Source organism: Gossypium hirsutum, chromosome D01 (assembly GCF_007990345.1).
Source record: "Gossypium hirsutum isolate 1008001.06 chromosome D01, Gossypium_hirsutum_v2.1, whole genome shotgun sequence".
In the NCBI taxonomy this organism is placed as follows: Eukaryota; Viridiplantae; Streptophyta; class Magnoliopsida; order Malvales; family Malvaceae; genus Gossypium; species Gossypium hirsutum.
The window spans coordinates 2,715,605-2,776,802 of record NC_053437.1 but is presented as its reverse complement, the minus strand read 5'-3'; the positions used below and the strand labels follow the sequence as shown (position 1 = coordinate 2,776,802).

At 32.8% G+C, this 61,198-nt stretch overlaps 6 protein-coding genes across 8 annotated transcripts in view; all 6 read right to left on the bottom strand.

Moving 5' to 3' along the window:
- The window catches only part of LOC121214084 (G-type lectin S-receptor-like serine/threonine-protein kinase At1g11330), a 10,032-nt gene extending 7,144 nt beyond the window's left edge, over positions 1–2,888 (bottom strand). The window contains exon 1 of the mRNA XM_041087828.1: positions 2,376–2,888. Within this exon, the coding sequence (XP_040943762.1) occupies positions 2,376–2,888 (513 nt within the window). The remainder of the gene's footprint in view (positions 1–2,375) is intronic.
- Positions 2,889–9,566: 6,678 nt separating this feature from the next.
- On the bottom strand, positions 9,567–14,455 carry LOC107945009 (G-type lectin S-receptor-like serine/threonine-protein kinase At1g11330). 2 transcript variants are annotated; one of them, XM_041086766.1, is made up of 7 exons: positions 13,089–14,452; positions 12,886–12,993; positions 12,491–12,666; positions 12,185–12,395; positions 10,883–11,120; positions 10,439–10,589; positions 9,567–9,956 (listed from the first exon to the last, which is right to left on the bottom strand). In XM_041086766.1, the coding sequence occupies exons 1-7, from the start codon at positions 14,371–14,373 to the stop codon at positions 9,645–9,647; spliced, it is 2,481 nt and encodes an 826-aa protein (XP_040942700.1). In that variant the 5' UTR covers positions 14,374–14,452; the 3' UTR covers positions 9,567–9,644. The 2 variants fall into 2 exon arrangements, with proteins under 2 accessions (XP_040942700.1, XP_040942701.1); XM_041086767.1 differs by lacking the exon at positions 10,439–10,589 and having other exon boundaries at positions 9,843–9,956; positions 13,089–14,455.
- Positions 14,456–28,979: 14,524 nt separating this feature from the next.
- On the bottom strand, positions 28,980–41,781 carry LOC107943336 (uncharacterized). The gene is made up of 14 exons (XM_041087827.1): positions 40,476–41,781; positions 40,270–40,380; positions 39,945–40,126; positions 39,642–39,852; positions 38,325–38,562; positions 37,873–38,023; positions 37,082–37,390; positions 32,529–33,888; positions 32,320–32,427; positions 31,280–31,461; positions 30,810–31,020; positions 30,259–30,496; positions 29,798–29,945; positions 28,980–29,346 (listed from the first exon to the last, which is right to left on the bottom strand). Exons 1-14 carry the CDS (start codon positions 41,764–41,766, stop codon positions 29,041–29,043), a joined length of 5,046 nt encoding a protein of 1,681 aa, XP_040943761.1. The 5' UTR covers positions 41,767–41,781; the 3' UTR covers positions 28,980–29,040.
- Positions 41,782–43,754: 1,973 nt separating this feature from the next.
- Positions 43,755–44,864, bottom strand: LOC121213748 (G-type lectin S-receptor-like serine/threonine-protein kinase At1g11303). Its single transcript, XM_041086762.1, has one exon. The coding sequence runs from the start codon at positions 44,759–44,761 to the stop codon at positions 44,288–44,290; it is 474 nt and encodes a 157-aa protein (XP_040942696.1). The 5' UTR covers positions 44,762–44,864; the 3' UTR covers positions 43,755–44,287.
- Positions 44,865–47,090: 2,226 nt separating this feature from the next.
- LOC121213747 (G-type lectin S-receptor-like serine/threonine-protein kinase SD1-13) lies at positions 47,091–48,374 on the bottom strand. The gene is made up of 2 exons (XM_041086761.1): positions 48,090–48,374; positions 47,091–47,533 (listed from the first exon to the last, which is right to left on the bottom strand). Exons 1-2 carry the CDS (start codon positions 48,264–48,266, stop codon positions 47,228–47,230), a joined length of 483 nt encoding a protein of 160 aa, XP_040942695.1. The 5' UTR covers positions 48,267–48,374; the 3' UTR covers positions 47,091–47,227.
- A 578-nt stretch (positions 48,375–48,952) lies between these two features.
- Positions 48,953–51,354, bottom strand: LOC121213746 (G-type lectin S-receptor-like serine/threonine-protein kinase At1g11330). 2 transcript variants are annotated; one of them, XR_005909163.1, is made up of 4 exons: positions 49,870–51,354; positions 49,673–49,780; positions 49,336–49,499; positions 48,953–49,243 (listed from the first exon to the last, which is right to left on the bottom strand). XR_005909163.1 is itself a non-coding variant. In XM_041086760.1 (4 exons), exons 1-4 carry the CDS (start codon positions 50,072–50,074, stop codon positions 49,028–49,030), a joined length of 693 nt encoding a protein of 230 aa, XP_040942694.1. In that variant the 5' UTR covers positions 50,075–50,176; the 3' UTR covers positions 48,957–49,027. The 2 variants fall into 2 exon arrangements, 1 of the variants encoding a protein (XP_040942694.1); XM_041086760.1 differs by having other exon boundaries at positions 48,957–49,243; positions 49,870–50,176.
- Positions 51,355–61,198: the final 9,844 nt, after the last annotated feature.

Here is a 61,198-nt window from a genome sequence, read left to right as displayed (position 1 = left end):
ACATCGAAGAACGGATCACTTTATATTCCCCTCCATTGTCTGTCCTAAGCCGCTTGATTTTCTTGCCAGTCTGGTTTTCGATCATAGTTTTCCATTTAAGAAAAACTCCAAGCACTTCATCTTTAGTTTTCATGGTATACACCCAAACTCTTCTGGAAAAGTCATCAACAAAAGTAACAAAGTAGTGTTTTCCTCCCAACGAAGGTGTTTTGGAAGGCCCCCACACATCTGAGTGAATATATTCCAAAATACCTTTTGTATTATGGATAGCAGTGCCGAATTTCACTCTCTTTTGCTTTCCCAGAACACAGTGCTCACAAAATTTTAATTTGCAAGCCTTTGCACCTTTCAACAATCCTTGCTTTGCCAGAATTTGCAAGGATTTTTCGCTGGCATGTCCCAACTTCATATGCCACAACTGCATTGAGTCCAAGTCTTTGTTACCGGAAGCTGCAGCGACTGCTCCAATAACTGTACTACCTTGGTAGTAATACAAGTTATTTTTCCTGATGCCCTTCAATATCACAAGTGCGCCAGATGTCACTTTCAAAATCCCATCTCTCATAGTAACAACTGAACCATTGGATTCCAAGGCTCCCAATGAGATGAGATTTTTCTTCAAACTGGGCACGTACCGAACATCAGTCAGAACTCTGGTTGATCCATCTTGATTCTTTAATTGGATTGAACCTATCCCAACAGTTTTACAGGCATTGTCATTGCCCATATAAACAACTCATCCATTTAGTTCTACTAAATCAGAGAACCACTCCCGGTTAGGGGACATATGATAGGTACAACCCGAATCCAATATCCACTCATCTGAATGGAACGACGATGATGATGCAACCAGTGATAGTTCAGAGTCACTAGTATCATGCTTAGCAACACAAGCATCTACAGCAGCTTTTCCCTTATTCTTCAGCTTTGGACAATTTTTCTTCCAGTGGCCTTTCTCATGACAAAAAGCACATTCATCTTTCCCGAGTCTGGACTTTGACTTTGATCTCCCCTTTTGAGTTTTCTTCCGAGTGTATGAACGACCTCGGACTACTAAAGCTTCTGTATCTCTGATTGAGTTTTTCTGTTTGTCCTTCTTTCTCTGTTCATAACTGTATAAGGCCGCACAGACTTCGCTCAGAGATATATCACTCCTGCCATGAAGTAGAGTAGTTTCTAGGAACTCAAACTCCTCAGGAAGTGACCCCAACAGCATCAAAGCCAAATCTTCATCTTTGAATGTCTCATCCATATTCAGCAAATCAGTGACTAACTGATTAAATTTGGTGATGTGATCATTCATTGTGGTACTTGGGACGTATGTGAAGCGAAACAGTCTTTTCTTCAAGTGGAGCTTATTTTGACTGTTTTTCTTCAAAAAATTTTCTTCAAGTGCCACCCACAACTTATTTGCAGAAGTCTCCTTTGAAAAAGCATACCTCTGCTCTCGAGAAAGGCATGATCGAATTGTGCCACATGCCAACCGATTGATCGCCTTCCAATCTTTCTCCTGTACATCATCTGGTTTCTCTTCATCAATGGCAATGTCTAGACCCTGCTAAAAAAGGGCATCTAGAACCTCACTTTGCCACATACCAAAATGGCCCGTGCCATCAAAGATCTCCACGGCCAATCTTGCATTTGCAATTGTCGGTCTTGTCCACATGGACGATGTTGAAGCTCCTACACCGACCGTTTTCTCCATAATCTTTCAATATACCTAAGGAAATCTTTTCTGATGTGGAAGATCAGTTTAAACTGCAACCACAGAGCATACTACGATTAACCTTCGGCTCTTGATACCACTTGTTGTTCCAATAGGGTCGGAAGCGTGTAAATTATTGTACTAAAAAATCACACAAAGTTTAATTCCCAGGGAAGAGAGGTGGATCACATGGATCTCTTAAATACCAAGTCTTTCCTTAGACAGAATATCCCTTCTATAGTAATTTAATAGCACAATTAAATACTACTATTATACCCTCAAATATTGAAAGAAAAATAGGACAAGAAAGAACACAAGAGATTTAACGAGGTTCGGTAAATTATACCTACGTCCTCGGGCACTAACACCAGATGATAACTTTACTATCTCCAAAATATTACAAACAAATAGAATTCCTTAAGAATTCTCAAATGGGAGAAGAGAGAAAACTAAGAGAGAAAGATTGGTTGGGATGGTTGAAATGAGAAATGGTTAGGCCTATTTATAGTTGAGGTTCAGGGACTAACTTGCAAATGGCCTAAAAAATTAGGGACCAAAATTGCAATTATACCATTCAACTTTAAACTCAACTTGCCAACCACTTTTTACTTTCTTCTTTCGGTGCCAATTGCACCTCCCACCATTTTTGACTTTTCAACATCGTCTGCACCTTACGACCCGTTTTTACATCAGTGCTGATCTTCATAGTTTGAAGGAATACATTAGAAGGGTGTTGAAAACTCTCCCATAAGATGCTGCTTCCTCCATTCTCGCCGTTATTGAGGACAAGGTTTCCGGAGTCTAAAAGCTGTGCAGTTGTTGCATTAGGAACCAAATTCGTTACATTTGTTGACCAAAGAATCTCAGCTTTTCCATTGGAAACAACAAGGTTGCCATCATCTGATATGGTGAGAATCCCAGAAAAGTCTTTGGGAGGCCTGTTTCTATTTGCCACCCATACAACAGTTTGTAGGGGGATTTGATGGTACAATATCCCTACATAACGATTGCTGGAGTTAGCCAAGCTGAAGAATCCCAATCGGAAAACACCATTCTGGGAGATTATAACATCAGGGTCTTTGATGGATTTTGATGCTGTTATAGTGTGTGAAGCAGTGGCAAATAGTAAGTAAAAGCAAGATATTAAAGCTAGTAAAACCGAGCAGCTAATAGTATTTCTCATAATCTCTTCCCAGAACTTGGAAGAGACGCTATGATTTATGAATGATATTTAACTTAACTCCATTTTTTTTTCAGTTAAAAAAACAGTCTGATTTTGATATGATGTAATGATATTTCAAGGCAGCTGCAAATGTTTACATCAAGATTTGAATTTTCTTCAAGCACTAATCACTACCTATTTTGTATTAGAATATTGTATTCAACTAGCATGCATGTCACCCTGTTCATGGAAATTAATACTTCTAGCATGTCTGATTTATGAATATTGTATTAGAATATTGTATTAGAATATTGAATTTTTTTCAGTTTGAAGCTAAGATTTCAAGGGAAAGTCTTAGTGAGGGAAAATGATCTTATATTGATACATAGGAGCGATATATTGTATTCAACTAGTATGTCACCCTGTTCGTGGAAATTAATACTTCTAGCATGTCTGATTTATGAATATTGTTTTAGAATATTGTATTAGAATATTAGATTTTTTTCAGTTTGAAGCTAAGATTTCAAGGGAAAGTCTTAGTGGGAGAAAATGATCTTATATTGATACATAGGAGCGAGATGTTACAATTTAGTGAGAAAGTTGAACTTAAATCATATCTTACAATGCATATTAATAATAAATTAAATTTTGGGTAAAGTCTCATAGACATAAAAAAAGTTTTTTGATTTGTATAACCAATTTTGGTGTCCTTTTCTATGAATTGAATTTGTAATTTCCAAAAAGGGGAGAGATTAAAAATACCGAATTATATGAAAGGACTAAATTCACAATATATATAGGGTAGGGACCTTCTAAAGAAATCAACTCTTTCTTAGGGTCTGATATTGATATGGTGTAATGATGTTTCATGGCAGCCTCAAATGTTTACATCTAGTGATCTACATCTCAATTTTCTTTGTATATACGTAATCTCATTTTGACATACGAAAATCTTCTGGAAGCGTCAATTATATTTTCTATATTTTTGTTGGCTCTTTCTTCCATTGGAGTACCAAAAAATCAACTCATGTGCCACCATGTTCACACAAATACAATCAGGGTATAGGATGTCCAACCTAAGACTTCTCCTTAATATAAAATTTTTTTTATCATAGGATTAGGGGCACCGATACTATTTTGATTTATAAAATAATTAAATTCTTTAAATTATGTGTAACTCAAATGATAGCTGTTGGCACCATTTTTTGATTGAAAACGGGGTCGACTTGGGTTTTGAAAAATGAAAACGAAAATGGGAGTCGCCACCAATCTTTTTTTGATGAGGTGTGATCGGATCACCTCGAAAAGTGTTTGTTTTTAATAAACGATTTGATTTTATTAAAACAACAAGTTTGGTCCACGAAATTCAGAAAAATGGGTTCGGGAGTCGGTTACGCACGAGGAAGGATTAGCACCCTCGATACGCCCAAAATTGGTATCTAGTTGATTACTTAATGTCTTAGTGTCGAAAAATTGAAGACTTTAAAGAAATTTAAAATACGATCCTTAAAAAAAACTCGGATGATATGGATTGAAAATTCAAGAGGATATTTGGCTATTCAGTCAATCGAGAAATCGAAACCCAGCACATTAGGGCATGTTCCTCGAATTTCCAAACGCAAAACATTGCCTTATTTTGAAATTTTTAAAAGGATATTTAGCCATTTGGTTGAATAAGAAAAATCAACACCCAGCACCTTAAGGCATGTTTTCTCGAATTTCCAAACGCAAAATATTGCCATATTTTGAAATTTTTTTAAAAGGATATTAAGCCATTTGGTTGAACGAGAAAAATCGGCACCCAGCACCTTAGGGCATGTTTTCTCGAATTTCCAAACTCAAAACATTGCCTTATTTTAAAAATTTTAAAAGGATATTAAGCCATTTGGTTGAACGAGAAAAATCGACACCCAGCACCTTAGGGCATGTTTTCTCGAATTTCCAAACGCAAAACATTGCCTTATTTGAAAAAAAATTCGTTTTTGATAAATCCGAGTAAAATGTAAAATAATGATGATAATGATAATATAAATAACACAAGCAAAATAAGAAAAGATAAATAAATAATATGGCAAATATATAATGAAAAGAAATCAACAAATAAAAGTAAATAAACAAATAAAAAATTAAAGCACTTAAATAAAATAATAATGATAATGAGCATGTAAATAAGTAAATAAATTAACACCAAATAAAACAATAGTAGTGAATAACATAATAATATATATATGTATGTATGTATGAATTTTAAAAAAGTATATAAAAAGGTATGTTTTAAATTATAAAGATTGTATATAAGTAGGTATATGTATTTATGAAAATAAAAATATAGATATATAGATATGTATATAAGTTGTAAAATATGTAAAAATATATAAGTATATATAAGTTATAAAAAAAATAATGTATGTATATCATAAAAATATATACATGTATATATATATCGAGATTTGAATAAAAAATATAAATAAGTAGGTAATAATAATAATAATAATAATAATAATAATAATAATACTAGAATATGGACTAAATTGAAATAAAAACGAATGTATTGGGCAAAATTGAAATAAAAAACAAAAAAAGGATTAAATTGTGACGCGCGCCAAAAAGGGGGGACCAACATAGTAAATAAACCAAAGTTCTAAAACGCAGCACTTCAGTGGACTAAAATGAAACAAAAGTAAAATTTTAGGGCTAGATCAGAATAAAAGAAAACAACGAAATAGGACCAAACTGTAATGCGCTGAAAAATAGAAGGGACTGCGCGCATAAATAACCCATTTGAAGAAAACACGCAGATCCTCCCCCAGGGTCGGGTCACCGCGCGGGTTAGAGACCAAAATGACGCCGTTTTTGGTCTCTGAACCTTAAGCCCAAACGACGCCGTTTTATAAGGTTATGTAAAACAAAAATTTCTGATAACCCTCATTTAGCCACCATCTTTTAAAAAAAAACTTCAAATACTTGACTTTTTCTCTCAACCCTTTGTCCACCATCGCTCCGTCACCGCGACCCAAGGCCGGTGTTGAGAACACAGGCTTTCTAGCCTTCGTTGTGAGGCATCCTTGAGAGCCGGTGCTCTCTCAACCCGCCAGACCGAAGAAAAGGGATTTCCAATCCTCCCTAAGCCCAAATCGGACAACGGAGAAGAAAACCCCTCCCGACGGCGAGGTCGCGGCCTTCCCCAGGTACACTCACTCTTTTTTTTGTTTTAAATGAGATAAAATATAAATGAATAATAAAAAAAACTTGCAAAAAAGAAAAAAAAAGAAATAGAAAAATAGAATGGCCAAAATCACCTTGAATCTATTTATTTTTGTTTTCTTTTTTTGCTGCTATCTGTTTTTTTGTGTTATATAGATCGCTAGCTAAAAAGAAAAAAGAAAAGAGTTACATATTCGGCTTTTATAACCGATTCTCTACTACTTGTGTTCTTTGCTCTCTTTTTCTTTGTTTTGTTTCTTCTTTGCAGGTGACGGTGCAAGTGGTGGTGGTGACGTGACCGTGGCGGTGGTGGCATGACGTTGGTGGCGGTGGCAGAGGCTAGGGGTAGGGGTAGGGTGCGGCGCCACTTGGTTAGGGGCTATGGTTTCAGTTTCTGAAACCCTAGGCTGATTTGTTTTTTCTGAAAATGAGCATTGGGCTTTTAGATTTTGGGCTTATTGGGTTGGTGGGTGTAATTGGGTAGTTGGGTCTGGTTCTGTTTGGGTTTTGGGTGTTGAAATTGGGCCATTCGGATTTGGGTTTAGTCTAAGTGGGTTAATTGGTTTTAGGTTCTTGAGCCCAGGTTCAAAATTGGGCTTGTACAATGGCAATTAGATTTATTGTTTTTAAAATATTATACAACAAATATATTATCATGTGTGATATTATATTAGCTTTTTATTTACAAATAATACTCACAAAAATGGTATTATATTACTTAATGAATTTAACTACTGTAGTTCCTTTTGAGTTAGGATTGAATTTTAAAATCCAAAAATTTTAAGGATTAAAAAAAATCAATCTAAAGAATAGAGTTGCAACTTACACATAAAATCAATCTAATAATAAAATTTAACTACTAAAATCAATTAAATGGATAACTTAAAGTATTAGAATACTATACAGAAGGACCCACTAGACTTGCTTGGAGCTTAAGTTGGTCTTTCTTAATTTGCCAAGCAAAGAAGGTGGAAGATAAAGTTCCTGTCAGCAAATCATAGAATATGACATGATAAAGTAATTTCATGTTCATTTATTTATATTATGGACTTACAAGTGCATAATTTGTAGAATTATAATTGAATACAACATTCTTTCAGCACAAAGACACATTGACTTAGTATTTCCCAATCTTTAGAAGTTTTTTGTACGTTTGATATGACGCATGCATGGCTTATATGTCCCACAACTTGGAGTTGTTTGCTATACGGATAAATCTAAAAATTTATGATTTTATATATGAAAACTTTTTTATTTAAATTTTATAAATTATTAATAGAATTATCGATATAACATAATTTTGTATTTTATATTACATACATAAATAATTTAATTTATCTAATACAAAAAATAAAGTAATGTATTTATTTCTTTAAATGTTTTATGTATACATTTGAATCATAATCAAAGTTTGATGTGTACAATTGCATCAAATCAAAGTTCATGTATCAAATTGCATATTAGATCAAATTTTATGTGTAATTTTGATATGTATCCCTTTGTTATACGAACCTTACAAATAAGAATATTATTTGTTTAGTTACAAATGTTGGACTGAGTGATAAGAAGTTTAATCAGGGGGAAGTCAGAAAATTTTTCTAGGTATTGGAATTAAGTTATATATTTTTGTGACAGATAAAATGCAATTTCACCATCTTAACAACTTATATCTTTATAATTTTAACTTATATTTTTTATATGATGTAATGATATTTCAAGGCAGCTGCAAATGTTTACACTACACCAAAACAGGTCTTTAGCGGCGTTTTTTTATGCCTTTAGCGGCGCTTTTTAACGCCGCTAAAAGTATTTGCAGCGTTTTTGAAAGCGCCGCAAAAAACACCGTTGTTGTCAACGCCGCGAACATTTGCGGCGTTTATAGAAATAAACGCCGCTATAGATCAAGACCTTTAGCGGTGCTTTTTCTAAAAACGCCGCTATAGATCAAGACCTTTTGCGGCGCTTTTTCCCAAACGCCGCTATAGACCAGGACCTTTAGCGGCGCTTTTCGCACAAACGCCGCTATAGATTAGGACCTTTAGTGGCGCTTTTCCCACTAACGCCGCTATAGATCAGGACCTTTAGTGGCGCTTTTCCCACAAACGCCGCTATAGATCAAGACCTTTAGCGGCGCTTTTCCCACAAACGCAGCTAAAAACATATCTTTTAAAAAAATAATTTTTTAAATAATATTTATTTCTATGATAAATTATATTTTAAGGATAAATAAAAAATATTATTTAAATTAAATTTTCTACAAAAATTTTAACTTTAAAACTAAATATAAAAATTAATGAATTTAAATTTAGAATTTAAAATAATACATTAATAACACAATTAAAATCCAAAAGTTAGAACTCTTAAGTAAAAAAAAAAATTTAGAATCAAAACTAAAATAAATAGTACATATGCAAGGTAATAAAACATACAATGCATTTTCTTACTCAAATAAACAATACATTTACTTAATCAAGGAAATCTTGTACATCATTGAAGTCACACCATCAAATCTGTACCCATCAAACTTATACTCCTCCAGCCACCATCTTGCATATGAAAGAAGATACCTCAGTACCTAAAGCAACAACTAAGAAATAATATTTACAACTGGAAGGGAGGAAGCCAAAATCTTTAAACAAGCTATTCATTAATAAATGTTTAGGTAGAAGTACATACTTCCCAGCTTCCATAATTAAAAAGGCGAGAATCCCACACCGAGTGGTGACCCCTTGACCCCATTATTTGTCCAAGCGCCACTAAAAACGCCGCTAAAAGCCTGTTTTGGTGTAGTGTTACATCAAGATTTGAATTTTCTTCAAGCACTAATCACTACCTATTTTGTATTAGAATATTGTATTCAACTAGCACGTCACCTTGTTCATGGAAATCAATACTTCTAGCTTGTCATGCAGGTTTAATTTGGTTGACTTGAAGACTCATTTATCTTCCACCCAAAATGCAAGTTTAATTTGCTTTCCACTGTTTTCTTCTTAAAAATTACATTGTTGATTTGAGACAACAAAAGCAGTCCTCTTAAAAATGGTTTCGACAACGAGGACATGCGGGGGAGTTGCCGGGAAAGATCTGTGAAAGATACATCCCCAACTTAAGAGGAACTGTACTTAGTTAGTGGAAGACTTATAACACTAACTATATCATGGAAGATTATGGCCGCAAGATTGGAACGATGCTTTGACCCAAAACAATGAATCCACCAAAAACAATGAAGATTTTTGGGTTAGGTAAATTTGGGTTTGAATTATTTTAATTTTAAATTATTTTTAGTTTTAAATTATTTTCAAGTTTGGATTTAACAAGTTTAAATTGTTGATTTTTTTATATTCAAATTAAATTGGATCGAGTTTGAATTTCATCAAATGAATTTTCAGTTTTGGCATTAAACCGCCATGTTCAAATATAATGGTAAATTCACTAGAATGGTACAAATAAAATTACAATTATCATAGAAATAAAATGATAAAAATAGGTTGAATATAAAGGATAAATTTCAATACTTGAAATACAAAATTTAAAATTGTATTTCTAAACACAACAAATAAATAATTTGTATTTCTATCGGCCATCAAGGTTTGTAAGAGTTACATCATTAAGTGAAACCCTATCTTCAACATCATGACTCATTAGTGGTGCTTCAATGAAAGCAGGTTGTTTTGGAGTGCTAAGATCTGAAATTTCACTATTAAGCATTGAAACAACTGTAGGCATAGTGGGCCTATCTTTAGCAAATTCTTGAACACATAGCAAACCAACATGTATGCATCTCCATATTTCTTTTTCATTTCCATTCTTTGAATATGTTTCTGACTCTAAAATCACTTTGTCTACAATGCCACAAATATCGCCTTCCCTCCACAATTTCCATGCCTGAGAATAGAAAAGAAAATTTGTCTAAATTAATACTTAAACTTTTCAGCCTAAATCAACTCAAAATTATCAACACAAAGTCTAAATAAATTTTGATTAGCTCAATTCAACATAAATAAAGATCCAACTGCTCAAAATTTATTGCTTAAGCTTGTTTACCTATGTCTAAATTGAGCTTCATTCTTAGGCTCAACTTAAACTCGATATTGTAGTCAAACTCGAATTTCAATTGAAAATGTTCAATATATATTTAAAGCAAAAAAGAGAGCTTATACTCAATTCAAGTATTAGGACTCTCCATGTCACCTTTCAAGCTACCCAATTCAAGCATTAAGATTCTCAAGTTCAGCTCATGATCGCTCAACTCAATAGTTACTTAGTAGAATTCAAGTTTTCTTGATTCGAACCTGAATAGTTTGCAAAAATGGCATCTTACACCCTAATTTGATCTACCAACATGTCTAATTATCCTATAAACTTACATATCCCAAGAGGCTAAGTGCATATTGATCGTTGCAAAAGCTTGTGTTTCTTCTTCCGCTAACAACCTCTAGCAATAGAACTCCAAAACTGAATACATCTGATTTCTCTGAAAATTGCCCTCGCATTACATACTCAGGAGACATATAACCACTGTTTTTTAACAATAAAAACATTAATTACAACCCTGACCTAAACTTGTTCATGAGTCAGTCTAAATTAAAATTAAATAATAAAAGTATAAAATAATATATTCTTTATTATTTTAATTTTTAGAAATGGTAAAATGGGTTCATTGATCAAACTAAGCCAAACTAAGTTTAGGTCTACGCATGTAATCTTTTTAAGCATCGGACCTGATCCATCAATAGATATATCTATACCATATTTTATCAAAAAAAAAAAAGAGAATAAAATTAAATGATAGGGAAAAAGTTCCAACTTACTAAGTTCCAACAACCCTTTTAGTGTTAGCTTGATTTTGATTGCCTCCGAAAATCCTAGCCATCCCAAAATCTGAAATTTTTGGGTTTAATTCTTCATCGAGTAAAATATTACTTGCTTTTAGATCTCTATGTATAATCTTTAGTCTTGAATCTCTATGTAGATAAAGCAATCCTCGACTAATCCCTTCAATAATGTTGAATCGTTTTCTCCAATCCAAAACATCTTGTTTAGCTGGATCTATGACAAATCTTAAACAATTAGACCTCAAGATTTATAGTTAATTTCTATAATAGTGGATCTAAACTACAATCATTGTTGTATTGTCTACCATATTGTATTAATTGTGATTGTAGACAGAATTGATGTTATGTCAATCAATTGAAATAAATGTTGAACAATGAAGAGAGTCAAAATATTACGTTGCTGCCATTCAAATCTCAGAATATAATTACATCAGACATGTCTATAGACCAAGCCATAACCTAATTTTCATATCCTCTTACACAAGTTTGCACAAAATCAACTAGGCGACCAATTTTATTGCTTAAAAAAAAAACTTAGAATCATACTTCTATATTTTATAATTACTAACTTCTAGTGTGACATATGTGTGATTTTAATATTTAATTAATTTTTAAATATTGAATTTTAAAGGTAAGCTATAAAAATTGTCATTCAACTATTAGTGTGTTTTTGTTTAATGTTATCGAAATTTAATATTTTGGTCTTGTGTTAAATCACTTATAGTGACTTTTTTTCTTTTGGCATAATAACAATTTTAATTCTTCAATATTTATAGAATCTATCAATTTAGTCCTAAATTTAAAAAAAATTGAACAATTTAACCCTTAACTTTACACATTTTTTTAATTTAGTCTTGATTCTTAAAAATTAAAAAACTTTAAAAAATTAAAAAAATAGAAGTTTATTTTTCGATAAAAATACATAATATTTTCCTTACATAAATTACTTTTTCAATGGGAAATTATGTTTCTTTATTTTTGAAAACTTTTCAAGAAAATTATATCCAAGATCTAACCTATATGGATTGCACCTGCCAAATCAAATGAGTAGGACTTATCGGATTAGGTAAATGGGGTAGTCAGGGCCAAGTTTAAGTTGTAATGAGAACGAAAACAATAACTCAATTCGCCTTAAGCAACAATACAAGTTCAAGTCTTGTGGAAGAAAAAAATAATTCTAGGAAAGTTTTGCCCATTGTTTAGGGTCCATCATAACTATTGAATAGCGAAAATCACAAAAAATAAAAAGGTAAAAAAGGATTGGAATAAGTTACTAACCAAAGAGAAGAGCGTCCAAACTTTTGTTGGGCATATATTCGTAGGCGAGCATCTTCTCTTCTCCTTCAACACAACAGCCAAGCAGTCTTACCAGATTTCGATGTTGAAGCTTAGAGATCACCACCACTTCATTCATAAATTCTTCCAATCCTTGCCCCGAAGCTTTCAACAATCTCTTCACTGCTATTTCTTTTCCATCATCTAATGTTCCCTGCAAAAAAATTTCAACTCGCAAGACTTGATAGAAAAAAGGAAAATGTCTTTTCATTGACACTGAATTTGCTGAAAATCGCCATTATATATTACCCTGTAAACTGGACCGAAACCACCCTTCCCTAGCATTTTTGCGTGATTGAAGTTATTTGTCGCGGTGGCAAGTTCTTCGAAATTGAATAGTGGCAACTGCTGGAGTTTAACTCCAATTGAATTTTCTCTTATATTTTCACTACAAAATTTGATGTGTTTTCTCTTTTTATTTCTTCCTGAGATAAGATCAAGATAGTTAGTACCGTATTGGTAGACATATTATTTTTGTCTTGACAATAGTATATAAAGATACCAGTATGTATCAATATCAGCATATTTTAATGTAAGTTTTAAATTTATCGATATTTGTAAATATTTTTCACACATAAATTTATATTCTAATTTTTAATTTTTTAATAAATTATATATAAGTTTAAATATTTTTCATATATTACGTTTATGTTTAAGCATCCTACACCGTAAGAAGAGTGCAGAAATTGTGATAACTCCTATGCCCGCAATTACTGTTGTAATGACAATGACCTTACTACTTTTCCCTTTATCTGCAAATAGAAAAACTTGGTTAATAACTTCAACACTCAAAAAGCAGATATTAACGCAATTTATCAAACACATGGTCGACACTAAGAAAATTTACCCAGTTCCGAAGCTGGCAGACGAATGTAAAGATCGACTCCGCGACTGGATTCCTTGACATCAATCAAATCTCCACTCCACATCATGCAACCAATGCCAGCATCATACGCATAAGCCACGCACGAACAATTCTTCAAGCATTGATCTTTGCATTCGCCGTTAACTATTGATGACCGGTCTGGAAATGCGGGCACATTCATCATCTTCATCTCCAAAAACCCATCATCACCTTGGCCTGCTCCACTCCCATTGTTGTTATCCCTTTGGCACTGCAAAGGGGTAGTCCTAAAACACCCACTACTCCAATTACCTCTACTCCATTCCTCAGCATTCCTAGGCTTAAACCCCTTTAAGCAACTGCAAATGGGTCGTTTCTTTGAATTGCACATCCCAAATTCCCCACACTTCCCATAAACATCACAATCTGTATGATAAATAGAGTAACTCTTTATCCAGTTCCCTTTCTCTGCATCCCATCTCCGTTCACTGAATTTTCCTTGAGAATCTAATTCACAGTATGTCAACATAGAGTGATTAGAATCTTCATAACCTATAAAAAACGTTTGTTGTCGATTATCTGCAACAACAGAAAACCAAGAGAAAGCGACGGTCGGAAGTATTAAGCCAATAAACATATTTCCATTCCATGGACCACTACGAAAATAGAGCTGGTTATTGTTCCAAATGACAAACTCTGGGACATTGAACGGTTCAATACCAAAAGAAAAGTTACCATCAGATGGATCATCATGGCTTTTCCATGATTTGATCTCCACTTTTCGACCCTTTTTAACATCAGTGCTGATCTCCATACTTTCAATGAAGGCATTAGAAGGGTGTTGAAAACTCTCCCATAAGCTGCTTCCTGCATCGTCACCATTACTGAGGACGAGGTTTCCTAAGTCTGAAAGGTGGGCAGTCGTTACATTAGGAGCTGTATTGGTAACATTTGATGACCAGAGAATCTCAGTTTTGCCATTCAAAACAACAAGGTTGCCATCATCTGATATGTTGAGAATCCCAGAAGAGTCTTTGAGAGGCCTGTTTCTATTTGCCACCCATACAACAGTTTGTACGGGGATTTGATGGTACAATATCCCTACATAACGATTGTTGGAGTTAGCCAAGCTGAAGAATCCCAATCGGAAAGTACCATTCTGGGAGATTATAAATTCAGGGTCTTTGATGGATTTTGATGGTGTTATGGTGTCTAAAGCAGTGGCAAATAGCAAGTAAAAGCAAGGTATTAAAGATAGTACAACAGAGCAGCTAATAGTTTTTCCCATAATCTCTACTCAGAACTTGGAAGTGACGCTATGATTTATGAATGATATTTGGAATCTTTAAGGATTTACACTAGATTAACTCAACTCAATTTTCTTCAAATGATTACATCAAGATTTGAAATTTCTTGGAGCACGAAGCACCTCTTTATTTTTTATTCTTACTTTTCATTGCAGCAATTTTAAAAACAATTAAAGTGAAAAAGTAATACTTTAAAAATTATCAAATTGTATTAACTTACCTCTTATTGTAAGTTGTATTTTTTTCAATATTGGAATTTTAAATTTCAAAATCTCAAAATTAATTAAATAAGTTATTTAAAATTTTTAAAGTATTATTTTAGTTTCTACTACTTTTTTACTTTAGTCCTTAATAATTTTTACCCCAATCAATACTTAGAAAATATGTTTTTTAAATGATCAAAATGAAAGCGATTTAGAATTTAAGTGATCAAAATAAAAAAATGAATATGATATAGTATGTACAGTTAACCACCGTTAAAAATTTAATAATTTAGTGACTAAAATAAACCACCCTAAAAATTGAATAACGGAATTATAAAAATTTCATTTTGAATGAGCAAATTGAATCACTAGATAATTTTTCGTAATTAATTTAGTAATTAAAAACTATTGATAAAATTTATGTGAGGTTAGAACTTCCAGAAGTTACAGACCAAGACGACATTTAAATAACTTTGACTAATATAGGTAGCTTTTGTCAAACCGATGAATTTAGAATAACTTTGACTAATGAAGCACATTCCTTTTTTTTCAAAATTATTTTCTGGATTATTCTTTCAGCATTGATCGAGTCTTGTTAAGGAAAAAAAAAGTCTCTTACCAATTACAATATACTTTATGTCATAAGTTAGTGCTTTTCTTTGCCTAACATTTTTTAAAATTATATTTAAAATCTAATAGTTCTCGAAAAACTTGGCCTCTCCTTTAAAGTTGAACTTAATTTAACTTTAAATTTAATTGAGGTTCAATATAATTATCGAATACTGAAAAATTAGAATAAGTTAATAATCAAAGAAACGCGTCCAAACTTTTGTTAGACATGTACTCAAAGACCAGCATCTTCTCTTCACCGTCAACACAGCACCCAAATAATCTAACGGAGCTTTGAAATCACCACCACTTCATTCATAAATCCTTCCAACCCTTGCCCCGAACCTTTTGACAATCTCTTAAATGCTCTTTCTCCATCATCTAATGTTCCCAGCACACAAAATTCGATTCATAAGACTTGGTAGAAAGAAAATGTCATTTCATCGATCATGTATTTTCCGGAAATCACCATTGGTTATTACCCTTTTAAACTGGACTGAAGCCACCTTGCCTTAGCTTTTTTGCGTGATGGAAGTTGTTTATCGTAGTGGCAAGTTCTATAAAACTAGATAAGTGGCAACTGCTGGACTTTAACTTCGATTGAAATTTCTCCTATATTTTCACTATAAAATTGGTGTTCGATCTATTTACAAGTTGATCTAACTATGGACTGAGTTTATTCGTAAGAAAATTCGATGAACCTCAAAATAAGACAACAAATGATAATTTCTTAAAGTGATGGGACAGTGAAAGAAGGTCATTTATCACCTCATGCCGAGATATTTTCGTAGAAAAGTTACCCTCATGAAAGATAGTTAGAACTACTACTCTTATGTTTGTAAAGATTTGAAAGCCCCAAATGCATGGTGTCATAATTTTTCCTTTTTCTTCTTTTTTTTTTTTGTAATTTTCTTTCTTTCTTCTTCCTTTTCTTTTTTGCATGCCCTCTAAAATTCATACCCCTCATAAAATGAGCAAATGAAGCACCAGTTCCAATAATCATGTTGAAGATTTCCTTCACCTACTATAACAAAATAATCGGGTTTTTTATTAAATTATTATAAAAAATTAAAAAATTCCAAAATATTATATTTTTTATTTACTAAAATATACCAAAAAAACAAAAAAACAGAAAAAAAAGCTGCGCCGATTTGACAGAACCCTGGTGGAGGGGTTCTGATTGGCGGCACCAAAGGTGCCAAACTGATTGGCGGCACTGCCCTTATAATAGGGCCCATCGGGGGGGGAGAGAAGGAGAGGGAAAGAAGAAGAAAGAAAGAAAGAAAGAAAAGGAGAGGAGAGGAAAGAAAGAAAAAGAAGGAAAGAAAAGAAAAGGAGAAGAAGAAAAAAAAAGAAAAAGAAGGAAAGAAAAGGAAAGGAGAAGAGAAAAAAAAAAGAAAGAAGAAGAAGAGGGAAGGAAGGAAAAAAAAAAGAAAAAAAGGTAATTTTTATTATTAAATTAATTTTTTTGTAATATTTGTATGTTAAAAATTTATGTTATGTACAATATACGTGTTTTATTATTTTATTTAGCATATATATTTTATGAAATATATTTAGCATGAAAAAATTCATGGTATGTATATTGTATGTTGATTAGGAATTTTTTTTATGAAATTTACTTAGGATATTGAAATTAGTTTTTTTAGGAAAAATAGCATTAAAAGTAAAATGATAAAAAAATATATTTAAGAAAGCATAAAATACAAAAAGAAGAAACGGAAATTGTACATTTACAGAAAGTAATAAAATGCGAAAAAAAATTGTATATTTAATAAATTTCAAACATAATGCACTGAAATAATGTAAATTGATAAAATTAAAAATTACGATATTTTTAAAATAATAAAATGCGGATAAAAAAATACGAACAAATGGCCGAAGTAAGAGTTTTTTACTAACTTTTTAAAAAATTCAGAGATAATTAATACAAATATTTCAAACAAAATGCACTGGAATAATATAAAATAATAAAATACGAAAATAAAATATTTTTATTGAAAGTAATAAAAATCGGGAAAATAATACGAGCAAAGGGCAGGGATGAGGGTTTTTTTCTTACACCAAATTAATTTAAAAAACACACTAAATTAATAAATTTCAAACATTATGCACTGAAATAATGTAAAATTATAAAATTAAAAATTATAATATTTTCTAAAATAAAAAAATGCGGAGAAAAAAATATGAACAAATGGACAAAGTAAGAGTTTTTTTACTAACTTTTTTTAAAAATTCAGGAATAATTAATACAAATATTTCAAACAAAATGCACTGGAATAATATAAAATAATAAAATACGAAAATAAAATATTTTTATTGAAAGTAATAAAAATCGGGAAAATAATACGAGTAAAGGGCAGGGATAAGGGTTTTTTTCTTACACCAAATTAATTTAAAAAACACACTAAATTAATAAATTTCAAACATTATGCACTGAAATAATGTAAAATTATAAAATTAGAAATTAAGATATTTTTAAAGTAATAAAATGCGGAGAAAAAATACGAACAAATGGCCGAAGTAAGAGTTTTTTACTAACTTTTTTTCAACTTGCAGGCATCGCAATGGCTTCATTGATTCGAACCGATAGACACATATCTGATGCGGCTAATAACGCGGTATGATTTATTATTTGTTAATCGCGGGTTCTATTTATTTAAAAAGGATATACGTAGTATATACAAATAAATCATGTTATCGTAATATTTTTCTGTAATTTAACACTATCAGGACTCGTACCGATTATTAAGGGGTCGTACTAGTGTTTGGAAAACGGCTCCGGATGCACGATTGATGCCGTACTTGGAGCAAGCCGGATTTGGGTCAGCAGCACTGATCCGGTCCTCCAACGTGCGCTATGATTTAATATCTGCGCTAGTGGAGCGGTGGCGCCCGGAGACCCACACTTTTCATTTTCCGTACGGGGAGTGCACAGTGACCTTGGAGGATGTTGCAATGCAGCTTGGGCTCCCAATTGACAGGAGTCCCGTAACGGGAGTATCTTCATTTACCGATCCGGATGCACTTTGTTATGAGCTACTGGGGGACTCACCAGGGGACAGTGAGAGAAATTTTACAGGCTTACAATTTACATGGCTGAAAGCCAAATTTGGACAATTATCAACGACTGCCATTGAAGATGAGTTGATGTGCGCTGCTCGAGCGAACATCATGCATATCGTAGGGGGAGTACTCATGCCTGATGCAAACAACGACAAGGTGCATTTGATGTACTTGCCCCTGTTAGCTTATTTGTCCACTGTTAGCTCGTATAGCTGGGGCTCCGCCGTTCTTGCAGTGTTGTACCGGGAGCTTTGTCGGGTGACAAACCCGAATGTTGTAGACATGGGTGGATGCCTCCCACTACTGCAGTCCTGGGCGCTCTATCGGATGCCATTTTTGGCATCCGTTAGTCACCAACCGTATGTCTATCCACTGCTGAACAGGTGATAAAATATAAATTGTCATTATTTGTAGTCATAATATATTGACTAATGTTACCAACCCTAAACCCTATATTTGTTTTTTGTAGGTGGAGTGCTCGTCCAGGTATCGGGAGGTCGTACCTTGTCCCGATATACCTCCTCATGATCGAACAGTATGCCCGGGAAGGGGTAAGCTGCTATTCTAATATTCATGACATCTTACTTCATGATCGAACAATATGCCCGATATACCCATTGCCACGACTTGTCTCTTCCAATCTGCATTCTTATAATCTTTGTGGAAGTTAGTCGCAATGCGACGGATGCAGTAAAATGATCTCCACGGCACACCGGAACGCCTAATTGCTGCAATTAAACCTTTCCCTCTATCGGAGATGATACAAATGTTATCGTTGCTAATAATATACCTCTGCAGGTTTGTGAGGAAGAATTCCCAAGACTCCATGTTCTCTTTATCTACGATCGCAAATGCTATCGGGAGCACGTTTCTGTTGCCGTCTTGAGTAATCGCAAGAAGTAGGATCTGTGTATATTTTCCATATAGCCAGGTCTCATCCACCTGCACCAATGGCTTGCAATTGGGAAATGCCCGCACACATGGATCAAACGTCCAAAACATCCAATGGAAAATCCTTTTTGCTGGCTGGAACTGGTCGTCCGGGCCATAATATGGCCTTGTCTGCAACTCAATCACAATCCCCGGTACGTACTCCTGCATAGCAGCTATCCAACCTTGAAGCTCGTTATACGACAAATCGTAATCCCCATACAGTTGCTCCATTGCCATCTGTTTAGCTATCTATGCCTTCCGATATGAGACTCGATACTGGAATCGGGCTTGCATCTCGGCAATCAGTACCAAAACTTTAATGGCTGGCATGTCCTTCACCATTGGCATGATACACGTACAGATAGTTTTCGAATCAAGTTTTCCATGATCTTCTGTCATGCATGTTGATGTGCATGTATGAGGACCAATAAATTTTCGTATCTCCCACATCTGAGAACTTTTAATGAATGCAGCTCGTACCCGTCAATTGCAGCCTTTCGCTGCCTTCCAACACTCCCCAACATATATTGTCGGAGTAGACACTGCGACTTTATAATCCATCGATATGTTCATGCTGTACCGTTTAATGGCATATACGCACTCTTCCTTACAGCTGGATCTCTGGCCTATGAATAACTCCTCATCATCAGATGTTACGGCTAGCCCGTGAGGATGAACTATTTCAGGGTACTCCGGGAACTCAGCTACATACGCTGCGTCGGGGTCTATGAGCGATATGTGTGGCCCAGGATTATTGTGTATCAAAATATGCCGTATCTGTTCCCCGACCGAAGAAGCGTTAATGTCTTCATCGTTGTTGACATCTTCATCGTCAATATCATCAAGTACATCGTCCACATCGGGATCACCGTCACTATCGACCTCTTCATCCCAATGATCGCCACCACCTTCTTCTTCACCACCAACCATATCAATATCGGGTGTAATATTCAGGTCGATACCAATCCCACCCATAGTTGATTCACTATCAACGTATGATATTGGAGCCACCATTCACGGTTCTTGAGCTCCGTGTTCTTCATCACATGCATTGACATCTTCATTTTGCTCCATATCGACTAACTCAGCAAATAAGTGAATCGGTGCATTCTTGTCACTCCCATTCTTATAGTAGAGATCCACCATTGTCTCCACGTCTTCGTCATCTACAAGCTCCATTTCGGTGAATTTGACCAGATTTGTCGAAACTAGAAACTTGTAGAAAATTTTTGATATCCTTCTCCCACAACGTCTAAGAATTTTTGCATTAATCATTGCCTTCATTTCATCGAACGAGACATTTCTATTAAATCTCATTGCCATTTGTTGCCGACATTCAAATACACATCCAACACTTGTTGTCAAGATGACTCTATCGAAATAAACGCATACAAAAAACTTAGCATCCATCTTCAATACTTAATCTGTCAAAAAATAAACAAAATCTCATAAAAAATCTTGATCGGTAAATAAATTACTTAAATAAAAAAATTTAATGTTTCAATATACAATTTTGTACATGAAAACCGTTTAACCACTAATCCTAATAACTAACACAATAATAATATTAATAATTTTATACTCAAAATAATACTAACTAAAATTATTAATTAGGGTTTTACTACAAATAATAACTAACTATAATAATAATACTAGTTTTCTACTAACTAGTTTATTTTGGTAAATAAAAATAATAACTAACCATAATAATAATACTAGTTTTTTACTAACAATAATACTAAGTAACATCTTAATACCTTAATAACATCTTAATACTAACAATAATAATAATAATAATTAAAACTATCAATTTGAGTTTTATTAATCTTAATAACTAAACTAAAACAAAAAATAATGCAAATTATACAAAACAATAACAACAAGATAATCAATTATTTTTAAAAAAATACCTTCTTTTTCTCTTTTTTTTCCGCAGCACCTCTTCTTTCTCTTTTTTTTTTCTAATTTTTCTCCCTTCAGCTGGATAGAGCTCGTGTTTATAAGACGAGTAGTGCCGCCAATCAGTATGGCACCATCGGTGCTGCCAACCTGTATGGCACCATCGATGCTTCCAACCTCATTGCACCATCGATGCCGCCAATCAGTTTGGCACCTTTGGTGGCGCCAATCAGAACCCCTCCACCAGGGTTCTGTCAAATCGGCGCAGCTTTTTTTCTGTTTTTTGTTTTTTTATATTTTGGTAAATAAAATATATATATATAATATTTTGGAATTTTTAAATTTTTTTATAATAATTTAGTAAAAAAACCCAAAATAATCTAATTAATTTTAACAATTTTTTATTTGTTGCTGATTTTTAGAGATTATGAATATTTTATTAGTCTAGTTTTAGTCAATAGTTGTTGTTTGTCTATAGAAACACTAGTTTTTAGTTTAATAAATGTAAACACTTTCCATAAAAATTATTTATATTTTCCTCTTGCTTTTGTTGTTTTCTTTTTACAATAAATTTTTCATCAAAAACTTCAATAAATAGGTATCAGAGCTATCATCTTGAGGGACCTGTAACTAAGGAAATTTTTTTCTCTCTTTCTTCTCCTATGGATTCAAAAATCCCTTTCACTGCACTTGCACCACCCATTTTCAATAGTGAAGGTTCCCATGTTTGGACAACAAGGATAGAGGCTCATCTAGAGGAAAATGATTTCTGGGAAGTCGTGGAGAAGGACTACGAAGTTCTTTCATTACAATGAGAGAATCAAGAAAATCAGAGGCAAGAGCTACATTATTTGTTGCAGCCTCATCTGAAATCTTTTTCAGAATCATGACAATGAAATTAACCTTTGAAGTTTGGAATTTCTTGAAGGAGTATGAAGGAGATGAAAAGATTAAACTAGAATATTGCAATTAATGTGGACAAAGTATGCAAAATATAAAAAAGTGTTAGTTCTGTTGATATCACTGTTCCCCAGTGATGTCGCAATCTTAACAACGGTGTTTTCGGGGAAGGGGGTCTGATTTTCTTTGACAAATTATTATAGGGGTTAGTTCCGGTGATATGGCCGTTGCATATTTAGTTGGGTTTACATGCTATTTCATGTCACGATCCTAATAACAGCGTATGAGGGGGTCTGATTTTCTTTGCCAGATTATTACGCTCCGTTGATATAGCTGTTACACATTTTATCGGATTTGCACGCTATTTTCACGTCACAATCCTACCAATAGCGTACGGCGAGGGGGTGCCATACGGGTTGAAGTAGGACTAGTATTTGAGCTACCATTTCTTTCTTTCTTTTTTTTTTAAAAGTAAAACTCACATAGTAAATGACAAAAAGAGGTAAAAATAGGAGAGAATCTACTCTCAAGCCAATAAGTTTCCAACACACCTAATTTTAATTCTCCCCATTTTCACCAAAATTAGAAGAACAATAGCATTCAAAATATCCAAAATAGAAGGACTTCGTAAAAAGTTGGTGTAGTTCGAGATAAAGCCGTTCTCGCCAACGAATGAGCTATTTTATTAGTGGATCTACAAATCCAACGTATAGATAATGATTAAAAACAAGATTTAAAATGAAACCAATTTTTAAGTAACCTTCCAAAAACCTAATTATCCGCTTTACTTTGTGAAAAAGCATACCAAAATCATTGACTACAATGTCATTCACGCTAGTGCACTACTCGTGTAGAAAATATTTTCATGTAATTTGTTTTCTGTCTTCAAAAATAAGATGAAAAGATTAACATTCTAAGGTAATAGTATATAATCACTACCTATTTTGTATTAGAATATTGTCTTTAATTTGGCTCATTTATCTTCCACCCAAAATGCAAGTTTAATTTGCTTTCCACTGTTTTCTTCTTAAAATTTACATTGTTGATTTAAGACATCAAAAAAAGTCTCTTTACGGAATGTTAAGAATTAATAAAACTGTTATGACAGTTAACAATAGCAGTTAAGGTGGTTGTAATTAGTTTGACAGATTGTGTATATATATATATCATAGCTTGTTATCCAGTTCAATATATGAAAAATTGATCGTTTTATGATCATTATAGATTACATTCGTGTATCTCATTATGGTATCTGAGCCTTAGTCACATCTTACACTGCATATTCATAATAAATTAGATTTTGGGTAAAGTCTCATAGATGCAAAAAAGTTTTTTGATTTGTATAACCAATTTTTGTGTCCATCTCTATCAATTGAATTTGTAATTTCCAAAACGAGGAGAGATTAAAAATACCGAATTATGTGAAAGGACTAAATTCACAAAATATATATAGGGTAGGGACCTTCTACAGAAATTGACTCTTTCTTAGGGTCTGATATTGATATGGTATAATGATGTTTCATGGCAGCTTCAAGTGTTTACATCTAGTGATCTACATCTCAATTTTCTTTGTATATACGTAATCTCATTTTGACTTATGGAAATTTTCTGGAAGTGTCAATTACTCTTAATTTTCTATATCTTTGTTGGCTCTTTCTTCCATTGGAGTACCAAAAAATCAACTCATGTGCCACCATGTTCACACAAATACAATCAGGGTATAGGATGTCCAAAAACTTGAATTCTGGACCTATGACTTCATTTTAATATAATTTTTTTATCATAACACCGATACTATATTTTGATTTATAAAATAATTAAATTCTTTAAATTATGTGTAACTCAAATAATAGCAGTTAGATTCATTATTTTTAAAATATTATACAACAAATATATTATCATGTGTGATATTATATTAACTTTTTATTTACAAATAATACTCACAAAAACGGTATTATATTACTTGATGAATTTAACTACTGTCGTTTGAGTTAGGATTGAATTTTAAAATCTAAAAATTTTAAGGATTAAAAAAAATCAATCTATAGAATAGAGTTGTAACTTACACATAAAATCAATCTAATAATAAAATTTAACTACTAAAATCAATTAAATGTATAATATAAAGTATTAGAATACTATACAGAAGGACCCACTAGACTTGCTTGGAGCTTAAGTAGGTATTTCTTAATTTGCCAAGAAACGAAGGTGGAAGATAAAGATCCTGTCAGCAAATCATGGAATATGACATGATAAAGTAATTTCATGTTCATTTATTTATATTATGGACTTACAAGTGCATTATTTGTAGAATTATAATTGAATACAACATTCTTTCAGCACACAGACACATTGATTTAGGGTGGGTTTGGATGGGTGATTGGGTGCGGTGCGGTGCGTTTAGCTTACTTTTTGTCTCACACTACAGTATCGCTATAGTATCTAATCTCACTATCACGTTGTTTTTACACTAATCGCGGGTAAACACACCGCCCATTCAAACTCACCCTTAATATTTGTCAATCTTTAGAAGTTTTTTGTACGTTTGATATGACGCATGCATGGCTTATATGTCCCACAACTTGGGAGTTGTTTGCTATAGGGATAAATTTAAAAATTTATGATTTTATATATGAAAATTTTTTATTTAAATTTTATAAATTATTAATACAATTATCGATATAATATAATTTTATATTTTATATTATATACATAAATAATTTAATTTATCTAATACAAAAAATAAAGTAATGTATTTATTTCTATAAATGTTTTATGTATACATTTGAATTATAATTAAAGTTTGATGTGTATAATTGCATCAAATCAAAGTTCATGTATCAAATTGCATATTAGATCAAATTTTATGTGTAGTTTTGATATTTATCCCTTTGTTATACAAATCTTACAAATAAGAATATTTGTTTAGCTACAGATGTTGGACTGAGTGATAAGAAGTTTAATTAGGGGGAAGTCAGAAAATTTTTCTAGGGGTTGGAATTAAGTTATATATTTTTGTGAGCGATAAAATGCAATTTTACCATTTTAATAACTTATATCTTATAATTTTAAAGGACTAAATCAAAATTTTAATATTTTTGGAAGTTAAAGTATAAATTTACTATATATTAATTTAAAATTGGGTAAACTACACCCATGGTCACTTTTGTTTACCTTAGGTTACATTTTAGTCACTTATGTTTGAAACGTTACGTTTTTGTCGCTTATGTTATCGTGTTGTAACATTTTAGTCACTGAGCTATTAATTGTCACTAACGGTGTAACAGCAAGTTGACGTGGCACGTTAAATAATCATTTCAAACAAAAATTTTAGGGTAAATTATACAATCGATCCCCAAATTTTTTCATTTTGAGTAATTTAATTTTTTTTATGTTCTTTATTTTTTTTCTTTATTTTCCATTATTTATGCTTCTCCCTCTATTTTCTTACCTTCTCCATTTCTTTTAACATATCAAGAAGTCGAATTGGCAGTGAAGAAATAAGTAGGAAGTCGAAAACCATCATTGCCTATAACCAAAACCCATAAACCCATACCATGTTTTTTTCTTCACTGCCAATTCGACTTCCTAATATGTTGAAAGAAATGGAGAAGGTAGGAAAATAGAGGGAGAAGCAGAAGAGAATGGAAAATAATGAAAAAAAAGAAAGTTAAAAGAACATAAAAGAAACAATTAAATTGCTCAAAATGAAAAAAATATGGGGACCAATTGTATAATTTAACGTAATTTTTTTGTTTAAAATGATGATTTAATGCGCCACATTAGCTTACCGTTATACCGTTAACGACAATTAATGGCTCAATGACTAAAATGTTACAACACGATAACATAAGTGACTAAAACGTAACATTTCAAACATAAGTGACTAAAACGTAATTTGAAGTAAACAAAAGTGACCATGGGTGTAATTTACCCTTTAAAATTCTGTAAACTTTAAAAGGCCAAAAGTGAGATTTCCTTTCTTGGGGAGGGAAAAGCAGGCGAACGAAACCTTTGTTAGCATCCTTGGCACCACCCTGAGTTCAATGTTCCTTAACTAAGATTTCGAGTTTAATTTTGTGGATATAGACTATAGTGTTGAGACCTAAATTTAATTGAAACCTGATAAAAAATTCTAAATTTAATTGAAACTAAACACCAAATGATCTCAAACTAAAAAAAGGAAAGTAACACCATGCATATTGATCATTTGTAGGAAAATATTGATCCTTAGTTTTTCTTTTTATAAGATCTATATTTGTTTAATTTCATGTTATCAAAATTGGAATATGTTAAAAAGTATATTTATTTGTTTAATATAAAAAAATTCAACCATTAAAAATATATAAAATTGTATTCTCAAATAACATATATATCAAATTAATTGAAAACTTAATGTGAAAAAATTATATTACTAAACTAAAATTCAATTTGTTAAATAAAATTTGTATAAATATATAAAATTAGTACAACATTATAATGTATTAAACCAATTATTTGAAATATTACAAATTTAACTTCAAAGTGAAATTTAAGTAGCCATATAATCCAATGCATTGATGGAAATTGGTTAGAAAGGGAAGAGCGTTTTCGATGTGTATATGGGTTAATATCCGTTCCAATTTTTCATTTATTAATATCTAATATAATGATTATCGCTATTTAAATGTGGCAGATATATGTAAAATCGTGAAAATTTTAAAATTAACTTATTAATTGTGATTAAACATGTATTAGAAAATCCAAAGGAGGGGAGGAATGCTTCCTTTTTGGGTCCAACGGGATATATTATATAAAAATTAAACATGGAGACCTCCAAGATTAACAGTAATTCCTATAATAGTGAATCTAAACTACAATTATTGTTGTGTTTTCTACGTTAGTGGTTGTAGATGTAACTGATGTTATGTCGATTAATTGAAATAAATATTGAACAATGAAAAGAGTCAAAATTTTACATTGCTGCTACTATTTAAATACATGTTCGTGGATCAAGTTATGATTTATTTTTTGTATCCTCTTAGGGATGAGTAAAATTCGATTCGATTGAAAAAATCGATTTTTTTTTAATTTTGAGTTATTTAAATTATTCAAGTCAACGCGAATAACTAAATTTGGATTTCAAGTTCAAGTCTAGTTGAATTTCACAATTTGTATATCTCGAATAATTCAAATAACAGATTGGTATAAACATTATTTTGGTTCCTGTCAACTTTGAAAATAAGCAAATTGGTCTCTCTCTCAAAATAATTCAAAATATTTATAAAAATTTCAGAAATTATATATTTTTAAAGAAATTATAGGAATTCCTAAAAATATATAGAAAGAGTTAATATTTTAAATAATTTCTAAAACAATAATGTTGGAGACTTAAGTAATGATTCAAATTTATCATACTCAAGTATCTTTTTTTTTTTTTGCTTTGAAAAATATTTCAAATTTATGTGCTCTAATATGGAATTAGTTATACTGTAATAATATTTTTATTTTTATTTTTATTTTTTAATTTAACTTGAACAATTTCACTCTATTCGGTTCGATTCGACTTAGGTCGAATTTCATTTCACTCGACTCAATTCGAAAAAAAAAATTCAAATTGAATTAGGATGATAAAATAGGACTCATAAACTCAAATTTTTTTCACTTGATTCAATCAAATGCTCATCCCTATATCAAAATTGAGTTAGGATGTTTAATGTTAGTTAAATCTATAATGTGAAAATGGAGAAAATGTGCTAAGAGATATTAATTCAAGCTTGGATAAGTTTGAGTAAATATATGTTGGTAGTAGAGGTGCTCATGGGCTAAGCCAGACCGAGTTTGGGTCAAGTAAAAAAAATAGGCCCATTTGCTAGGCCTGAGTTCGGCCCAAAAAATGGGCCTAAAATTTTATCTAGACCCGATTCGGATAAAAAAACTAAAACTCGGGTCTGACCCACCCATATTAATTTTTATATTATTTTTATATAATTTTTAAATATATAATATATCAAAATACTAAAACATTAAAATAAACTTTAAAAATATGTATATATACTTAAATAACACTAAGATAAATGCAACTTAACAAGCAAATACCTTTAAAATAATAACAAAAGTAATAATAAAACAAGTGTTATACAATATCCAAATAATAACAACAAAATAATAGTAACATAATAGTGAAATGGTAGCAAAATAGGGAGAAAATAACAAGAAAATAGCATTAAAACAACAAAAATTAGTAGATTTTTTGTCCTTTTGTGAATTCGGGCCGGGCCAGACCTAGGCAAAAAATGCTTTACTCAAAGCCAAACCTATTTTTTAAACGGGCCTTATTTTTTACCCAAACCCATTTTTTAGGTCTATATTTTGCTCAAACTCTCCCAGTTTTCGGGCCAGGCTGAGTGACTCGACTCATGAACAGGTCTAGTTGTTAGGAATCTAATTGTAAAAGATAAAAACTTTGAGGTCTAATGTTGAAAGATAGAAATGTTTAATCTTTGTACTATATTTATTTTCTTATTATTTATTTTATATTTCAATTTAATCCCCTTTCTGTTTCATACATATTGGCATGAGTTGCGGAAATGAAAACTGCCTACGACACATTCTAGTTATAACAAAATTCAGATTCAATTAGATCAGTCTTTATGGGATTGAACTTACTTCCTATATTTAAATTTGATTTCAATTTTAGGCATAGATATTTTATTTTTGGTGGATGACACCCATCAAAATTTGGTGCTCTTATTTTATTCTTTATGATTAGGTTTTAGATCATTTTTGAATTTAGGGTGAACGGGTTCAAATTGTTAATCTTTTATATTCAACTCAAGTTAGGTCAAGTTTAAGTTTGGATTTGATAAAATCGTATTTTCAAGTTTGGGACAAAGCTACCATGTTTAAATATAATGGTAAATTCACTCTAAAATGGAACAAATAAAATGACAAATTATGATCAAAATAAAATGATAAAAACATATCAAAACATAATATAAAAAAAAATTTACTGCTTGAACTTTAATTGTAAACACTACAAATAATTAATTTGTATCTTTATCGACCATCAAAACCCGTCAGAGTTACATCATTAAATGAAACACAATCTTCAAAATCATTGCTAATTAATAGTGCTTGAGTGAAAGCAGGTTGTTTTGGAGTGTTAAGATCTGAAATCTCACTATTAAGCATTGAAACAATAGTAGACATAGTGGGTCTATCTTTAGCATATTCTTGAACGCATAGCAATCCAACATGTATGCATCTCCATATTTCTTTCTTATTCTTTAAATCTGATTCCGACTTTGAAATCACCTTGTCTACTAAGTCCCAAATGTTGCCTTCATTCCATAATTTCCAGACCTGAAACAGTAAACAATATTATCTAAATTAATGCCTAAATCATTTGGCTTAACTTGACTCAAATTTTTACCCTTAAAGCTTTAATAGAATTAATTGAAGTGTTTTAACTCTACTTGTTTTACCTAAGTCTACAATGAGCTTCACTCCTATGTATAACTTCAAACTTGATTACTTGTAATTAAGCTCAAGTTTGAACTGAAAATTTTCAATATTGATTAAAGATTGAAAACCATTGCAAGCTACGCAATTCAAGTATAAGGGTTCTTGAAATTCACTTGCGAGCTACTCAATTCAAGTATTAAGATGCTCAAATTCAATTCACATGATCGCTTAACTCAATAATTACAGAGCTAAATTCAAGTTTTTTCAAACCGAACCCAAATAGCTCGCAAATACAAAATCTTACACCCTAATTTCATCCTCAACATCTCTAACTATCTTATAAACTTACATATCCCAAGAGGCTAAGGTCATCCTTGTTGTAAAAGCTTTTGTTTCTTCTTCCACTAACAATCTCCAATAGTAGAACTCCGTAGCTGAACACGTCAGATTTCTCTGAAAATCGCCCATGCATTACATACTCAGGAGACATATAACCACTGTATTTTAACATAAAAAACAACACCAATTACAGCTCTTATTTAAACTTGTTCACGAGCCAACATGAATTAAGAATAAATAATAAATAATAAATAATTTAAAGTTAACTATAAAAAAATAAAAATATATTTTTAATATTTTATTTATAAAATTAAAAACAATAAATTGAGTCCACAAATTGAACAAAATTAACTCGATACAAGTATGTACATGTATCATCTTTAAGCACTAAATCTGACCATAGATATATTTATACCATATTTTATTAAAAAGAGCATAAAAAGAAATGGTAGGAAGGAAGTTCCAACTTACTAAGTTCCAACAACCCTTTTAGTGTTGGCTTGATTTTCGTCACCTCTGAAGATCCTGGCTATCCCAAAATCTGAAATTTTTGGGTTTAGCTCTTGGTCAAGTAAAACATTACTTGCTTTTAGATCTCTGTGTATAATTTTCAATCTTGAATCTCTATGAAGATAAAGCAATCCTCGACTGATCCCTTCAATAATATTAAAGCGTTTTCTCCAATCCAAAAGTTTTTGTTTAACGGGATCTATAACAAAATTTAAACATAAGAACCTACTAAATTAATAATGAATTCCTATAATTGAGGATCTAAACTACAATTGTATTTCTACCATATCGTATTCATTATGATTGTAGACATAATTGAAGTTATTTCAATAAATTGAAATAAATATTAAACGGTGAAGAGAATCAAAATATCACTACACCTAAATTTAAATTTTGTGAATGGAAAAAACATTTATGGGAGAACATTATTTTTTTAAGGGATCCTATTCAACTGAATTATGAATTTGATTAGAGACCCAAAATATCATATAAAATTTGAATAAATTACTAACCGAATAGAAAAGAATCCAAACTTTTGTTGGGCATAAACTCGTAGACGAGCATCTTCTCTTCTGCTTCAACACAACATCCAAACAATTTAACCAGATTTCGATGTTGGAGCTTAGAAATAACCACCACTTCGTTCATAAATTCTTCCAAACCTTGCCCCGAAGCTTTCGACAATCTCTTCACTGCTATTTCCTTTCCATCATCTAATGTTCCCTGCACTCAAAAATCAGACTACAATACTTGATTAAAAAAAATTGTCATTTCATTGACTCTAGATTCACCAGTTTTAGGATAATTATTATCATCAGTTCAAAATTTGAATGGGTTTAGGTCAGATTGTAGTGAGCTCGCAAGTTGAACTTGCTTTCTTACAAAGTTCTCGACTAACGAGCCTGGCCTACGAGCTCATTACAATCCGGCTTTAGGCCGGTGATGATTATCCTAACAACCGGAAATCGCTATTATATATTACCTTGTAAACCGAACCAAAACCACCCTGCCCTAGCTTTTTTTGGGGATGGAAGTTGTTGGTCGCGGTGGCAAGTTCTTCGAAATTGAATAGTGGAAGCTGCTGGAGTTTAACACCGATTGAACTTTCTCCCATATTTTCACTATGAAATTTGCCTTTGATCTGTGCCCGCCTTTTATTACTTCCTGTGATGGAAATCAAAGAAGCAATGAGTTGAAGTAGAGGTGCTCATGGGCCGGGCAGCCCAGCCCGACTCGGCCCGACGGCCTGCCCAAAATATGGGAAGGTTTGAGTAAAAATATAGGCCCGAAATATGGGCTTGAGCAAAAAAAGAGGCCCGTTTAGAAAACGGGCCGGGCCTCGGGCACAACTTTTTTGACCCAGGCTCAGTCCGACCCGGCCCGATATTATATATATTTATTTTTTTAATTTTAAAATGTTTTTAAAATACTTTTTTTAATTTTAAAATATTTTTAAAATACTTTTTTAAATTTTTTAAATAAATTTTTAGTATTTATTTAAAAAATAGGCCGGGCCGGGCCCGTGCTTATGATTTTTTTCCCGGGTCAGGTCTGGGCAAAATTTCAGGCCCATATTCCAGGCCCGGCCCATGAGCTCCTTGAAGGCTACATAATTGCCCACAGTTACTGTTGTAAAAACAAAGACGACCTTACTACTTTTCCCTTTATCTGCAAATCCAGAAACTTGGTTTATGAAACTTCGACCCAAAAGAATTGCAAATTAATTCACCCAATTTATCTAACACATGGTCCACGTTATTTAAATATAAAAATATATCTGAAATGGGTGCGAATTCGACCTTGAACTTTTATAGTAGTACTCAATCAAGTTTAGAGCTTTTGTCCGTATTCCAGTTCGACTCAATTCTATTCTAATTTTATTTTATCTAAACTTTGAATTTAAATCGAGTAAAAAATACCTTTAAATCCAATTTTACCCTAAGTGAACTCTTAAAGAATTTACATAATATTTCTTAAAAGAAAGTGACTACAAAGATTAAATAAATAAAGATGACATTTTACCTCTTTGTTGACCCATTCTACGCAATAAGAAGAGTGCAGAAATTATTATAATCACCACCATGCCTGAAATTACTGTTGTAATAACAATTATCTCACTATTCCCTTTATCTGCAAATCCAGAAACATGGTTAATAAAACATCTAGACCAAAAATGAAGATTAATTGATGCAATTCGCCACACACATGGTCGATATGGAAGACAAGTTTACCAAGTTCCGACGATGGCAGACGAATGTAAAGATCGACTCCCCGATTAGAGAATTTCTGGACATCAATCAAATCTCCACTCCATAACATGCAACCAATGCCAGCATCATACGCATAAGCCACGCAGGAACAATTCTTCATGCATTGATCTTTGCATTCGCCGTTAGTTATTGATGACTGGTCTGGAAATGCGGGCACTTTCACCTTCTTCAGCTTTAAAAACCCATCATCTCCTTGGCCTGCTTCACTTCCATTGTTGTCATATCTTTGGCAGTGCAAAGGGGTAGTCCTAAAACACCCACTACTCCAATTACCTCGACTCCATTCCTCTATATTCCTAGGCTTAAATCCTTTCAAACAACTGCAAATGGGTCGTTTCGTTGAATCGCAGATTCCAAATGCCCCACACTTTCCATAAAAATCACAATCTGTTAGATAACTGGAGTACCCGTTTATCCATTCCCCTTTCCCCGCGTCCCATATTCGTTCAACGAATCTTCCTTCAGACTCTAATTCATAGTATATCAACCTAGAGTCAGTAGAATATTCGTAAGTTTCGTAATAAGTTTTTTCTACATCATCTGCAACCACATAAAACCCATCAAAATAAACACTATTAACATGTATTAAACCAATATAGATACGACCATTCCATGGGCCGGTCCGAAAATATATCTGGTTATTGTTCCAAATGACACCCTCCGGGATGCTGAAAGGTTCAATGCCTTGAAAAAAGTTGCCATCAGATGGATCATCAGGGCTTTTCCATGATCTCGTCTGCACCTTACGACCCGTTTTTACATCAGTGCTGATCTTCATAGTTTGAAGGAATACATTAGAAGGGTGTTGAAAACTCTCCCATAAGATGCTGCTTCCTCCATTCTCACCGTTATTGAGGACAAGGTTTCCAGAGTCTAAAAGTTGTGCAGTTGTTGCATTAGGAACCAAATTCGTAACATTTGTTGACCAAAGAATCTCAGCTTTTCCATTGGAAACAACAAGGTTGCCATCACCTGATATGGTGAGAATCCCAGAAAAGCCTTTGAGAGGCCTGTTTCTATTTGCCACCCATACAACAGTTTGTAGGGGGATTTGATGGTACAATATCCCTACATAACGATTGCTGGAGTTAGGCAAGCTGAAGAATCCCAATCGGAAAACACCATTCTGGGAGATTATAACATCAGGGTCTTTGATGGATTTTGATGCTGTTATAGTGTGTGAAGCAGTGCCAAATTGCAGCTGTAAGTAAAAACAAGATATTAAAGCTACTAAAACAGAGCAGCTAATAGTTTTCCCCATGACCGTGTAACTGGTGCAGAACTTGGAAGTGATTCTATGATTTATGAATGATATTAATAAAGGTCAAATAGTATATAAGGTCCCTGTATTTTTACATTTTTGGAAGATTTAGTCCCTACAATATATTTTTTTTCAATTTCTTTGGTTTTCAAAATATGTATTTAATCATACTAAATTATTTTGACAGAATTAATGAAAAAAGTTGATTGTCAATATTGAAAATAAGGTGCAATTGGAAAGTTGTACAACCTACCATATATATGTTGGCATATTTTTTATTGAAAAATCTTTATTTAATTCTTACATCATATTGAAGACTTTAAGCGACAATTTGACGGAATGGATCATGACGAAATTCAGTCAAGCAATTGCTCTATTTAAAGACTTTATGTTATTTTTGCTACAGAGAGATCTGGTTTTTTATAGAAATAGAAGTTTATTCCTCGAAAATCTTTACATATTTTGATTCCTTATTGAAAATTTATTCGAGAACAATTGAAGGGAATATATATGTTCCCACCAATTGAAGAATTACTAGGCATTAATGCTTATCTAAAGAAGACTTGTTTGTCTCATTATAGACGATTATGAGAGAGCACTTGTCTATTCATTGTTAGGAAATTCTTAATGTAAATTTATTGTAAACCATTTGTTTTTTTTTTTTCAGTTTGTAGCTAAGATTTCAAGGGAAAGTCTTAGTGGGGGAAAATGATCTTATATTGATATATAGGAGCGATGTTACAATTTGGTGAGAAAGTTGAACTTAAATCACATCTTACACTGCATATTGATAATAAATTAGATTTTGGTCAAAGTCTCATAGACGTAAAAGAGTTTTTTAATTTGTATAACCAATTTTTGTGTCCATCTCTTTCAATTGAATTTGTAATTTCTAAAAAGCGAGAGATTAAAAATACCTAATTATATGAAAGGACTAAATTCACAAAATATAAATTGGGTAGGGACCTTCTACAGAAATTGACTCTTTTTTAGGGTCTGATTTTGACATGGTGGAATGATGTTTCATGGCAGCCTCAAATGTTTACATCTAGTGATCTACATCTCAATTTTCTTTGTATATACGTAATCTCATTTTGACTTACGGAAAATTTCTGGAAGTGTCAATTACTCTTGATTTTCTATATTTTTGTTGGCTCTTTCTTCCATTGGAGTACCAAAAAATCAACTCATGTGCCACCATGTTCACACAAATACAATCAGGGTATAGGATATCCAAAAACTCGAATTCTGGACCTAAGACTATATTTTGATTTATAAAATAATTAAATTCTTTAAATTATATATGTATAAGTACTCAAACAATAGCAGTTAGTTATTTTTAAAATATTATATAACAAATATATTATCATGTGTGATATTATATTAACTTTTTATTTACAAATAATACTCATAAAAATCATATTATATTACTTAATGAATTTAATTACTATCGTTTGAGTTAGGATTGAATTTTAAATTCTAAAAATTTTAAAGATTAAGAAGAAATTAACCTAAAGAATAGAGTTACAACTTACACATAAAATCAATCTAATAATAAAATTCAACTACTAAAATCAATTAAATGTATAATTTAAAGTATTAGAATACTATACAGAACCCACTAGACTTGCTTGGAGCTTAAGTTGGTCTTTCTTAATTTGCCAAGCAAAGAAGGTGGAAGATACAGATCCTGTCAGCAAATCATGGAATATGACATGATAAAGTAATTTCATGTTCATTTATTTATATTATGGACTTACAAGTACATTATTTGTAGAATTATAATTGAATACAACATTCTTTCAGCAGACAGACACATTGACTTAGGGTGGGTTTGGATGGGGAATTGGGTGCGGTGCAGTGCAGTGCATTTAGTTTACTTTTTGTCTCACGCTACAGTATCGTTACAGTGTCTAATCTCACCGCCACCGCTGTTTTTACACTAGGCGCAGGTAAACGCACCGCCCATCCAAACTCACCCTTAGTATTTGCCAATCTTTAGTAGAAGTTTTTTTGTACGTTTGATATGACGCATACATGGCTTATATGCCCCACACCTTGGAGTTGTTTGCTATAGGGATAAATCTAAAAATTTATGATTTCATATATGAAAACTTTTTTTATTTAAATTTTATAAATTATTAATATAATTATCGATATAACACAATTTTTTATTTTATATTACATACATAAATAACTTAATTTATCTAAAGTTTGATGTGTATAATTGCATCAAATCAAAGTTCATGTATTAAATTGCATATTAGATCAATTTTTATGCGTAATTTTGATATTTATTCCTTATACGAATCTTACAAATAAGAATATTTGTTTAGCTACAGATGCTGGACTGAGTGATAAGAAGTTTAATCATGGGGGAAATCAGAAAATTTTTCTAGGCGTTAGAATTAAGTTATATATTTTTGTGAGAGATAAAATGCAATTTCACCGTTTTAATAACTTATATATTTATAATTTTAACTTATATTTTTTATATGATGTAATGATATTTCAAGGCAGCTGCAAATGTTTACATCAAGATTTGAATTTTCTTCAAGCACTAATCACTACCTATATTGTATTCAACTAGCATGTCACCTTGATCATGGAAATCAATACTTCTAGCTTGTCATGCACGTTTAATTTGGTTGACTTGAAGACTCATTTACCTTCCACCCAATATGCAAGTTTAATTTGCTTTCCACTCTTTTCTTCTTAAAGTTTACATTGTTGATTTAAGACATCAAAAGAAGTCTCTTTACGGAAACGCGAGGACATACGGGGGAGTTCCGGAAAGATCTGTGAAAGGTACATCCCCAACTTAAGTGGAACTGTACTTAGTTAGGGGAAGACTTATGACACTAACTATATCATGGAAGATTATGGCCGCCAGATTGGAACGATGCTTTGACCCAAAACAATGAATCCTCCAAAAACAATGGAAGCATTTTGGGTTAGGTAAATTTGGGTTTGAATCATTTTAATTTTAAATTATTTTGGATTTTAAATTATTTTTAAGTTTGAATTGAACAAGTTTAAATTGTTGATTTCTTTTATGTTCAAATTAAATTGGATCCAGTTTGAATCATTAAACTGCCATGTTCAAATATAATGGTAAATTCACTAGAATGGAACAAATAAAATTACAATTATCATAGAAATAAAATGATAAAAATAGGTTGAATATAAAAGATAAATTTCAATACTTAAAACTGTATTTCTAAAAGCTAAAAAAAATTAATTTGTATTTCTATCGGCCATCAAGGTTTGTAAGAGTTACATCATTAAGTGAAACCTTATCTTCAACATCATGACTCATTAGTGGTGCTTCAGTGAAAGCAGGTTGTTTTGGAGTGTTAAGATCTGAAATCTCACTATTAAGCATTGAAACAACGGTAGGCATAGTGGGCCTATCTTTAGCAAATTCTTGAACACATAGCAAACCAACATGTATGCATCTCCATATTTCTTTTTCATTTTCATTCTTTGAATATGTTTCTGACTCTAAAATCACTTTGTCTACTATGTCACGAATATCGCCTTCCCTCCACAATTTCCATGCCTGAGAATAGAAAAGAAAATTCGTCTAAATTAATACCTAAACTTTTCAGCCTAAATCAACTCAAAATTATAAACACAAAGTCTAAATAGATTTTGATTAGCTCAATTCAACATATGTAAAGATCCAACTGCTCAGAATTTCTTGCTTAAGCTTGTTCACCTATGTCTAAATTGAGCTTCATTCTTAGGCTCAATTTAAACTCGATATTGTAGTCAAACTCGAATTTCAATTGAAAATGTTGAATATATATTTAAAGCAAAAAAGAGAGCTTATACTCAATTCAAGTATTAGGACTTTCCATGTCACCTTGCAAGCTACCCAATTCAAGCATTAAGATTCTCAAGTTCAGCTCATGATCGCTCAACTCAATAGTTACTTAGTAGAATTCAAATTTTCTTGATTTGAACCTGAATAGCTTGCAAAAACGGTATTTTACACCCTAATTCAACCCACCAACATGTCTAATTATCTTATAAACTTACATATCCCAAGAGGCTAAGTGCATACTGATCGTTGCAAAAGCTTGTGTTTCTTCTTCCGCTAACAATCTCTAGCAATAGAACTCCAAAACTGAATACATCTGATTTCTCTGAAAATTGCCCTCGCATTACATACTCAGGAGACATATAACCACTGTATTTTAACATTAAAAAACATTAATTACAACCCTGGCCTAAACTTACTCATGAGTCGGTCTAAATTAAAATTAAATAATAAAAGTATAAAATAATATATTCTTTATTATTTTAATTTTTAAAAATGGTAAAATGAGTCCATAGATCAAACTAAGCCAAACTAAGTTTAGGTCTAGGCATGTAATCTTTTTAAGCATCGGACCTGATCCATCAATAGATATATCTATACCATATTTTATCCAAAAAAAAAAGAGAGAGAGAGAATAAACTTAAATGATAAGGAGAAAGTTCCAACTTACTAAGTTCCAACAACCCTTTTAGTTTTAGCTTGATTTTGATTGCCTCCGAAAATCCTAGCCATCCCAAAATCCGAAATTTTTGGGTTTAATTCTTCATCGAGTAAAATATTACTTGCTTTCAGATCTCTATGTATAATCTTTAGTCTTGAATCTCTATGTAAATAAAGCAATCCTCGACTAATCCCTTCAATAATGTTGAATCGTTTTCTCCAATCCAAAACATCTTGTTTAGCTGGATCTGTGACAATACTTAAACAATAAGACCTCAAGATTTATAGTTAATTTCTATAATAGTGGATTTAAACTACAATCATTGTTGTATTGTCTACCATATCGTATTAATTGTGATTGTAGACAGAATTGATGTTATGTCAATCAATTGAAATAAATATTGAACACTGAAGAGAGTCAAAATATTACGTTGCTGCCATTCAAATCTCAGAATATAATTACATCAGACATGTCTATGGACCAAGCCATAACCTATTTTTCATATCCTCTTACACAAGTTTGCACAAAATCAACTAGGCGGCCAATTTTATTGCTTAGAAAAAACTTAGAATCATACTTCTATATTTTATAATTACTAACTTCTAGTGTGACATATGTGTGATTTTAATATTTAATTAATTTTTAAATATTAAAATTTTAAAGGTAAGCTATAAAGATAGTCATTCAACTATTAGTGTGTTTCTGTTTAATGTTATCAAAATTTAATATTTTGGTCACTCTTGTGTTAAATCACTAATAGTGACTTTTTTTTTGGCATAATAACAATTTTAATCCTTCAATATTTATAGAATCTATCAATTTAGTCCTAAATTTAAAAAATTGAACACATTTAACCCTTAACTTTACACATTTTGTTAATTTAGTCTTAATTCTTAAAAGTTAAAAAACTTTAAAAAATTAAAAAAATTAGAAGTTTATTTTTCGATAAAAATACATAAGATTTTCCTTACATAATGGTTTTTCAATGGGAAATTATGTTTCTTCATTTTTTGAAACTTTTCAAGAAAATTATATCCAAGATCTAACCTATATGGATTGTACCTACCAAATCAAATGAGTAGGACTTATCGGATTAGGTAACTGTGGTAGTCAAGGCCAAGTTTAAGTTGTAATGAGAAGGAAAACAATATTAATGCTTATTAGGTCGAGTGATAAGGAATTCAATTCCCCTTAAGCAACAATACAAGATCAAGTCCTGTGAATGAAGAAAATAATTTTAGGAAAGTTTTGTCCCTTGTTTAGGGTCCAAAATAGCGAAAAATCACAAAAAAAAAAGGTAAAAAAGGATTGGAATAAGTTACTAACCAAAGAGAAAAGCGTCCAAACTTTTGTTGGGCATATATTCGTAGGCGAGCATCTTCTCTTCTCCTTCAACACAACAGCCAAGCAATCTTACCAGATTTCGATGTTGAAGCTTAGAGATCACCACCATTTCATTCATAAATTCTTCCAATCCTTGCACCGAAGATTTCGACAATCTTTTTACTGCTATTTCCTTCCCACCATCTAATGTTCCCTGCACACAAAGTTCAACTCAGAAGACTTGATAGGAAAAAAGAAAATGTGATTTCATTGACACTGGATTTGCAAATCGCCATTATTTATTACCCTATAAACTTGACCGAAACCACCCTGCCCTAGCTTTTCTGCGTGATTGAAGTTGTTTGTCGCGGTGGCAAGTTCTTCAAAATTGAATATGGGCAGCTGCTGGAGTTTAACTCCAATTGAATTTTCTCCTATATTTTCCCTACAAATTTGGTGTTTGACCTGTTTTTGTTTTTTATTCCTGCCTGAGATAAGATCAATGTAGTTAGTACCATATTGGTGAATGTACCCGGCCCTTTTATCTTAATATCCGTGTATATATTCATAGCCTAAATGTTAATTTCTTAATAAATTATAAATACATTTAAATATTTTTCATATATATTACCTTTATGTTTAGCCATCCTACACCATAAGAAGAGTACTGCAGAAATTGTAATAACTACTATGCCCGCAATTACTGTTGTAATAACAATGACCTTTCTACTTTTCCCTTTATCTGCAAATAGAGAAACTTGGTTAATAACTTCAACACCAAAAAGGCAGATATTGACGCAATTTATCAAACACATTGTCGACACTCAGAAATTTTACCCAGTTCCGAAGAAGACAGACGAATGTAAAGATCGACTCCGAGACTGGAGAGTTTCTTGACATCAATCAAATCTCCACTCCACAACATGCAACCAATGCCATCATCATACGCATAAGCCACGCACGAACAATTCTTCATGCATTCATTTTTGCAGTCACCGTTAACTATTGATGACCGGTACGGAAATGTCGGCACTTTCATCATCTGCATCTCCAAAAACTCATCGTCACCTTGGCCTGCTCCACTGCCATTGTTGTTATCTCTTTGGCACTGCAAAGGGGTATTCCTAAAACACCCACTACTCCAATTACCTCTACTCCATTCCTCTGCATTCCTAGGCTTAAACCCCTTTAAGCAACTGCAAATGGGTCGTTTCGATGAATCACATATTCCAAATGCCCCACAGATTCCGTAAACATCACAATCTGTTTCATGACTAGGGTACCTGTTTATCCAGTTCCCTTTCTCCGCATCCCATCTCCGTTCAATGAATTTTCCCTGAGTATCTAATTCATAGTATATCAACCTAAAGTCATTAGAATATTCATAAGTGATATAGTACGGTTGTTGTGGATTATCTGCAACAACATCAAACCCATCAAAATTGACGGTGTACATATATATTATGCCAATAAAGATATTCCCATTCCACGGACCGGTCCGAAAATAGAGCTGGTTATACTTCCGAATGACAAGCTCTGGGATGTTGAAAGGCTCAAAACCAAGAGAAAAGTTACCATCAGATGGATCATCAATGCTTTTCCATGATTTCAGCTCCACTTTACGACCCGTTTTTATATCAACGCCGATCTTCATAGTTTGAAGGAAGACATTACAAGGGTGTTGAAAACTCTCCCATAAGCTGCTTCCTGCATCGTCACCATTACTGAGAACGAGGTTTCCTAAGTTTGAAAGCTGGGCAGTTGTTGCATTAGGAGCTGTATTGGTGACATTTGATGACCAGAGAATCTCAGTTTTGCCATTCAAAACAATAAGGTTGCCATCATCTGATATGTTGAGAATCCCAGAAGAGTCTTTGAGAGGCCTGTTTCTATTTGCCACCCATACAACAGTTTGTACGGGGATTTGATGGTACAATATCCCTACATAACGATTGCTGGAGTTAGCCAAGCTGAAGAATCCCAATCGGAAAATACCATTCTGGGAGATTATAAATTCAGGGTCTTTGATGGATTTTGATGGTGTTATGGTGTCTAAAGCAGTGGCAAATAGCAAGTAAAAGCAAGATATTAAAGATAGTAAAACAGAGCAGCTAATAGTTTTTCCCATAATCTCTTCCCAGAACTTGGAAGTGACGCTATGATTTATGAATGATATTTGGAATCTTGAAGGATTTACACTAGATGAACTCAACTCAATTTTCTTCAAATGATTACATCAAGATTTGAAATTTCTTGGAGCACTAAGCACCTCTTTATGTTTTCTTCTTACTTTTCATTGCAGCAATTTTAAAAACAATTAAAGATTAAAGTGGAAAGTAATACTTTAAAAATTATCAAATTGTATTTACTTATCTCTTAGCGTAAGTTGTATTTCAAAACATCAAAATTAATTAAATAAGTTATTTAATTTTTTTAAAGCATTATTTTAGTTTTTACTACTTTTTCACTTTACTCTTTAGTAATTTTTACCTCGATCAATACTTGGAAAATATGTTTTTTGAATCATTAAAATGGAAGCGATTTAGAATTTAAGGGACCAACATAAAATGTGAACATGATGTGATATGTACAGCTAACCACCATTAAAAATTTAATGATTTAGTAACTAAAATAAATTATCCTAAAAATTAAATAACGAAATTATAAAAATTTCGAGCAAAATAAAAATGACTAGATAATCTTTCGTAATTAATTTAGTAATTAAAAACTATTGATAAAATTTATGTGAGGTTAGAACTTCCAGAAGTTACAGACGAAGACGACATTTAAATAACTTTGACTAATATAGGTAGCTTTTGTCAAACCGATGAATTTAGAATAACTTTGACTAATGAAGCACATTCCTTTTTTCTTTTTTTTTTCAAAAGTATTTTAGCAATGACCGAGTCTTGTTAAGGAAAAAAAAGGTCTCTTACCAATTACAGTATACTATATGGCATAAGTTAGTGCTTTTCTTTGCCTAACCTTTTTTAAAAATTATATTCAAGATCTACTAGTTCTTAAAGAACTTTGCCTCTCTTTTAGAGTTCAACTTAATTTTGCCCTAAACTTAGTTGAGGTTCAATATAATTATCCAGTACTGAAAAATTACTAATAAAAACTAAAAAAAATTTGATACGTCAACTCATTTATTATTATAATATTGAAATTAATTAATTTAATTAATTTAATCTTCTTTTAAATTTTAATATTTTATTTTATATTTTCAAATTAAAATCAACTCAAATAAATCATATTTAATAATTATACATGAAATTCAAATTTCTTTTAATTATATGATGCCGAGTCTTTCATAATAAGCTAAAACCTTACAACTAATTTCAATAAGTTATTTAACTAACTTTTATGTTTTGAAATTTAAAATTTTAATATTGAATTTTTTTTAGAAATTTTGGCAATGTGATAAACAAGTACAATTTGACACTTTTTAATGCATTATTTTAGTTTATACTACTTTGTCACTTTAATTCTTAATTTTTTTTACTTCAACCAATACTTTAAAAAAAGTATTTTTTGAGTTAATCCAAATGAAAGCGACTTAGAAGTTAGATGACCAAAATAAAAATGCGAACATGATATGGCGTATACAATTAACAGCCGTTAAAGATTTAACGATTGAATGATTAAAATGAAAGCGTCCTAAAATTTGAATAAAGAAATTGTAAAGATTTCATTTTAGGTGACTAAAATGAAAGTACCTTAAAAGTTGAATGATCAACTAAGTAGTTTATTTTTTTTAATTTATGACATAGAAAACATTAATGAGCGCATTTAGTAAAAAAATGAAGCTTGAATGTGGTATTTCATTTTTCAACTTGGGCTTCACACGTTCGGCCCTTATTTCTTTGATCTGCCCACGAAGGGTCCCTTTAGGTCCATCATCTCTAACTCCCTTCAAAGGCCCAAAAAGCTCTATTGAATTAGCAAAAACTTAATCTAGCCCACGAAATCCATGCATTGATCTTTGCAGTCCCTGTTAATTATTGATGACCGGTCCGGAAATGCTGGTACTTTCATCATCTTCATCTCCAAAAATCCATCATCACCTTGGCCTGCTCCACTCCCATTGTTGTTATCCCTTTGGCACTGCAAAGGCGTAGTCCTAAAACACCCACTGCTCCAATTACCTCTACTCCATTCCTCTATATTCCTAGCCTTAAACCCTTCTAAGCAACTGCAAATGGGTCGTTTCGTTGAATCGAATATCCCAAATGCCCCACACTTCCCATAAACATCACAATCTGTAAGATAAATAGAGTACCTGTTTGTCCAGTTCCCTTTCCCCGCATCCCATCTCCATTCAATGAATTTTCCTTGAGAATCTAATTTAAAGTATATCAACATAGAGTCACTAGAAAATTCATAAGCCATGTAAAACGTTTGTTGTTGATTATCTGCAACAACAGAAAACCCATCAATATCAACGGTGGTCGGAAGCATTAAGCCAAGAAACATATTCCCATTCCATGGTTCACTCCGAAAATAGAGCTCATTATTGTTCCAAATGACGACCTCTAGGATATTGAAAGGTTCAATACCAAGAGAAAAGTTACCATCAGATGGATCATCAGGGCTTTTCCATGATTTGATCTCCACTTTTCGACCCTTTTTAACATCAGTGCTGATCTTCATAGTTTGAAGGCATTAGAAGGATCTTTAAAACTCTCCCATAAGCTCCTTGCTCCATCCTCACCATTATTAAGGACAAGGTTTCCAGAGTCTAAAATCTGGGCAGTTGTTGCATTAGGAGCTGTATTGGTAACATGTGATGACCATAGAACCTCAGCTTTTCCATTGGAAACAACAAGGTTGCCATCATCTGATATGTTGAGAATCCCAGAAGAGTCTTTGAGAGGTCTGTTTCTATTTGCTACCCATACAACAGTTTGTACGGGGATTTGATTGTGGAGTATCCCTACATAACGATTGCTGGAGTTAGCCAAGCTGAAGAATCCCAATTGGAAAACACCATTCTGGGAGATTACAAATTCAGGGTCTTTGATGGATTTTGATGGTGTTATGGTGTCTAAAGCAGTGGAAAATAGTAAGTAAAAGCAAGATATTAAAGCTAGTAAAACAGAGCAGCTAATAGTTTTTCCCATGACTTTGTTTTCTGAATTTCTTTTAAGAGCAGAACTTGAAGTGACGCTATGATTTATGAATGATATTTGAGATTTTAAGGATTGTGTGAAGCAGTTTTTGAGTATTGTCTGAATTTGTGCTAACCGGTCATAATAAAACTTTTCATGTTTAAGTTGTAAATTTTGGTAATAATAAATTTTAGATTCGTTTATGAATTTATTCATTCGTAACTTTTATAACGTGGCATACTTCAATTTTAAGTGAGTGACGAATTATGTGTGCGTGACTCCATACTTTAATGTATAAAAAATTTGATTTCATTTAGCAATAAAATAAAAAATAGGTATGTTGGGTATATGACTTCTGCATGACAAATTCACCTACAATAGCAAAATTAATAGCTTAAAAGGGTAAATAATATATATCCTCTAATCGACATGACACGATAGATAGAAAAGTAACGAGTTCACGAGTCATTTATCCAAATACGAATGATTTAATTACTATTTGTTAGTAATTAATTTTTTCATGATATAATGATTACATGATATAATAAGATCATTGGACGAGCACTTGATAAATAATTTTTATAATGGTAAATAATAGGGAGATTTCAATTATGTTAGTTTGATTTTTCGGTTACTTGCGAAGCAAAATCAGAGACTTCTTTGAGCCACTGAACATCTTAAGAGAGCTATCGTTGAGCTCAAATTTTAACCAAAATGACTCAATGGAAAGCACACATTCAATAACCCTACAAATCACCCCAATGCTAAGACTATACCCAAGTGGCTCCTAAAGTGCCTATTACAGCAGGCCTTGCAAATAATTCAGTAGGGTTCAACAAAAAGATGATTCATCATCTCAATACTTCGATTGACTCTCGCAATCAAGTCATGGCTAAGCATTGAGCAAGGATAAGAATCATCCAGTAGACTTGAGATCAATAGATGGCATTTGAATAAACTTGTCTATATTTATATTGAAAATTAGATTGGATCAAATCAAATAATCAAACCCCTTAAAATGTAGAGATTAAATTGAGATAGAAACATCTTTAACCAGTCTAATATATTCTATTTTTACATTTTTGTTGTTGTTTGATTGTACATCGATTTGTAATGAAGTTCAGTGGCAGCTGCAAATGTTCACATCAAAATTACAATATCCATTGTATGGTTTGATACGAAGTCTCCTTTTGATTTTCGGGAATTTTTTTATTTCCAATGCTTCCATACATAATTAGAAGCATCAAGTGCCATTTTATTTCCATTGGCGTACCAACAAAATCAACTATCATGCTTGATTCAGTTCGGAGGCCCATATGAGAAGTAGAAGGGTTTGAGTAAAATTATAGGCTTGAAAAATAGATTTTGAAAAAAACATTAGGCTCGTTTTCTAGATGGGTAGGGTCTAGAGTAAGATTTTTTGACCCAACCCGAATTTGCAAAAAAAAAAAATGTTGTTGTTTTGTCATTGCTTTGCTGTTTTTTTGCTATTATATTATTATTATTTTGTTGTTTTTGTTTTAGATATGGTATAACTCTTGTTTTATTATTAATTTTGTTACTGTTTTAGAGATATTTACTTGATAAGTTGTACATATCTTAATGTTATAAAAAAAAATTTCAATTTATTGGCACATTTTCATAACCCCATTAATTAATTAATAATAATGAAATATTAAAAAATTCAATATTAGCATATTATTTTTATTAAATTTAAAAAATATATAATTTATTTCCAAAACCAGACTGATATTGTCAGATTAAATTAATAGTACAACCCATAAATAGGTGTAGAATCAAATTAAATATGATTTCAGATAGCATTAATTATAAAATACTTACCCCACCCATTGGGATGTTTAACATGAAATCAAGCAATCAAGTGTTGCTTTAATACTATCAGTTAAAGATACTATGGTAATGACCTCGATGCACATGTATATCTATATTCTTTTCTCATACTTTCAATCTAACTTTGACTCTAAAATTAGGTTTAGGTGATTTCTGGGTTGGGGTTGGATTCATTTGAGTTGATTTTTATGTTAAAATCAGGTTAGGTTAAATTTTAGAATTTGAGACAAAAGTAGCAAATTTAAAGGACAATAATAAGTTTACTCTTGATTCAATTACAATCAAAATAAAATATATTACATTGTGGCACACTCAATTGAAAAAAATACTTATATAACAAGTGTATGAAAAATTGATATAAAAGTTAAAATAGTAAAGACTATGATGTTTTGAGTTCAAATCTCAATGGTTCTCCTTATAAGTGTGTATATTTCAAAATTTATCAAAATATAAAAAGGCATAAATAACATCAAAATAATATTGAGCTTTTGGTAATTTTACCATTGAGTCGAGACTTCATTATTGAATAATATTAACTCAGTTAAATACATTATAATAATATAGATAAAGATAAATTTCAATACTTAAATTTTATTTCTAAAATCTAAAAATAAGTCATTTGTATCTTTATCTACCATCAAAGCTTGTAAGAGTTACATCATTAAGGGAAACCTTATTTTCAACATCATGGGTGATTAGTGGTGTTTGAGTGAAAGCAGATTGTTTTGGAGTGTCAAGATTTGAAATCTCACTGTTAAGTATTGAAACAACTGTAGACATAGTGAGCCTATCTTTAGCATATTCTTGAACACATAGCAATCCAACATGTATGCATCTTTTTATTTCTCTCTCATTCTTTGAATCTGATTCCAACTCTAAAATAACCTGGTCTACTAAGCCCCAGATATCACCTTCGTTCCATAGTTTCCATGCCTGAAATCAGAAAACAACTTTGCCTAAATTATCCTGCCTAACTCAACTCAAAATTTTGAACTCAAAGCTTCAAAAGAGTTCGATTGAATCAATTTGATATAAATAACAAACTACATGAACTCTCTTCATTAGGTTTGTTTTACCTAAGCCTAAAATGAGTTCCATTTTCATGCTCAACTTCTAACTTGATTATTTGTACTTGAGCTCGAGTTTGAACTGAAAATTTTCAACATTAATTTAAAGGAAAAAAGTTCAATTAAGTTTGCAAGCTACTCTATTTAAATATTAAGATTCTTGAATCCAGCTCGCATGATAGCTCAACTCAACAATTACTTAGTTGAATTCAAGTTTTCTAGAACCAAACCCAAATATCTTGCAAATATGGCTTCTTAACCCCCCCCCCCATTTTAGTTCTCTTAATTGGCATAGTTGATGTTGCAACATACAAGACAAAATGGGTTTAATCGCACTTAAGCGTGTATTTTCCTCCAAATTAAGGGTTTGGGGAGTTATAAATAGTGGTAGGAATTGTATAAAAAATATCTTATGTACTTACATATCCCAAGAGGTTAAGAGCATATTGATTGTTGTAAAAGCTTGTGTTTCTTCTTCCGCTAACAATCTCTAGCAGTAGAACTCCAAAGCTGAATACATCTGATTTCTCTGAAAATTGCCCTTGCATTGCATACTCAGGAGACATATAACCACTGAATTTTAACGTTAAAAACAACATTAATTACAACCCTAACTTAAACTTATTCATTAGCCGTTTGAATTAAATTAAATAATAAAATTATAATAAATAATACTTTTTAATATTTTTGTTTTTTAAAACAGTAAAATGAGTCCACAAACCACCTAGGCCAAACTCGTTTAAGGTCTACCCGACCATAGACATATCTATATCATGTTTTGTCCAAAAAATGAATAAAATTAAATGTTAGGGAGAAAGTTTGAACTTACTAAGTTCCAACAACTCTTTTAGTGTTGGCTTGATTTTCATTTGCTTTGAAAATCCTGGCCATTCCAAAATCTGAAATTTTTGGATTTAACTCTTGGTCAAGTAAAACATTACTTGCTTTTAGATCTCTATGTATAATTCTCAATCTTGAATCTCTATGAAGATATAGCAATCCTCGACTAATCCCTTCAATAATATTGAAGCGTTTTCTCCAATCCAATACATCTTGTTTAGCTGGATCTGTAACAAAAATTAAATAGTATGACCTCCAAGATTAATAGCTAATTCCTATAATAATGGATCTAAACTACAACCATCATTGTATTTTCTACGAGCAAGTGGTAAGAAGCTCAATACACCTTAAATGGCCTTTTAGGTTCGAATCTTGTGGATGAAGAAAATAATTTCAAAAAAGCTTTGTCCCTTGTTTCGAGTCTAATTCAGCTAGATTCTAAATTTAATCAAGATCCAATATGCCTACCAGATATTGAAGAATCTCAAAGAAAATGGTAAAAAAAGATTAGTAGAAGTTACTAACCAAAGAGAAAAGAGTCCAAACTTTTGTTGGGCATATACTCGTACACCAGCATCTTCTCTTCTCCTTCAACACAACACCCAAATAACTTAACCAGATTTCGATGTTGGAGCTTAGAAATCACCACCACTTCATTCTTAAATTCTTCCAATCCTTGCCCCGAAGCTTTCGACAGTCTCTTCACTGCTATTTCCTTTCCATCGTCTAATGTTCCCTATGCACAAAATTCAGCTCATAAGACTTTGGTGGGAAAAAAAGTTATTTCACTGACTCTAGGTTCGTTGGAAATCACCATCGTATTATTACCCTGTAAACTGGACCGAAACCACCCTGCCCTAGCTTTTTTGTGTGATGGAAGTTGTCCGTCGCGGTGGCGAGTTCTTCGAAATTGAATAGTGGGAGTTGCTGGAGTTTAGCTCCAATTAAATTTTCTTCTTCATCTTCAATCTGTCTCCTTATTTTATTCCTTCCTGAGATAGAAATCAGAGAAGCACTGAGTTGAATTTTTCTATAATTCAATTTCACTTGAATTCCAGGCAGCAATTTCAGATCAGTCCAATTCCAGTTTTATTCTATCTAGAATTAAATAAATCTCTTCTAAAGGTGACTACACAAATTAAATAAATAAAGGACATTTTATTACCTCTTTGTTTAGCCATCCTACACCATAAGAAGAGTGCAGAAATTGTTATTACGACTATGCCCGTAATGACTGTAGTAATGACAATGACCTTATTGCTTTTCCCTTTATCTGCAAATCCAGAAACTTGGTTTATAAAACTTCAACACTAAAAAAGCAGATTAATTGAAACACATGGCCGACATGGAAGACAAGTTTACCAAGTTCCGAAGATGGCAGACGAATGTAAAGATCGACTCCGCTAGTGGAGAATTTCTGCACGTCAATCAAATCTCGACCCCAAAACATGCAACCAATGCCATCATCATGCGCATAAGCCACGCACGAACAATTCTTCAAGCATTGATCTTTGCACTCGCTATAAATACCCGATGACCAGTCTGGAAATGCTGGCACTTTCATCATCTTCAGCTTCAAAAACCCGTCATCTCCTTGGCCTGCCTCACTGCCGTTGTTGTTATCTCTTTGGCACTGCAAAAGGGTAGTCCTAAAACACCCACTACTCTAATTACCTCTACTCCATTCCTCTCTTTTCCTAGGCTTAAACCCCTTCAAGCAACTGCAAATGGGTCGTTTCGTTGGATCGCACATGCCAAATGGCCCACACTTCCCATAAACATCACAATCTGTTTGAAGAAGAGGGTACCAACTTATCCAGTCCCCTTTCCCCGCATCCCAATGCCGTTCACTTAATTTTCCTTGAGAATCCAGTTCATAGTACAACAACCAAGAGTTATTAAAATATTGGTAAGTGACATAGTACGTTTGTTGTTTATCATCAGAAACAAGGTAAAAGCCATCAAGATAAACGGTATGCATAATCATTACACCAATAAATTTTTGACCATTCCATGGACCGGACCGATAATAGAGCTGGTTATTGTTCCAAATAGCACCCTCTGGGATGTTAAAAGGTTCAAGGCTAAGAGAAAAGTTACCATCAGAGGGATCATCAGGGCTTTTCCATGATTTGATCTCCACTTTACGACCCCTTTTTACATCAGTGCTAATCTTCATAGTTTCAAGGAAGGCATTTGAAGGATCTTCAAAACTCTCCCATAAACTGTTTACTCCATTGTTGAGGACAAGGTTTCCGGAGTCTAAAAGCTGGGCAGTTGTTGCATTAGGAACTAAATTCTTCACTTTTGATGACCAAAGAATCTCAGCCTTTCCATTCAAAACAACAAGATTTCCATCGTTTGATATCTTGAGAATCCCAGAAGAGTCTTTGAGAGGCTTGTTTCTGTTTGCTACCCATACCACTGTTTGTACGGGGATTTGATGGTACAATATCCCTACATAACGATTGCTGGAATTAGCAAAGCTGAAGAATCCCAATCTGAAAACTCCACTCTGGGAGATTATAGCATCAGGGTCTTTGATGGATTTTGATGCTGTTATAGTGTCTAGAGCAGTGTCAAACGATAAGTAAAAACAAGATATTAAAGCTAGTAAAACAGAGCAGCTAATAGTTTTCCCCATGACTTTGTTTTCTGAATTTCTTTTAAGAGCAGAACTTGAAGTGACGCTAAGATTTATGAAATGATACTTGAGATTTTAAGGATTGTGTTGAAGCTGACCACCATGCTGCCATGATGCAACAGAAACAGCTGGAGCCATGCAGTTGCAGCTGAAGTTCAAGTTGCTGTTTTTTTTTTTTTTTTACTTTCAAATTGGTGTTTTGTAACTTAGTTGAAATCAAACCAAGATGTACTTGATGTTTAGGTGCTGATAAGCTGATAGATCAACTTACCTATATGTACAAGTCATCTTTTGTAAGTTACAATATTATTAGTGCCGTTAGGTAGTGTTTAGGTGATGATTTGCTTGTACTAACCAGCTCATGTCTGGTATTTGTATTGGTTTTATGCCATTGTTCAAATTAATGAAAATTCAATCAAGAATTGTTCATCTAATACTCTCTCAATTTTTGTTTCATTTGGTTCTTATAAGCTTAATTTGGTTATTGTTTGTTCTGCAAGTCTCGATCCTTAAAGCTCAAGAAACTATTTTTGTTTCCTTTATCTTTGTTCACTGTTCCAACAATTGGTATCTAGAGCCAATTTCTCAGTGGACCTGTCATTCTTCAAGTCAAGGAACTATGTCTACATCTGCATTCTGACCAGCTTCACCACCAGTGTTCAATGGTGAAGGCTACCACATTTGGGTAGTAAAAATGAACACCTACCTGCAAGCATTCAACCTATAGGAGGTTGTTAACTCAGATGTTGAAACAGCACCTTTAAGAGCCAATCCCACAGTGGCTCAGATCAGGCACCACGCAGATGAAAGAACTAAAAGACAAGGCTATGTCTTGCATTCAAAACAGTGTGTCTTATGTGATTTTCACAAGAATCATGGCTTGTAAGTCACCAAAGCAGGACTGGGATAAGCTGAAGGGGGAGTTTCAAGGTACAAAAAGAACAAGACAGCAGCAGCTACTGAATTTGAGAAGGGATTTTGAAAACTTGAAGACGAAGGAAGAAGAAACAGTGAAGCGGTACTCAGATAGAATCATGGCTGTAGTGAACAGCATTAAATTGCTTAGGGACTAGTTTAGTGAAACAAGAATTGTAGAGAAGGTTATTTCATCTTGCCTGAGAGATATGAAGCCAAGATTTCATCCTTTGAAGACTCAAGAGATCTGACAAGCATCTCCTTGACTGAGCTGATCAATGCTCTTTATGCACAAGAGCAAAGAAGGGCCAGTAGGCAGGAGGAGCATCAAGAGGGTGCTTTCCAAGCCAAGAGCAGACCTATCTGGAGCTCTTTAGGCTATAAAGGAAGAAATCCCTAGTCTAACAAGCCAAAATGAGATGGAGCAAGAAGGAGATATCCACATTGTCCATACTGTAGAAGGCTCAGTCATCCAGGAGAAATTACTGCTTTAAGCCTGATGTGCAGTGTAAAATCTGCAAAAAAATGGGCCATTCTGAGAAAGTTTGTAGAAACAAAGGCAAGCTAAAACAAAGTCAACCTAAACAACCAACAGCTAAAGCTCAAGTGGCAGAAGAAGGCAGTGATCATGAAGAGCAAGTCTTTGCAGTGTCTTGCTCAGCTTCCAAAAGAAAAGCCATAAAATGATGGCTAATAGATAGTGGTTGTACAAACCACATGACTCCTAATGCTGCAATCTTCAAGAACATTGACAGAAGCTTCAAAACAAGGGTGAAGGCTGGAAATGAACACTTCATCAAGGCAGAAGGCAAAGGAGATGTGCTGATTAACACTCCAACAAGTAATAAACTTGTCTCAAATGTCTTGCTTGTACCTGAAATTGACAGAAACCTGCTAAGTATAGCTCAGCTGCTAGAAAAGGGCTACTCAGTTGTGTTCAAAGGCAAAGAATGCATGACCAGTGATCCAAGTAGATCTAAGCTTATATCAGTAACTATGGCTAATAGAAGCTTTGTAGTAGACTGGAATAAAAGCTCAGACAGTGCCTACACAGCAGTGCTTGATGAATCCAAGTTGTGGCACAAGAGGTTAGGCCATGTCAACTATAACTCACTGGCCGAACTAACCAAAGAAGACTTGGTTGAAAACTTCAAAAATTTTGTTGAAAAGGAAGAGGTTTGTGAAGTATATCAGTTGGGAAAGCAGGCTAGACAGCCATTTCCCTTCAACAAGGCCTGGAGAGCCTCACAAAAGCTACAGTTGGTCCACACTGATGTGTATGGCCCTATGAAATGACCATCCTTGAATGGTAGCAGGTATTTCATTATTTTTATTGATGATTACTCGAGGTATTGTTGGATTTACTTCTTGCAGCACAAATCAGAAGTGGCCTTAGTATTCTAGAAGTTCAAAGCTATAGTAGAAACTAAAACAGGTTACAAGCTGAAAACATTAAGATCAGACAATGGAATTGAGTATACCTCAGCGATGTTTCAAAGTTTCTGTGATGAAGAAGGCATCAAGCATCAACTCACCAACACCTATACACCATAATAGAATGGTGTTAGTGAAAGAAAGAACAAAAGCCTAATGGATACGGTCAGATGTATGTTGTTTGAAAGAAATCTGCCCAAAACTTTGTGGGCTGAGGCAGTTAACACTGCTGTATATCTTCAAAATAGATTGCCAATAAAGGCATTGGCTCATAAAACTCTATTTGAAGCCTAGTGTGGGTTCAAACCATCATTGGCTCATCTGAGGGTCTTTGGTTGCATATGCTATGCACATGTCCCGGTAGTTAAGAGGGATAAGCTAGCCAAGAAAGCACAACCTAGTATCCTGGTAGGTTATAGAAATGTGAAGAAAGGCTATAGAATCCTAGATCCTTCAACCAACAAAGTCATTGTAAGCAGAGATATTGTGTTTGATGAGAAGATAGGATGGAACTGGGATAAAAATGAACCAAAAGCTACTGCTGAAGACTTACTGACTAATCAGACTAAAGCTAATCAAAATGGTCTTGAAATGGACATTGACCATGAACCAGTCAGGGGAACCAGACCTTTGAGTGAAATTTATGAAAGAGCTGAAGTGGCTGCAGTTGAACCAAGTTGTTTTGAAGAGGCTAAAGCTCAACAAGGATGGAAATAGGCTATGCTCGATGAGATGAGCATGATTCACAAGAATCAGACCTAGGAGCTAGTTGATAGACCAGCCAACAGGAAGGTTATTGGAGTGAAATGGGTGTTTCGAGCCAAGCACAATGCTGATGGAACTCTGAACAAGCTAAAAGCAAGACTGGTAGTGAAGGGATTCAGTCAAAAGTATGACATTGACTACTTTGAAACATTTGCACTAGTAGTTAGGCTAAACATAATCAGGCTGCTGGTAGATTTGGCTGCACAAAATCAGTGGAAAATACATCAACTCGATGTAAAGTTAGCTTTTCTCAATGCTTTCTTTGAAGAAGAGATCTATATCGAGCAACCTGAAGGTTTCAAAGTAGTTGGTGAAGAAAACAAGGTGTACAAACTGAAAAAAGACTTGTATGGCTTGAAATAGGCACCAAGAGCCTGGTATGACAGAATCGATAGCTACCTAGCTATCTTGGGGTTCAAGAGAGGCATCAGTGAGCCAACATTGTATATGAAGAAGAAAGGTATTGAAACACATCTTGTAGTGTCCCTATATGTTGATGACCTGCTTGTGATAGGTGAAAGTCATGAATTGCTGGTTAATTTCAAAACCAAAATGGAGAAAAAGTTTGAGATGTCTGATTTGGGTCAAATGTGCTACTCCTTGGCATAGAAGTGTCTCAAACTTAATCTGGAATTTTCCTAAGTCAGAAGGCATTTGCTTTGAAGATTCTGAACAAATTCTCTATGTTGAACTGCAAGGCAACAAGCACTCCAGTTGTTGTTGGAGAGAAGCTGTCAAGCCAAGGTGATTTTGAGAAGGTTTGTGAATCAACCTACAGAAGCTTAATTGGATGCCTATTCTATTTGACTGCCACCAGACCAGACATTATGTATGATATAAGTCTGCTATCTAGATTCATGCATTGCTGCAATGAAAAGCACTTCAAAGCTGCCAAAAGAGTTTTCAGGTACATCAAAGGTACACTGAGCTTTGGAATAATGTTCACCAAGGCTGAAAGCATGAAGTTGCTTGGATATGCTGATAGTGACTGGACTAGATCGATAGATGACATCAAAAGCATCTCAGGGTATCTGTTTACCATTGGTTCAGCCATTTTTTGTTGGAGTTCAAAGAAGCAAATAGTAGTTGTTCAATCAACAGCTGAGGCAGAGTATGTAGCAGCTGCTAATGCTGTTAACCAAGCCCTTTGGTTAAGAAAACTCATGGCTGACTTGAACCTATACCAAAGGGAAGCAACAGAGATCAACTGTGACAACCAGTCTGCTGTTGCAATTGCAAAGAATCCAGTTTTCCATGGAAGAACAAAGCACTTTAAGATTAAGTTTCATTTTGTAAGGGAAATGGAGCAAACTAATGAGGCGAAATTGATTCATTGCAGTTTTGAGGATCAACTAGCTAATATCTTGACAAAGCCTCTTAGTGCATCAAGGTTTGGGTATTTAAGAATGAGATTGGGAGTTTGCAGCATGTAGGCCAAGGAGGAGTGTTGAAGCTGACCAACATGCTGCCATGATGCAACAGAAACAGCTCGAGCCATGTAGTTGCAGCTGAAGTTCAAGTTGCTATTTTGTTTTTTTTTTGTTTTTTTTTCTACTTTCAAATTGGTGTTTTGTAACTTAGTTGAAATCAAACTAAGTTGTACTTGATGTTTAGGTGCTGATAAGCTGATAGATCAGCTTACCTGTGTGTGCAAGTCATGTTTTGTAAGTTACAATGTTATTAGTGGAGTTAGGTAGTGTTTAGGTGATGATTTGCTTGTACTAACCAGCTCATGTCTGGTATTTGTATTGGTTTTATGCCATTGTTCAAAGTAATGAAAATTCAATAAAAAATTGTTCATCTAATACTCTCTCAATTTTTGTTTCATTTGGTTCTTATAAGCTTAATTCAGTTATTGTTTGTTCTGCAAGTCTCGAACCTTAAAGCTCAAAAAACTATTTTTGTTTCCTTTATCTTTGTTCATTGTTCCAACAGATTGAATGAGGTAGTTTTTCAGTAGTGCGTGAACTAGTCTTAATTAGTCATATCACTTTCTGCTAAGAAAAAAATGTTATATCAACAATAAATTTATTCAGTTGTGAAAAGTGAAATTAATAGCCCGAAATGGTAAATAATATCTTTTTATCGACATGACATGATAGATGGAAAAGTAACGTATCCACGGGTCATTTGTTTAAAGATGAATGATTTGATTATTGTGTTAGTAATTAATTTTTTTATGAATGAAGACGTAAGGATTACCATAAAGTAAAATAAGATCATATTTGGAGAATGGATTTTATCCTTAAGAATCTAAGGATATCCTAAAAGGTTAACTCATTTGAGAAGGTCATTAGATAAACCACTGAACATTCTAAGGTAATAGTATATAATAGAGACAACTCAATTATGGTACTTTGATTTTTCAAGTGTTTGTGAAGCAAAATAAAAGACTTGTTTGAGCTTATGAACATCCTAAGAGATCTATTGTTGAGCTCAAATTTTTACCAAAATGGCTCAAGGGAAAGCACACATTCAATTACCGATAAATGATAAAACTAACATATTTTAATCTCATTCTTAATGTGTTTTTGGATGATTATTTATACAAATTGATAAATTTGATGCTCCTAATCCTTTTAATTCATGTTTTTATACTTAGGTGAGCATTTGGGAGTAAAATGAGTAAAAATCAGAGAAAAAGAATAGATTTTAGGAGCCACGCGGGCTGGATACACGCCCATGTGTCAGTCCATGTCAATTTTGTAATCTGCTTCCCAAACATGCAGAAAAACGTAATTTTTAGGCTTTTTGAGCATTCTAAAGTCTATAAATACAAAATAGAAGAAGAGATAATGGGGTCATCAAAGAAGATTGAAGAAAACACTTGAAGAACACCATTAGGAGCCAACTTAGAAGTGGATCTCCATCAAGATTGAAGATCTCCTTTTAATTTTTTTTCCAAGTTTTTAAGAGTTTCTTTATGTCTTATGGTTATTCTGACTTTGAGCTGTTTTTATTGACGACTATGAACTAATTCCATAGATACCTAAGGAGGATGAAACCTATGATGAATTCTATTATTTAATTTATGTTATTACGTAATAAATATTTGATTCTTGTTCTCAATTATGTGTACTTATCTCTTGTTTTAATATTTCTGATATATTAATTCATGTTTAATATGCTTAATCAGTGGAGCAAAAGTCCCTATTTATAAAAGTAGTTCAAGCATAATTGAGTGGAGTTGCATGCAATCTTAGAAATAGGATGACATAAATATACCGAATTAGCAGTCAAATCTAATAGGGGAATCCATAGATCGAGTTAATACGACAATAAGGGTTTTAATTAGAAAGAAATTTCAATTAATCAACCTACAGTCAATTGCCCTTACTTTCGAAAGAGATATTAGCATAGCTTAGGAATTTCTATGGATCAAGTTATCAAGTGAATAAATCTCTTAAATCGGATTAATAATAATAGATGAAGACTAGGTGAATTCTTTTCTAGGTATTGTCTCTCTCATCGGTTATTATTTGGTTGCTTTCTTGATTTATTTTCTGTTGCGTTCTTTAGTTAAATTAGTTTAGAAATTTTAGATTAAGAACAATCACTTTAATTTGTCAGCTAGATAATAGAAAAATAGTAATTACTAATACTTTTAGTCCTCGTGAATATGAAATCTCGACTCACCGTAGCTATATTATTATCGATAGGTGCACTTATCTTAGTCGTATATTTAGTTAGTAACGTGAGACATATCAATGACCCTACAAATCATCCTGATGGTGATAAGGAAGAAAAACCCATTGTTGAGACTACCCAAGTGGCTTCTAAAGTGCCCACTACAGCAGGCCTTCAAATAATTCAGTAAGGTTCTCATCTCAATAGTTCGATTGACTCTGATAATCAAGTCATGGCAAAACGTCGAGCAGGGATAAGGGTCATCCAGTAGATTCGAGATCGATAGATAGTTCTATGCAATGATTTGGTCACTCACCTCAAATAGTGATACATTGAAATTTCATTTGAACAAAAAGGGAGAGTAGGTTGGAAGCTAAAGAGTAGGAGGTACTGAAGAAGGTAATGCTGATGCAATGGTGGTGTTGCATGCTTGTTTTTGTTACTCCTAATGATAGGAGTTTGTCTTGGTTCAGACTTTAGACTTTATTTTTTAGTTTTGGAGAATTGTTTTTGTAATGACCAACAATATGAATGTTATTGGTGTTTGAAAGGTTTAACTTTGGTCTACATACTCTTATCATTGTCTTACTGAGATATAATTTTAATATATTTTGAGGTAACTATCGAAATATAAATGAAAGTGATCACTATCACTGTGACAAATCAGGTTATTTGATTATATTTTAATATACCTAGCAGGTGCAAATGTTTACATCAAAATTTCAATATCCATTGTATGGTTTGAACCAAATCTCCTTTTGACTTTTGGGAATTTTTATTATTTCCAATGCTTTCATACGTAATTTAGAAGTGTCAATTACCACTTTATTTCCATTGGGGTACCAAAAAAATCTAACTCTATCTGTCATCATTAGACTGGATCATGATCAAGTCATTTGACTTAATTTAAAGATTTGTCTAAAAAATGAAAAGATTTGAATAAAATTATAAGTTCAAAAAATGGGTTTAGGCAAAAAATTAAGCTTGTTTTCTAGACGGATCGGGTCTTGAGTAAGTTTTTTTGACCCAACCCGAACTAGAAAAAAATTGTTTTTGTTTTATTACTATTTTATTGTTTTTTTTGCTATTATATTGCTACTATTTTGCTATTATTATTTGGATACTGTATAACTCTTATTTTATTGTTAATTTTGTTATCATTTTAGAAGCATTTGCTTGCTAAATTGCACATATATTAATATTATTTAAGTATAAAAAATTCAATTTTTTAAATTTGTTAGTAAATTCCCATAACCCGATTTATTAATTAATAATAATGAAATATTAAAAAATTCAATATTAACATTTTATTTTTTATCAAAATTTTTTTTATAACTTATTTTCAAAGTCGAACCGGTATTGTCAGATTGAACTAATAGTCTAACCCATATACAGGTGTCCATATAATCAAATAAAATATGATATCAGATAGCATTAATTATAAAATACACTAATATAACACTATCTTATAGACTTTGGTGGCCGGTAAATTATTAAATTTCAACATCTAATTAAACAATTTGCTAATTATAAATATCCTATATAGTCATCAGTTTAATTTTCAACACTAAACATAATTATGGGTGTTGGTGTGAAAGAGGTTGTTTCGGAGTGTTAACAACGCAGACCAATACAACATGAATGAGTCTTGAGACCATTACCTTGCTCTTCTATATTCAAGGATTTTTTCTTTTCCCTTTCATTTTCGTGGATGAATGCACCCTACTGACTTTTTTTTAGTGTGATTGTCATAATATTATTTCTCATTTAATCTCGTGACTCTTTTATTACAAGTTTTTCTGTAACATTTATAACTCGTCTCCGTCGTCAAATTAAGGTTACGAAGTATTACAGTACACATTGAAACAAATAACATTATAAAACCATTCAATTATTAATTTAAACATCAATATTCAATCCATACATTAAACATAGAATATACATACAATTACAGGCATTATATTGGGTTTCCCAGACCTTAAAAGTAGTTTGGAAACAATCAGGGACTAATGATACAAATAGAAAAATATGAAAAATTTTGGAAACAGGGGTCACACGGCCATGTGGCCCAGGAACATGGTCGTGTGGCCAAATCATGTACAATTCGAAACTTTGGTCACATGGTCACCGTGTGCTCTCTCGTGTGCAAATCGAAATAAGGTCACACAGCTGTGTCGCAGACCGTGTGTCAGGCCGTGTGAGATTCAAAATAAGGTTACACGGTCGTGTCTCCAAGCCGTGTAACATCCTGATGCCGTGTGAAAAAATCAGCACTTAAAATCAAAATGAAAAATGGTCGTGTGAGGAGACCATGTATGGCACATGACCGTGTGACAGCCCATGTCCCAGGCTGTGTGCACCTAAAATGACTTCTAAAACAAGCCAAAACACTACTCATTTCCTAGGTGCCAAGCCAAATCAAAATCAAACATTTACATGCCTTCAAAACATAATCAAACAAGCTTAAAACATATCAAAACATTCAACCTAAGTGCCTAACCAATATGCCCTCAATGGCACCACATTTCATACTCCAACCAATTCACATTCAAAGTTCACAAGTACTTGCTTTAAACACTTACCAAATTTACAATTCATCCATACCATTCATATCTACTTCTACCATAACCTATTCATTCACAAGTAGCTTAAACCAAAATGACCAAAACAAATATATATATATGGACATTTACCAGGCAAAAGCAAAAGATATACATACAAGTGAGCCAAAATCAAGTTTACACAACATCATCTAAGGAAAAGATGCATCACAAGTAATAAGTATCCAAAACATATACAAGACACCTATTACATGTCATATAACCCAAAGGTAAACATGTCAAAATCTACCGATAGATATCTGGATAGTGTGATCTTTAGGTTGATTCGATCACCCGATTCCACAAAACGTTATCTACAAAAAAAACAAGAAAAATGACACGAGTAAGCTTCAATAAAGTTTAGTAAGCTCAACGGTTGAAACGATAAAATTTACCTTATAAGCATAGCAATTATACTTTAACAAGATTATTAAACAATAATCATCTCATCCACAATCATTCAACAAGTGAGATAATATATATATGTACAAGTTGCATAATCTATTCAATCACACGAGACCATTCGATATCAAGTCACGATAATATCGAAAAATCATGCAAACATTTATATAATTCAATAACAAGTCATCTACCACTAGAAATTTTCCCAGTGAACGATATAACATATATGGATACGCAATTATCCACCCGAAACACGCCAGAGAGCTCATACAAGCTAAACCAACCGAGAACACACCTTGGCACC

Bases quoted from the DNA above. Each gene is read 5' to 3' on its own strand.
- LOC107945009 (XM_041086766.1), bottom strand. From the start codon at position 14,373: ATGGGAAAAACTATTAGCTGCTCTGTTGTACTATCTTTAATACCTTGC. The intron at 12,667-12,885 runs GTAATATATGAA...ATCTTATCTCAG, and splicing joins TAGGATGCTTAAACATAAAC to GAAGAAATAAAAAGAGAAAA. The intron at 10,590-10,882 runs GTAAGTTGGAAC...GTTAAAAAACAG, and splicing joins AAAAGGGTTGTTGGAACTTA to TGGTTATATGTCTCCTGAGT.
- LOC107943336 (XM_041087827.1), bottom strand. From the start codon at position 41,766: ATGGGAAAAACTATTAGCTGCTCTGTTTTACTATCTTTAATATCTTGC. The intron at 38,024-38,324 runs GTAAGTTGGAAC...GTTAAAATACAG, and splicing joins AAAAGGGTTGTTGGAACTTA to TGGTTATATGTCTCCTGAGT. The intron at 29,347-29,797 runs GTAAGTTTATAA...TTACTGTTTCAG, and splicing joins ACCTTAGCCTCTTGGGATAT to GTCTGGAAATTATGGAATGA.
- LOC121213748 (XM_041086762.1), bottom strand. From the start codon at position 44,761: ATGGGAAAAACTATTAGCTGCTCTGTTTTACTAGCTTTAATATCTTGC.
- LOC121213747 (XM_041086761.1), bottom strand. From the start codon at position 48,266: ATGTTGTTTTTAACGTTAAAATTCAGTGGTTATATGTCTCCTGAGTAT. The intron at 47,534-48,089 runs GTAAGTACATAA...TTCTGATTTCAG, and splicing joins CTCTTAACCTCTTGGGATAT to GCATGGAAACTATGGAACGA.
- LOC121213746 (XM_041086760.1), bottom strand. From the start codon at position 50,074: ATGATGAAAGTGCCAGCATTTCCAGACTGGTCATCGGGTATTTATAGC. The intron at 49,500-49,672 runs GTAATAAAATGT...TTTCTATCTCAG, and splicing joins TAGGATGGCTAAACAAAGAG to GAAGGAATAAAATAAGGAGA. The intron at 49,244-49,335 runs GTAATAATACGA...TTTTGTGCATAG, and splicing joins GTTTCGGTCCAGTTTACAGG to GGAACATTAGACGATGGAAA.